The 67,184-nt window shown below is 29.8% G+C and overlaps 5 protein-coding genes and 1 non-coding gene across 7 annotated transcripts; 3 read left to right on the top strand and 3 right to left on the bottom strand.

Moving 5' to 3' along the window:
• Positions 1 to 12,291: 12,291 nt before the first annotated feature.
• On the top strand, positions 12,292 to 14,199 carry LOC101245820 (protein PSK SIMULATOR 1). The gene has a single exon (XM_004234109.5). The coding sequence runs from the start codon at positions 12,548 to 12,550 to the stop codon at positions 13,982 to 13,984; it is 1,437 nt and encodes a 478-aa protein (XP_004234157.1). The 5' UTR covers positions 12,292 to 12,547; the 3' UTR covers positions 13,985 to 14,199.
• A 5,402-nt stretch (positions 14,200 to 19,601) lies between these two features.
• LOC101245523 (uncharacterized) lies at positions 19,602 to 20,981 on the top strand. Its single transcript, XM_004234108.5, has 2 exons — positions 19,602 to 20,617; positions 20,696 to 20,981. Exons 1-2 carry the CDS (start codon positions 19,736 to 19,738, stop codon positions 20,804 to 20,806), a joined length of 993 nt encoding a protein of 330 aa, XP_004234156.2. The 5' UTR covers positions 19,602 to 19,735; the 3' UTR covers positions 20,807 to 20,981.
• Positions 20,944 to 27,167, bottom strand: LOC101245229 (probable aminotransferase ACS12). The gene is made up of 4 exons (XM_004234107.5): positions 26,554 to 27,167; positions 26,311 to 26,436; positions 22,029 to 22,189; positions 20,944 to 21,940 (listed from the first exon to the last, which is right to left on the bottom strand). Exons 1-4 carry the CDS (start codon positions 27,016 to 27,018, stop codon positions 21,085 to 21,087), a joined length of 1,608 nt encoding a protein of 535 aa, XP_004234155.1. The 5' UTR covers positions 27,019 to 27,167; the 3' UTR covers positions 20,944 to 21,084.
• A 50-nt stretch (positions 27,168 to 27,217) lies between these two features.
• Positions 27,218 to 27,290, bottom strand: TRNAK-CUU (transfer RNA lysine (anticodon CUU)). The gene has a single exon. It is a non-coding gene; the product is annotated as a tRNA-Lys (tRNA).
• Positions 27,291 to 31,979: 4,689 nt separating this feature from the next.
• LOC101244930 (protein TPX2-like) lies at positions 31,980 to 38,955 on the top strand. 2 transcript variants are annotated; one of them, XM_004234106.5, is made up of 16 exons: positions 31,980 to 32,426; positions 32,975 to 33,130; positions 33,774 to 33,894; positions 34,398 to 34,506; positions 35,441 to 35,491; positions 35,598 to 35,695; positions 35,779 to 35,857; positions 35,953 to 36,015; positions 36,898 to 36,956; positions 37,248 to 37,323; positions 37,412 to 37,477; positions 37,596 to 37,658; positions 37,826 to 37,891; positions 37,973 to 38,017; positions 38,095 to 38,171; positions 38,591 to 38,955. In XM_004234106.5, exons 1-16 carry the CDS (start codon positions 32,252 to 32,254, stop codon positions 38,607 to 38,609), a joined length of 1,323 nt encoding a protein of 440 aa, XP_004234154.1. In that variant the 5' UTR covers positions 31,980 to 32,251; the 3' UTR covers positions 38,610 to 38,955. The 2 variants fall into 2 exon arrangements, with proteins under 2 accessions (XP_004234154.1, XP_010317465.1); XM_010319163.4 differs by having other exon boundaries at positions 35,773 to 35,857.
• Positions 38,956 to 39,174: 219 nt separating this feature from the next.
• On the bottom strand, positions 39,175 to 45,474 carry LOC101244640 (ERECTA family protein SlERL). The gene is made up of 27 exons (XM_004234105.5): positions 45,125 to 45,474; positions 44,742 to 44,880; positions 44,513 to 44,584; positions 44,356 to 44,427; positions 44,186 to 44,257; positions 44,030 to 44,101; positions 43,875 to 43,946; positions 43,720 to 43,791; positions 43,548 to 43,619; positions 43,385 to 43,453; positions 43,218 to 43,289; positions 43,042 to 43,113; positions 42,891 to 42,962; positions 42,730 to 42,801; positions 42,578 to 42,649; positions 42,406 to 42,477; positions 42,229 to 42,300; positions 42,081 to 42,152; positions 41,925 to 41,996; positions 41,698 to 41,769; positions 41,517 to 41,588; positions 41,362 to 41,433; positions 41,205 to 41,278; positions 40,992 to 41,120; positions 40,558 to 40,896; positions 40,024 to 40,394; positions 39,175 to 39,842 (listed from the first exon to the last, which is right to left on the bottom strand). Exons 1-27 carry the CDS (start codon positions 45,219 to 45,221, stop codon positions 39,498 to 39,500), a joined length of 2,931 nt encoding a protein of 976 aa, XP_004234153.1. The 5' UTR covers positions 45,222 to 45,474; the 3' UTR covers positions 39,175 to 39,497.
• Positions 45,475 to 67,184: the final 21,710 nt, after the last annotated feature.

The raw sequence follows: 67,184 nt of genomic DNA, 5'->3' as shown, positions 1-67,184 counted from the left end.
TTTTACAACTAAAATTTTGCATATATGTTGTATTTTCTTTCTCTATGATCCATAGACTTCCTTCGACATTATATATATATATATATATTTTTTTTTTGGAATTTCATCATGTTGTATTTATGTAGTATTCTTATTTGACGTTTCAAAAATAAAGTATCAAAATATTTAATTGAACCGTAAATAAAACTAAAGAGAAACCAAAATAGTTTGGACAGGTTGAGAAGCCTAGATTCTAGTTGTCTAGAATAAAGTAATCAAATATATCAATATAATATTAATTTGAAAATACAATAAGAACTCATAAATTGTTACGTCAGGTATTCAGATTAACAAATCATAAATAATTAAAGATGAAAAGAAAAAGAAAAGAAGAATTCAAGTCCACAGACCCCACTGTATATCCTTAAGAAATTTAATTCCCTCAAGTATCCGAGGTTGTAATTAATTCCCTCCTTAGATAAAACGAATTAAGCGTTAAAGAAATAGTGGTACCTCAAACTTCAACAATTTCTACGAACTGAAAAAGACAACAACGAGATCACACACACAAACTTGATCGGTTGATTTTGTTTTGTAAGAAATGTGTGCAGAAGAAAGAAAGAGTTCGATGCAAAAAAAATGAAAGAAAGTCTCTCAATTTATTTTAAAAAAGGGTAAATGTCAAAACTATTTGAGAAAAAAAAACAACCTGAAAGGTCACAACCTTTTGAAAAACGAACGACCTTTCAAACGGTCACAACACTCTACAAACGACACAACCTTTCATAAAAACCACAATCCTTCATTTCTTATTTACATCTTTAAAACCCAAAATAAAACTTCAAATATTAAACGGAAAAGGGCCTAAAATACCCTTGAACTATTAAAAATGGTACAAAATTACCCTCCATTCACCTATTAGTCCTAAAATACCCTTGTTGTCTACCTTTAGGTCCTATATTACCCTTTATTTTTAACGGTCACTTTTTAAATCCAATTAATAAATTAATTAATGACGTGACAATTTTTTATTGGCCAGATTTTAAATAACCTAAATTAATTTAAAAACCCACCCATTTCCAAATTAGACCCGCCCCAAATTCAATTAACCCATCAACTTCTTTGTCCCAGCAAAAATGTGATACGTAGCCACAAGGAAAATAATATCTATTTGACCTCTTCACCACTAGTCAGGCGGGTCTTCTCTTCTTCAACCTGCTCTAGCAATACTTGTAATTCCGCTTCTGTTAAGTTCTCTAACCGTTTCTGCAAGTTGGGAAAAGTTAAGACTCAATCCGTTGAACTGTTACAGAAAAATCTTGTGATGACTTATCAGAGTGATGAAAATAATCTCTGAGATGACCGAACTCTCAGGTAAGATTGATTTCAAATTATTCAATATGCATAAAAGAGGTTGGAGACACAATTTTAAGCCCCGGAAATGATATCTTGAGCTAGAGAAGCAATCCCAGCTTTGCACGAAAACTATATGCTAAGCTTCGGCTTATGACTATCAATAGAATCCTAGCATCAGAAAATGCAGTTCTGTTTTTCCTTTAACATGATACGATCTGATTGAGGATGTTCGTTAGCAGCTGAAGAATTAGCAAGAGTTCTAGAAGTTGATGGGTTAATTGAATTTGGGGCGGGTCTAATTTGGGAATGGGTGGGTTTTTAAATTAATTTAGGTTATTTAAAATCTGGCCAATAGAAAATTGCCACGTCATTAATTAATTTATTAATTGGATTTAAAAAGTGACCGTTAAAAATAAAGGGTAATATAGAACCTAAAGGTAGACAGCAAGGGTATTTTAGGACTAATAGGTGGATGGAGGGTAATTTTGTACCATTTTTAATAGTTCCAGGATATTTTAGGCCCTTTTCCGAATATTAAATTTACGATCTCCACTCAAAACAATATTAACTATTTTAGATTGTTACATAATTCACGTACGATATATATTGTTTGACATTAAACAGAACAATCAATTAATATATATTTCAACAAAAAGTTGTGTCATGCATCATTCTAGAATTTCAGACAATAGATTTTTTGTGGGAAAAAATTGGTACATTAACATTATGAACTTTAATGATGGTCTCCAAGCGTGTAATCTGATTAATCACATTAAAATGACCAAATCTAACAAGTCAAATGGCACATAATTAAAATCTACATATGCATGTTCTTACTTACTTTAATTTAGGTTATATACATTGTTAATAAAACAAATTTATCTACTAATCAAGCTACTTATATCTATTATTAATAGCTCAAGACAATAAATTTAAAAGTTTAAGCGTAGACATTGAAATTTTGTACGACTCTACAAGATGCGTTTAATTCGAGTTGGGACTCTAGAAATTCTGTTTAACTCATATAAGAATTCTTGGAGACCACTCAACCTTAAACCCTAATGTATGCCTATATAAAGGGTACAAAATTCCCTTAAAAGGCATCTCGAAAATTTCATAAATAGATCAAAATCTCGAATACTCCACAAATTGATGGATTATTCACATAGAGAGGTCAAATCTAAATCAGCCTAGTTCGAGAAATACGCTACTAACGGCCCTCGAATCATGGATAAATTCTAGGAGAGTAGAATCAAGGGATCAACAGAATTGTACCCGCTATCTTAATTAATAAAATTATATTTTTCATATTTTATTTATATGATTTATTTATTTTCCATATATTTAAAATTTATTACAAACACACGTATCAATCTTTAAATAGTAACTCCACCATAGATATAAGAGTAATTGATTTTGTGTTTTGACTAAAAGTCTCAAATGAGAAAAGGGAGAGGTGATGGTTATTATGCATTCTTTGGAATAAAATGGATATATATAATTGCAGAAATTCCTAAATGTTTTTTACTATTGGAACAGAAAATCCATAATTTTTTATTGACTATACTTTAATTTAATTAAGTAGTGATTGCTGAACCCCCCACCCCCCACCCCACCCCACAACAACAACATATTCATGGTGTCTTCCACACATGCACTATCTCTTTTTTTCTTCATTGAAAAATAATTTGTTGTGTGACATATATATATATATCTATATTTTATATATATATTTTTTTTTGCATTGAATACTCATTATCTTTTCTTTTATTGAGTAAATATAGAACTATTTACTCAATCGTAGATATTTATGAAATATATTTAAGTAATTTGATAGATTAACATACACAATGTCGGAAGCAGGATTTTCAATAAAAAGATTTAAAATTCGTAGAAATAGACATATGAAGTAGCCGAAGGTAGTTCAATATCTACTATATATATATAAAATATTATTTTAATCATATATAAATAATATAATTTTCCGTTAAAAGGGGTTCTGATGAACTCCTTATACCAAGGTCGCTCCACCCTTGAATGTAACAAGGTGATCTTTTTACATGGGATCTGTCTTGCATGTGAGGGATTTTCACAGACATATGACTGAAATCAAAACAAAAATAAAAAAGGAAAGACTTCTTTAGTTTATATTATTAGATTAGTCTCTTTACAGGGTGTTCTGTTTAATAAATTAATTAATTTCAATTTACACATCTAAAAAAAAAAATACTTCTTCAATATATTGTGAAGATAACATGCCATATTTTTCTACAATATTACTGTAATATATTTTGCTTAATTAAATTTTTTTGTTTGTCCATTAACTTTTTTTATGTTTCCTTGCAACGGTTTAGGTTTAATGTCAGTCAATAAAAAAATTGAAATAACTACGTAAATACATCTTTAAGTATTAAAAATAATCCAATTCAAGCAAATTTCAGATCAAAAAATGTATTAAAATTGATCAATTTTTTCGATCCAAAGTATCCATTTTAGCGCATATATATATATATATATATATATATATATATATGAAGAAAAAGAGAATTTATTGTTCATATTTTATCCTTATTAGGCAAGATTAACTACTCATTCCACATCATTATAATATGCACAAATTCATTTATTATTCCTTAAACAACTTGTTTGCATGGTTGTTATTTATTATATGGTAATTTTTTTTTGTTGGTTTGATTTAAATATAATATTTGTTTTGGTTGTTACTTAAATGTTAGAGTTGAGAGTTTATTTGAAGCGATATTGATATTCTTCGTATCATTTTTGAGATAGAGATAAGATCCGTGTACATATCACCGTTTTGAAATTTCACTACGTGAGATTATATTGGATATGTTGTTATTATTTGTTACTTAAATTTATTGTATTGTATCATTAAAATCATTGTTATGTAACAATATGAAAGTCTCATTTTATATAACACTCGATTTGACGTGATTACATCTTTACTTCTTTTTTTCTCCTCATTTTGTATTTACTTATTACAAAATAATCATTTTTATCGTTTACCTATCCTTTTATAGTGTTTCTACTTATCTTTTATCTTTTGTACGTATAGTATTATATAATAAAGAAAAATAATGTGTGTAATAACAATAAGTAGTGGATAAATAAAAAATAATTATATATAGTCACCATTTTTACTAACACGTGAATTGATGAAAAGAAGATATATATATATTATATATAAAATGTTTGTGTAGATCAACGATTTGACGAATTGTCGTGAGATTTAATTAGACAAATTTCTCGTTCCTTTCAGTAATTGTAATATCTAAATTTGAAGCAAATGTTTCCTTTTTCCAACATTTCTCTCTAGTTCTACGTACATCTTTATTCTTATATTATAACTATATATTATAACTATAAACTATATATTATAATATTATTTTTCCTACTACATATCCCGCTGCCTTAGGCCATTCACCTCATCCCTATATTTATCTAATCGTACATTCATACTCTTAATGTTTTACCGTCAGAATTAAATATTTGGTATTTCGAAATTAAAAGTGTGTTTGTATAAATTGAGATTAAATAAATAGAGCAAGATATTTTAATTTATTATTATTAGAGGTGAATTCAAAATTTGAAATTTATGTGTCGATTAATTAATAATATATATGTATACTTTTTCGAATTCGCTTTTATTTGTTATATTTGTTTTTGACACACTCATTAAAGAAATATTAATGTTTGACATGATTATTTTATGACTCTAGTTTTATTAATTTATGTCTTCAAAAATGATTTGGGTAATTAAATAATTGTCTTAAAAGTGAAAATTTATTTTTGAAATAATTGTGAGGGAGTAATACTACTCACATCATCTAAATGTTTTTTTATTCATATTTTAAGATATAATATCTATTTATTGAATGTTTTACTCTAATAAGTTATAAGCAATCTTCAAAAATAATTATTACCAAGGATAAAATAGGGAAAAAAATTATCTTGAACTTCTAATATAATTAATAATTTAAGACACAGTAGCTATTTTTGGAAGTTACTACAAAATACTTTGAAAGGGATGAAATTATTGAATTCACAATCTTTTTTAATTTTTTTTTTAAAAAATTGAATTAACAATCATATTTATACATAGTGAATCTTTTAATACATGTATAGAATCTAAATAAATACCTCCACCTTCCTTGTTTCTTCCTACTCCGGTACAAAATTATGTTAACTTCCATAATAGAATGAGTTGAATAGATCAATGTTCTATATAATATATGCTTTTATAATTTACATTATATTATAAATATTATAATACAAGATTAGAAAATTAATCCCCTTAATTACTCAAATCAAAACATGGAAATGTAAGATGCACATCTATTAATTAACCGACAAATAAAGCAAGCATCTTATTTTACTGTTTTTAAAATGGTAGGCAATTAATCAAAATGCAAATAATTAACTTAATTATAGCCCATCAATATAGACTGATATACAAGTATTATTAAAATATATAATTAAGATTTAAAAAAATGTTATTACATTAATCCATTTATTTTATTTTATAAACCCAATACGTGATGTGAATGATTATCATTATCCAAACATAGGTGAACGTAGTGGTCTATTTTTTTAATTTAATAAAATAAAGTGTACGATCACGAATATTTTTTTTAAATGTAATCGCGATTTTTTTTTCTATAAATTATTTATACTGATATTGTTTGCATTATCTATAAACTTTAAATTACTTACATTGTTATAGTTGGTTGTAAAGTACTAATATTTATAATATGATTATCTTATAATCAAATAATGTGATTGTATAATTATTTTTGAATTTTTTATTGATATTTGATATTATTTTTCAGAATCTATAATGCATGCTTCTGTTGAGGATGAAGTAATAATATATGTTCCCATATATCTCAACAACACATTCTCCACTTGTTCATCACCATTTCACAATTAATCACTTAATAATAATATTGAATTTGCCATTATTTTTGGTCAAACTTAAAGGCCCCCGTGCACCAAAGAAAATATGTCACTACTCATTGCTTTGTAGTTAGTTAAGGGTGTACAACTTTTTATTTAGGGAAACGATTTAAATATGTCATCGAATTTTTAGAAAAGATTTATTTATGTTATTCGTTAAAAGTTTGATTCATCTATGTCATTATTGTTCAATAAAAGACTTATTTATGCCATTATTTTTAACAAAAAGATTCATTTATGTTATCTGTTAAAAGTTTAGTTCATCTATGTCATTATCGTTCAAGAAAAGGCACATTCATGTCATTATTTTTAATAGTGGTTTTGCAAAATCATTTTTGACACGTTCTCAATTGTAATTCGACCACGTCATCAATTTTTATAATTAAAAAAATCATAATTCTGAAAAAACAATTGAATTAATTTTTTTATTTAAAAATTTTGTTGACGTGGTCGAATTATAATTAGCCAATTTTGTTAATTAAAAAATAAAATTCTAAATAAAAATTGAATTAATTTTTTTACTAAAAAAATTGATGACATTGCTGAATTATAATTGGTCACGTGTCAAAAATGGTTTTGCAAAACCATTGTTAAAAAAATAATGACATGAATGAGCCTTTAATTTAATGATAATGGCATAAATGAGCCTTTTCTGAAAGTTCAGCGACATATTTGAGTCTTTTCCCTCTTATTTATCATATTAAATATATTAGTTTTTAAATTTTTTAATGGCTATTCCAAGAAAAACTAAAATAAAGTTAAGTAAGTCATGACATTATGTTAAAACATTATGTCATCAATAATAAAATAATGAAACTTATTAAAAAAAAGTGTTATTAAATATTTATAAGAGATAATAAAAATAAATATGTTTGATTTGAGATTTATGTGAGTTACTAAATGTTTATGGACTCTAATTATATAAAGATTATTGTATACCATAAAAAGATTGTAAGTTTAAATTTGAAATAATAGGCTAAGAAATATAAATCATGAAAAAATTTAACAATTACTTGTAAGTTATAACAAGGTCTCAGATAGCAACTCGATGAACGACTCAACTAGGCACGATGGTAGACATGTCTTTCGGAGATTGAATTTGCTTTTATCTTATTTTTGGATAATTAATTGAGTACTCTTAATTGATCGGTATGTGTCTATTTTGTTGGTTTTTAATAGGAAAATTTTCATAAATAGCAAACGTAAAATTTATATTAGTATGTTATAGCAAAGTTTGCATAACTGTGCTCCGTAGCAAACATATATATATAATTTGTTATACATATACAATTGAAGCGAATTGTATAAAACGAGAAAGAGAAAGAGACTTGGGCGGGCAAAAAATTGTATAAACAAAGTATATAAAACGAATTGTATAATTATAACTGTATAGGACGATTATATACAATTTGAATTTGTATAAAACGAGAAAGGGAGAAAGGCAAAAGAGACTTGGGCAGAGAATATACAATTGAATCGAATTGTATAAAACGAGAAAGAGAGAAATCATATACAATTTGAATTTGTATTAAACAAGAAAGAGTGAAAGACAAAAGAGACTTGGGCAGAGAAGTACTTTTATTGTATAATTATAAGTGTATAAGATGGAGATATATGTATTTATATGTGTATATACAATTTTATTTCGTTTTATACAATTAGAAATACAACTTATACGATTCTATTGTATAAAGCGAGAGAGGCGAGCGAAGAAAGCGAGCCAGAGAGGGAGAGTAGCGAGCGAGAATTTGAGGGAGAGAGGGACTAGCAAACAATTTGCTATGGAACACAAATAAATTAAACGGTGGCTACTATATTTATTTTATATAATTAGTTTGTCATTTTATACAACTACCCCTTTTAATGTTATCTTTTTATTATTTGTTATTATCTTTATTTTTCTCACATGATAATGAATATTTTAAGGTATAAAATATTTATAAAATTTGTACAAATATAATATTGATTTGATTTTTTAAAATAAAATAAAATCAAATATGATTGAATTTCTCTTTTCAACATATCAATCTAGTCAAACAATATCACTAGTCGATTTTTTACCTCATTTGATTCGATTTATTAATTTAACGTGGTTAGTCGGTTTCTTTTGACCACTTTTGTTTGCATTGTTACACCAATTTTCATTCTTTAGAAAGATTAACATCATGAATTGACATGAAAAATGACGAAATTAAAGCGATAGTTCATACGATATATTGAGAAGTAAGAAATAATCATTTTACCCTACATCAAATAGTATATATATTCATCTCAATTTATATTATGAAAGTGGTACAGATATAATTTGAGCAAAGTCTATTTCAATTTATTATATATGAAATTAATAAATTTTCATATTATAATATTCCTGCTCTAGAGATTTACTCTTGAGCATGTGAGAAGGTATTGATCAGTCTAACATCGATAGAGATGCGTAAAATTGAAGATTAGATTTAGTAGAGCACTCTTGAATCATCGCTTATATGTCTATTTTGTTGAATTTTCAATACGATCCTAATCATCGTCTTTATTTTTCTTTAATTGTAATGAACACTCTAAGGTATAATGTTGATTTGATTTGATTTTAATTTTTTAAAAATTGAAAATCAAATCTTATCAATTATGATTCGATTCATTAAGTTAATGTGGTTTGTCAGTTTCCTTTGAACACCCTTGCTTGCAGAATTACACCATTTTCTATTCTTTATGTTATTAAGATGGTCAGAGGCGGATCCACCTTATGGTTAGGAGTTCATTCGAATTTTTTTGACAAAATATTATATTATTTATATATGATTAAATTTTGTTTTTCATGTATCTATAATATATGTCATATTTCTTTCAATTAGTTTGTGTATTTATTTTTTTCGATTTTGAACCCTTTTAGTAAAAGTTCTAGTTCAGCCGCTGAAGATAGTACATATATAAACTAGAGCTAAATCCATCTCACTTTATTATATATTAAATAATAAACTTTCATATTATATTATTCCTGTTCTAAAGATTTATTCTTGGATATGTGAGAAGGTATTGATCGGTCCAACATTGGTGGAGATGAGGAAAATTGATGATCTATTTATATTATAATCTTTAAAAAATTTTACTTCATCAGCTAGATTTTATAACCGATTTGATCCAAAATTCATTTTGTTAACAAACATAATGTCTAATTCTTCAATTGATTTATAGATTTTTTGCGTCCTAAAAATGACAATTTTATATATATTAACTACACATTATAAAATGCGATCCTTCTTCTTGGTATCTGATTTGTAAGATACAGAATCAGTCATAATCATTTTTATAAAATTTTATTCTCCATAGTATTTAATAAGTTCAAGCCCTACTATTAATTTACCAAGAGATATTACCTAAACTTAAGAATTTAGAAATCTAAATACTCCTTATATTTTTTTTTCTAAAATACTCCTTATATATTTTTTTCTTTCTTCTCAATTTTTAATGCATCTCAAATTGTTTGAATTTATAAATACATATTTTTATTGGATTTTTTTTTTAAATTTATCACATAAAGAAATGTCATTTTTTCTTTTTGACGACTCTTTAGTCCTAACTTTACACCTAATATGTTCAAGATTACAAAATTAAAATATATTATAATTTTTTTTCTTAAAATACGTATTAAATTAAAATTAGACAGTTAAATTAAAATGAAAGAGGAGCATTATTACCATCTTGATCGCCGATGTGAATATGATTTATAAATTGAAATCGAATCCAAAAATAATAGACATTAATTTCAGAAAGCTTTAAAAGAAAAAAAACATTAAAGTGCTAACTACTCCCTTGACTTTTTTTAAAACAAAAAAATGTGGCCAAAAATATAATTAATAATTTAAAAAATAGACCTGAGTGGGCTCAGTGAATGTCCTTCACAATGATTTACCAGTGAAACTAAAACCCGACAAAAATAAAAAATAAAAAATAAAAATAATAGAAGATGTTTTTAAGTGTGACCACACCCCCTTTAGAAGAAGAATGTGTAGTACAGAAAGTAAAAGTTAAAAAATGAAATGATAGCACCCAACTAATATATTGTTATTACAACAAACATCCCAATCGACGAGGATTGTAGTAGAGTGATAAATATTCTTTCATTCTTAATCAGAGATTTCGAGTTCATATCAACTTTGTTAAAAAACATTTTAATTTTTAATATGAAACTTTTCAACACGAATTCAGACTAATTTAAACTTTGATATGAATAATTAACGAGTTTTGGAAAATAATATTAAAAAAGAACAAACATTGTTCAGTGGGGAAAAAAAAGGTAATATTTGTGTTCATGTTGTAGCCAAACATACTGGAAAATAAAAGTTACCTTTTCCTGACTTATGTTATACACACATAATCTCCATATTCAAATTGAATATCTAAAGCGGAATTTAAGCGATCAACCTTTGAATTTTATACATAAAGTAGATCAAATACTTCCTCCGTCTCTCGTTTCATATTACTTGACTTTTGTTAACTGAGTTATTACAATGTACACGTCAAAGAGAACTCTATACTTTTAATATAAGTCATATAATGTGTTTATTTTAATTTTTCATTAGGATAATACTCAATTACCCCCTAGCCTATACCCAAAATCCCTACGACATACCTTATCTTTGATGAGGTCCTATTACCCCCTCCAACTTTTTTTTTAAGTAATATATTACCCCTTGCGTGCCTACATGGCAAAAATCGTGATTTCACCCATCTAGAGCGCGTGAGTGCAGAGTGAGTGCAGCTTTTGACTAACAATGGCCAATAAAAATGAGCCACGTGTCAAAGCAATTTGAAAAAAAAATCAAAAATAAATTTTATTGTTTCTCTCAAAGCATCTTCTTCCTCTTTTCAAAAAATAACCCCATGTTTATGGTTCTTCATTTTTGAAGAAGCTCCATCCATTATCATTCAAGCTCCTTGATTTGAAAAGGTAAAGTAAAATTTAATATATTCTTTGCATCTTTTTATGTCGATTATTAATTCTTATTTTATGTCGATTATTAATTCTAAACTTGATAATTATATTAAACCAAATGATAAAATAATAAAAGATCAATATTAACAATTTGAAACAAAACTCATTATCTTTATTCATATAGATTTATTAATTATGGAGCATAGGGAGTGGGGTGGGACGTGAGAGAGAAGGAGTATATTTCATTAAAGTCAGTTTATCGAAAACTGAAAAAGTGGGTCCCGACGCGTGTTCAACAAACAAATCGATCTTGCAGATTATTTTTGCCACGTAGGCACGCAAGGAGTAATATATTACTTAAAAAAAAGTTGGAGGGGGTAATAGGACCTCATCAAAGATAAGGTGTGTCGTAGGAATTTTGGGTATAGGCTAGGGGGTAATTGGGTATTATCCCTTTTTCATTTGATATTTGGAATAAATATTAGAACCTCGATTAAATCAAAGTCTACTTGAAATCGATACTCTCAATATTTAATTAATGATAAAATAATCTCACCATTATACCATAACGAAACTAATTTAGTATAAGAATCATATGACTCTCTATTTTATTTTATACTTGGAAAAGGAAGAGTAATGAATATACCACTACCATTGGATAGCAAGTGTACATCAACTTGAAAGAGACAAATTACCCTTTTGTCTTAGTAATTTAAACCACCCTTGGTCATTAAATATGGAACTATGTGTTTTTATTCAATCAATACCATAATTTTTTCAATAAATAAATTTTAAAGCCCAAAAAAAAATATTACAATTATTAATAAAATATTAAAAAATATAATTTTATTAATAAAATAATAAGTATAAATCTATTTATTCCTTTCATTATAATATCTAAAAAAATTCCTCTGTAATCAAATGTTATTAGTGATGTATTTTTCGAATAAATGAGTGTTAGGTCACGTTTGATCTGATCTATAAAATATTCAAAATACTTATAAACGAGCAGTTAAAATAGAATAATCTCTTAAAATTGATAGAGTCTCACAAAATTTCAACACGTAGCGATGTTATGTGACTATTTGTAAACATCCCACGAGCCCTCAAACCACTTAGCTTTTATCTTCATCTCTGTAACCTTCATTCTCCAATTATTTCTCCTTCTTCTAAATCTAATCCTCTGTTTCTTTCTCTTTGTTTTTTCTCTAAATTTTTTCTCTAATTAAACTCATCAATCAATCTTCTTTCTTCTTTACTCAAAAACCCATTTTGACACATTATTGAATTCTCAGATTCTTAATCATGGCGCTGGAAACATGGTTGAATAAGGTGAAGAAAACGATAGCACAGAGCTTTGTTACAGTAAGATCAGCGGGTGCGCCACGTGCAAAGACGGCGGTGATCAAGAAATCAAGTGTTGGGGTTTTAGCGTTTGAGATCTCTGGATTGATGTCAAAGTTACTCCATTTATGGCAATTTTTATCTGAGAAAAATATGATGAGAATTCGTAATGAGTCAATATGCACAGAAGGTGTTCGTAAAATTGTCTCAAACGATGATGCTTTTCTTTTAGGCCTTGCTTGTGCGGAGATTGTGGAGAATTTAAGGCTGGTTGCGAAATCTTTATCAAGAATGAGTAAGAGATGTGAAGATTCACATCTCAGAAGCTTTGATCGATTGTTTACTGAATTCGCAAATACGGGTCGTGATCCTTATAATTGGGTTCTTAGTTTGAAGGATATGGAGTTAAAAATCAAGAAAATGGATCAGTTTGTCACTACAACTGCTCTGCTTCATCGACAAATGGATGAGCTTTCAGTACTTGAGAATAGTCTAAAGAAAGCTTCGAATTCGAATACGAATTCCCATTTCAATGATTCTGACATTTCAATCAAAGAACAGAAGATACTTGAGCTACGACAGAAGTATCTGTGGCAGAAACAAGAAGTTAAGTATCTAAAAGAGCGATCTTTATGGTGTCGTAGCTTTGACACAGTTGCATCATTGTTAGCTCGATCCATTTTCACTACACTAGCAAGGATCAAGCTTGTTTTTGGTATCAATCATGGATATCCAAATTCACTCCCACGTAGTCTCTCTGCTTCAGCCACTGTGTATCCTTCAGAAAATCACAACACATGCAATTTCGTCTCTGGTCCATTGATGAACAATCCTCCCCCTATACTCAAAGTCTCAGATCATGAATTTTTCGAATCAAATACTAAGCTACTTAAACCACCAACGAGTACTTTAGGCGCGGCTGCACTTGCTCTACATTATGCTAATTTGATCATTGTTATGGAAAAAATGATAAGATCACCACAACTAGTTGGAGTTGATGCTAGAGATGATTTATACTCCATGTTACCAAATAGCGTTCGATCATCATTAAGATCAAGACTAAAAGGAGTTGGATTTTCGGCTAGTGATCCAGTTCTGGCTGGTGAATGGAAAGATGCCCTACAAAAGATTTTAGGATGGTTGTCACCTTTGGCACATAACATGATCAAATGGCAAAGTGAAAGGAGCTTTGAACAACAAAACTTAGTTCCAAAAACTAATGTCCTCTTGCTGCAAACTTTGTATTTTGCAAATCAAGAAAAGACTGAAGCTGCCATAACAGAGCTATTAGTTGGTCTAAACTATATTTGGAGGTTTGAAAGAGAAATGAATGCTAAGGCCTTGTTTGAGTGTACCAACTTCAACAACTTCTTGAATTTGAAGCATTCAAGTAATTAGTCTGCTCTTGTTTGTTCTAAGTTCTCTTTGTTTCAATTAATAGATTATATAATTTGAAGGATTGTTAGATGGAAGGTCTGTTTTGTTTTTAACACAAATCTGTATATTGTATCATATCAATTGTAGACTATTACTATAAGATTTGAGTCAAAAGTTTCAAGTTCATTGAGATTTGAGATGTTGTTTTGTATGAATAAATTTGAATTTTGCAGGCATGTGAACATATTCTTGTATCTACTATTATTGTGGTATCACATGGAATTTAGGTCCAAGATTACAAATCTGAGAAAATATTGTTTTAACTTACATTATAATTAAAGAATACTTGAAGATAAACCACAAATAAGTTGGTTGATGATATGATTGGTAATAGACTATAAGTAATAAGTGGTCCCTTATTTATGGTGAGTTGAAGGATTATAATTAAACAACAAATTCCTACTTTGGATCCTCCATGTGTCATATGATCTTTTTTAGGGGTCAAATTGTGATTACATTAAATTCTTCTAACCCCACTTTAATATGTAGAAAGAATTATTAATGTGGTGCAAAAGAAAGAAATATTGAATTGATAGATGTAAAATCAGACTATCTAAAATATAATACGTTCATTAGTTACTTAAAAAGTAAGACGGATTATAACAAGTGAAATTGGTCTGGTTGCAACAAAATTCTTTACGTTGTCAGTGCGTATGTGTTAGCAATTGGAATTCAATGTGAAAGGGGGAGCAACAAAGTAAAGTGCATGCATGAAAAATTGGGACAAGAGTTAGCCATATCCTGTGTACAAAAGGTAGGCCATTGTTGTATTTCACCGTCCAAATGCATATGCACATAACAGAGTTTGAAAATATGGGGCCTTTGGAAAAATTTATTACATGGAAAACATAGAAACAAGCAACTTGTGATTTGCATATTTTGTTGGGGAGAGGAGGAGACTTATCATAATAAAACTTAAAAGACATTGCCTTGTAATTGTGGGGTGACCCCACTTGTGTATTTTTATTTAGGTTTTAATGCATCACCTTATATTATGAGTTGGTGGATCAGAATATTCAAGATTACATATATAGTTGAGATATTGCATTTTGATATTGTGACATCCACCTTCTTTTTATCTTTTTCTAAGTTTCTCTATTGATTCTTTTGTGTTGTGCTTTAACAATCTTTGGTTGATAACACAAGCCAAATTGATGTGGTATGATTTGGTGTTGAACTAGATCCACACTAGATCTTGTTAAGTTGAAAATGTTGACAATGGGAAAATACTTTACACATATTTCGCGTTTAATGTCGCACTTGTAGATGACGAAAAAGTTATTAAAAATAGTTATACAAATTTTAAATAGGTTAAAAATTTCTGAACTAACATCATTTTACAAGTTTCATATTTAAATTATTGGGTGCTTACCCTTGAATTATCATTACCTCATATTAAAATACCCCTTGAGCAGATATGACATGCTTTGATATTTTAAAAGGTCCAAGCAACATAGATGCTATATATGTAAGTATATCACGTTTCAGAAACTACTTCATAGAGTTCGAAGTGATGATACATGTTATAAAAAAATTAAGTGTTAAAAATCTCCTTAAATTATTACGGTCAGTATTTGATGTTCGGTATATGTATTGAAACTCAACTATTGAATTTGGCATTTTGGGGCTACTATTTAAACTTCAATCACGAGTTATAAATTATTGCAAGTTTAGTCAAATTTTGATCAGTTGATCATAATTAATTGCATTACATTGATCACTTCTATTGTTGTTTCTTATTCCTTTTACCCAATTTGTTGTGCAATAAATACATAAATTGTTGCCATATTTGTTGTGCAATAATACATAAAATTACATTAAATTGATCACTTTGATCAAAATAAAAAACATTTGGCCATTTTCATTTTTGGGCAAACTACATAAATTTCACTAGTTTAGGTCTTAATTACTCAAATTCCCGATAGTTTTAAATATTACTTCCTCTACCATGTTTCATACTTTGGATACATGAGTTTGAATACATGAGATACTATTTAAAATTATTTAATGTTTAGCCATAATTTTCTCAGGCCCCAACATATGATAATCCGGGAAATTTGCACCAATAACCGATAGTTGACACAGTAGTTTTAGGTACCAATACATCGGTGAGTAAGATTGTTCTATCCTGAGAAGATATATTTTCTTAACTTCGGGTACTTGAGGTGATAATTTCCTTAAGGACACATTGTGCATTCAATGGACTCGATTTTTTTTTTTTGAGAAATTTTTTTGTAAAGTATTTCTAAATTTTATTTTCTCTATTTGTTTTAATTTTCTGATTTTGAAAATACTCTTTAAATTTTATTTTTCCTATCAACTTCTTCAAAATTATTATTTTAAATTTTTTAGGAATACAAGACCAATAACAAATAGTGATTGGTGTATAATGTTTGTTTGGAACTTTGGGGTTATAATTTACTTATATTTAGGGAGAGGGAGAATCCGAATAATGCTCAAATTAGGACTTATCTCTCTCAGAATTCTGTTTGGTTTTGATTTGAGATATTAATTTGCAAACTTACCTAATAGATAATGTTATTTATATTAAGAAAATATTTATTATTTGTTGTAATAATATTTTTTTTCATTGGACACTTATAATATACTTATAATATAATTTTAATTCATATTATAGACATAATTTGTAAAACAGTATAATATAAAATTTTATTAATGGATAATACATTTATCAAACACTTTAATAGATGTGTCAATTTCTTAGAGAATATTTTAAAATACTTCTAATATGATATATTGCATGTATATTTTACTTTTAAAATATATTACAAATTTATAACAAATATTGTTATGTACTACAATAAATAATAAAAAATATCGCTAAAATCAGTAATTATCAATTAAAAAAGTACTCAGACAAGTATCTTAGCCAAGTATATTTTTAGTTCAAACTTCATATATATGTCTAAGTTTGTCATACAACTAATAGTTTAAATATATCGTTTTAATTTAAATTATACATATAAATTAATCATCTTCTTGTTTCGTTTTTCTTATCAGACAAATACACATTTACTTTAGTTATATGTCTAATTTTGGAAATAAATTTACAAATAATAAGGCGGAAAAAATTGAACGTTGTGGCTTAAATTTATTATCTTGTACTCAACAATAGTATACATGACATTAATGGAAACGAAAGTGCAATATTACACTATTACCTACTATTGATAAAAATAAATAAACAGATTAAAATTGTACGTAATCAATAATAGTGATTTAAATCTTATTATTAAGTTTATTAGCTTTGCATAGTGGATTTTCCTTGGACAAAATCGCACGTCTTCTAGACTTGAAATTGAAAGTGTATGCATGTTCTTCTGGATACCTATGAATCTCGCAAAATATCTTATCGCACTTATAATTATCAAATCATCTTTTCTGGCTTTATTAGTTAGAAAAAACATCTTATGGAATAAATATATTTCATCATAGGAATCGTGATTTCTTGAGTTTTCGTTGGAACCACAATTTCTTGGGCGTAAAGTTGGGTTTTCTGTTTTGTGACAAGAAGTTATGTTTTCTTCTTAATTATTTGGTTATAATGTGTTTTTGTGCAACTTATTAATCGTATTATGTCTGTACATATAATGATGTATTTGGGGTTATAATTACTTATATATAGAGGAAACTTTTATGGACTCCAAATAATATTTAAAAATAGGATTTCCTTAATTTTCATATTAGGAAATTTGATTAGCCGATTTGGACAGCTCTACATTAACTACGGCTTTTTTTAAGGATATTTTCGGAAAGAAAAAAGTTATCAAATAAGAAGAAGAAAAGAGAGAAAATGAAGGGACTCAACTTGATATGGGTATGGGGTTAGGTGAGGCTGAGAGGTGAAGAAGAAGAAATAAAGAAAGAAAATGGAGGGAGCTTGAAAGTTGGGGTGGAAGATGAATTAAAATTGAAACGAAATTAAAATAAAATAGTAAAACTAAAATAAGTCAAAAAGTAAGAGAAAGAGAAACTTCAAATGAAAAAAAATAATATTTCAAATTGAATTAACACGTGTCACACAATGATTGGTGTGTGATTACACTTGTCATTTAAAATTTGAAATTGATCCGAAAATGATGTAATAATATATGTTAGGAATAGTTTAGAGGGGTAACAGGATATCTGCATAATTAAGATGTTCTTTTGAAAATTCGGGACAACTTCAGGTGTCACTTTATGTCTTTTCTTTTATTGTATCAACAATGTGAATAAATGTATATACATCTCTACACGAATATACATATTTATAAAATATCAGATACAGTGCATATACATGTAATTTTGTTGAAAGTAATTTTTTATGCCCATACGTATATTGCTAATTTTGGTTATTTTTATGCAGATGAAAATGTAGCTATATTGGGTGCAAATAAAATTACTTTATTGCATAATTATGAAATTGTATCATTCTTTTATCTCTCATCGTCCTTTTTAGAATAATTATTTAGTAAATGATTTTTCTTTTTACATGTCACATACCCTTTAGATCATGGTATAATCGTATAATTAAATGCTTATGTTTTTAAAAAAAACAATTATATCGCCATTGCATAGAAGTTAAAACAATCCAATGCTGCAAATCAAAATCATGGTGATTAATAAGAGTTCTCGATTAATAATGAGAATGTGGAGTCTTAATTAGTTAGTCCATATACATATTCAAGAAAATCTTATTACACAATAGAATAAAACAATGGATAAGGATGAAAATATTTTTATACTATGTCAAAAATAATAATAATGTCTTCCGTTAATAATTTGATTTTAAAATGTCCTTTTATTATTTACTTAATCTCATTTTTCTAATAAATACAGTAGTTTTTTTTAATCATTATTTTTAAACATATTCTTTGCTCACAAAATTATTGCTATTAAAGAACTCAATTCTTATTTCTTTTTCTGTTAAAATCACTTTAACTAATAAATAAGTAGGAAATAATCATTCTCTTTCTTAATCTCATTTTAACAATTAAAATACAATACCTCTTTATCTCACAATGTAGGTAAGATCATAATAATTTTATTATTAATTTTCATTTGCATAACGATAAAAAAACATCCTAGTAAAATAGAAAAATGTTGTTATCTCTTAAATCTTTTCCAAATTTGAAGTAAGATACCCATTATATAATTTTAAAATCAGACCAAGCATAACTAAACTCGATATAACTAGTCTTGACATTTCTAATAATGCATAATTATAACCACGAACCGAACTATCCTTTAGTGGTGAAAAGTTCAAAAAAATTGACCAAAGCTTGAAAAGAGGGCTTCCAAGGATTTTTCCTGTTGTATTAGTTCGTAGAGCACTAATAAACTACCAGTGAACATTGAACCCACTACCCAGCCTAAATTTTACCAAAAAGTTTCAACTAGTTTGGTAAGGCATATCAAGTTTGTTGACCAATTCTTCAATTGGCTATGACACCAGGCTTTTTCAACAAAAACAATTTGCCCAAAAATGTTTAGTCACAGAATTCTTCTCACACGAGTGCTTAGATAAGACAGATATCTTCATAATAATATATATATTATTATCAATAACAGACAATACGTTTGCCTAACCTTTCTTTGCAGAAATGGTGCGGTTGGCATGTTGGTTTAGTTGCAAACTCCTCTAACCCACTTACTCTCTGCTATATATATGTATGTGTTGTGTGAGTTGTTCCCTCAGCTAAAAACGAGAAAATGGCGATGACAATATATGTTGCTCCAACGGCAGAAAACAACCCTTCTGTGAATTCAACCTGCAAGAAAGAGAGGCAACAAATTTCTATTCCGTTTATCTGGGAAGAAAGACCAGGAATACCGATAAAGGATTGGAAACCAAAGCCTGTAGCTACGGCTACTACTAGTGGTGCGTTTACGTTTACACCCCCAGTTAAGCTCATTGCTTCTGTTCCCTTTGAATGGGAAGAAAAGCCAGGAACACCACTTCCTTTCTTCTCACAGACATCTCCACATGAAAATATTGTTGGCTTACCTTCAACTGTTAGGGCTGTGCATGAAGGTGGAGATGACTTCTGGGCTGGAATTGGCGAGTACATTGATCAGCGTGGTAATCATGAAGAAGATGAGATGACAGAGTCAGAAGTTGAGGCATCTGATTCTGAATCAATATATGAGTCCTTCAGTTCAGCCCCTTCTTCCCTCCTAGCTAATGGCTTCATACCAACTGTCGACATTTCAAGTGCTGTTCCTGTGGAGCAAACTTCTCCGACAGCAGACATACACCATACCCAGCTACAGAGTCCTCTTTCACCAACTTCTGAAGCAGGCAGCAGCGTTCTGAGTTATGCCACTGGAACTACAAGCTTGGTTGGGACTGCTTTTCTGGAAAAGCTCTTCCCTCTGTTATCACCTAATACAAGCTTTCTTCAGAACTGCAGCAACCCTGAAAAAGGAGGTTCTCATGTTCCTCCGAAAGCACTTAATAACAATCAAGTTCGTGAAAACAATTGCAGCATCAAAGTAAGGCATCCACTAACTCTAGGTGAGCTGATAATGATGAGCCGAAGAAGAAGTTACCAGAGGAAAACCGTCCAAATGCAGAAGCAGAGCATCTCTAAGGTAGTTCTCTGAAAAACATCAATTAACCCTCTTTATATATGCCCGACTTAAGCAAGAACAATATAATACTTGTTGCAGGAAATGATGGAGGATGATGATGTTGTCGGAAGCTGCATCCTTGGAATTGGCAACAGCATTGGCGAACTGCACAACAAGTGGAAGAGGCAATTGCAACTCAAACTAATATGAAAGATGCGCATCTTCATTCACAGTTTGGCACAACTTTGAAAGGGATTACTGTCTCGTCATCTATGAAGGAGATTTCTGTTATCCATATTTAATTTAAACTTGTGCAACATGTTCACATTCTACTGTACAGCTTGGAATTATAAAATTGGCAACATGAGTGCAACTTTAGTATTAACTGTCAATGATGCACATACCGAATTCCAAAATAGGGACAGTGCATTCTCAGAAAAAAGATGACATAACTAACAAAGCATACACTATTTTAAAGCTATAAACATTTAATCAGAAGGCCTAACTAGTTCAACAACTTTACGTATCCGTTCCATAACTACAGGAATGCCCTTTTCTTCTACTGTACTAAAACAACATCTGAACCATCCAGGTTCAATACAATGGCAAGCTGACCCTGGAGTCACGTTTATCTTAGCTACATTCAAGAGCTTCTCCCACAGCTCAAGCTCTCCCTTTTCATTATAAGGGCCAATCAATCCGCTCATATTAACCCAGCAATACAGGCCTGCACTGCTTTTCATGCATTCGATGCCCAATTGTTTTAGACCTGCCACAAATAAGTCAAACACTTTGCGCAATCTCTCTCTGTTTGTTCTCATATAATCCTTGATGAACCCAGCATCTGAAAGCATTGCAACTAATAGGCTCTGTGTTGGTGCCGAAGCGGCACAAAATCTTGTCAACTTTTTAGATGCTGCCACAACATTCTCATTGAAGGAATACAGAACGCCAAGCCTAAACCCTGGCACAGAAAGGTCTTTGGATAATCCATATATTATATGCACCCTGTCCCTGTCAGCATCATCTTCATCAAGAATTTCAGCAATGCTTACAAACTCTTCACCACCATAATTAGATCCAGCAAATATTTCATCTGATATTACATGGATGTTCTTCTCCCTCGCAAAATCTAAGATTCTATATAGCATTTCCCTATTCAGTATGTTCCCTACAGGGTTAGACGGGTTTGAGATGAGTATTCCACGGACCTTTTTCCCTCGCTTTCTAGCATGATTAAATGCTTGATCAAGAGTTGTTATGTCCACCATGAAAGCATCGGAGCTACGACAGTAAACAGGTATAAGATCTACACCAGTTCTCCATCTTATGTCCCTATCAAAGCTGCAGACAAAATCTAGTTAAACACGAGCTGCACCCCACTGGTGTGCATACTGGAGGAAATATTAAATCAGGTTGAAATTAGAAATACCCAGGATAATAGGGGGTTGGAACAAGCAAAGCATTTCCATGGTCAGCCAAACAAAAGCATAGAACTTCAATGGCCGGAGTTGCACCTGATGTCAACACCATTCGAGATGGATCAAATGACACTTTTTCTCCCATGACCTGAGACATGAAGCCTGACATGGCCTACAAAATTAAGATTACAATATTACAATATATCATTTATAAGAAATTGCTGATAGAGGTGATTTAATTATACGTTAAAACAAAGAATAGTGCCCGACAGATACCCTATTAAACAAAAGACGAATTAAATTAATAAGAGACTGAAACTACAATAGATGGACTATAAAGAACAAATTACATGAATATCAACAACACGAGTATACTCTAAATCCCAAAGAAAAATTAGGTGAACTCCTGGAAGATCAGAACCAGATTAGAGTAATCTGAAAGTCTCGTTTTAATCTCTTTTTCTTTTAAATAACTGTGGTTTCCGGGCTAGCTTGCATGCACCTTGACTAATATCACAGGTTAGCTGTCTCAATTCAATCTTCTTTTCATTGATGAAGTCACATTTTGGCAGATAAGAAATTGATAAAGTAAGATGCCTGGATTTGGATCGCTGAAGAATCTTAGAATCCAAAAGAGAAGCATACAGTACAAACTAGGTGTGGTACAATTGTACAAAGTCCTGATCAGATGAAGACGACGTTGTCAAGAGCGAAGAGCATATATTTGCATCAATGGATGCTGAAATATTAAGAACAAAGTGCACTTAAAGCTTGCATTTTAGTGGAGAAAGACGTAGAGCAAGGTGGGAAAAAAGAAACACATGCCTAACTCAACAAAAAACAACTATAAATGCAATCAACAGATACATGGGGGGGAATGGTTTGCAGTTAATGAGATATAGGGAGTCAAAACCATGCTAATCAAGTTCAAAAATTATTTTGGACCTTCTGATCCAGAAGCAAGTGCAATTCTGTCTATTTTGGGAGTAAAGTACACTATATTGACTCCCCTCCCCTCCCCCGACATGCAGGCGATATAAATATTCATCAAATTGGGTGAAAACCCATGCATACAAGCAGTATATCTATAAAAGAATCTATCTAGTTTTTCTTTTCTTAATACAACATACCAAGTGTAATCCCACAAGTGCGGTACTTTTCTATTCTTAACCACTATCGTATTTATCCAAAAATCAGTTAGCTGTTTTGCTAGCTGTATTTATTTATCAGCGTCAACCTCTTCAAGACAGAGACCATGAGATTGCTTCAAAGCGTCAGTGTCTATGCCAAAGAGTTGCTTCTGCAATGTGAAGTACTCAGACTAAGTTTACACCAAACTACAAGGTTTAAACGCACCTTTAGTGATGCTGGTTAATACCCCTCCCTCCCAAAATACTTGTCCTATTTCTTTTTTTCAAGTTGTCCCAAAATGTGGCACGATAACAATAACGAAGCATTAATCTGAAACAAGTTGTTAGCTATATGAATCCTCACCGACCGTGTTTCTCCATTTAAGTTCAACTCATGCCATCATAGTACCAAATTAAAAATGGAAGTGAAAATAAGCTATATATTTTTTAAAAGAATCTCTATATTTTTTACACGCGTATAAATCTGCTTAGTATAAGATCAAAATATTCCAAGGAAAGCAAAATTTGTCCCACTCTCTTTAAATAGAAAATTTTATACATTTTAATTACTAGAAAAAGTTGTGTAACCCTCTTCACTCTTTTTAAATATCATTTTGCCCTCAACTTCTTTTTCCTTGACAGAAAAATCAATATGGAACCACAAAACAACAATATACACCGTGTAAACCCACAAGTGGGGTCTGGGGAGGGTAAAGTGTGCACATACCTTACCCCTACCTTAGGAGGTTGAGAGGTTGTTTCTCCTAATTGGTAATTTTAAATTTCTTTAGTAAATATAAGACATAAAAAATATACACAACCAAATTGGAAAAGGATAGAGGAAATAACAGAAACATCAAATTTTTAGGCAAAACCAGAACCTATGGCCTGCAGTCATCTCAATCCTCCCTGTTCCAAAGCAAAACAAAAAAAAAATATTTTACTTGTAAACATGGGTATCAAAAATTTATTAGCCCAACCTGGAAAGTTTTTTCTTCATACACTTCTATAGATTTTTCCGGTCACATTCAATGATTATAAGCTGAAGATAATTTCAAAAATATTGGGCATCCGGCATCGGATAATGTTCCCTAGCTAAGAGCCTAAGAAGCATGTTCTAAATTTATGACAGTACTCTGGCTTCATACCATGTCAAATACTGACATTCGATGGTCACGACCTATTGCATTCCAATATAGCTTTAGTGTTTGGACTCATTCCAATAAATTTGGACACTAATGACTTGTCAATTACTCCTCAACTTCAACCATTTGGGGGTATGGCACGATAAGAAAAAGTAGTAATGAGGCATTCTATTTATTATGTACTAATAATGAAAAATTGACAAATTTTAAATCCCTGAACCACTATGAGAACTAGACATAATTTTGACCAAATGCCTCCTACCCAAAGTACCATGTGTTGATATTCGTTTACATTTTTAGTGTCACGTTAATTTTAAAATATTTGTTCTATGTAACATTGGTGCCATTTTTTGGTAGAGTATGTAACTGACATTTGTACTTTTTGAATTAATTAAGATTTCCTGTTGGTATTTATGAATGTCTCTTGCCCTTTTGAGGGAACTTGAACAATCAAAGTTGCCTCTTTGGAAGAAGACACAACAATTCTAGAACTTGTGCTGAATTGGAGCTTTTAGAGGCAAATTTTGACATCAGTGCTTGATGTGCCATTTACGTTGAAAGCTATTTTGGGATGTATGTGTGAGGAATTGGACCTCGGATCTACCTCAATCCCTAAAGTTTCATGCAGACAGGACTATCTAAGACCATATAATGAGACCATAACACATTTGTCAACCAAAATGGAGCTTAACACTCTGAATTGTGCAGGATTAAAAAACTGTGGTGGTGGGAGGAGCATGGATAACATAACATGGAATCTAACATTGAAAAACACAATAACAAGGATCGATGAGCCTGAATAGATCTTGGACCTAACTCAATAGTCAACCTTAAAAGCTAGTCCATGAGGGAGGATTGTCCAAGACACTATAAGGAGAGCACAAGTCATTCGCCTCAACTAATGTTATGCTTCCACATAAACTTATAAAGTATAAGATACGTTCTACAATTGCATTTGACCATAGAATCTAGAAATTAACTAGATATACTCTACAACATTTGCACTTCAAAAAGTAACTTGGAAACAAGTGTTAATGAATAGTTTAAACTTTTTTTCTTTTGAGAAGTTATTTGTCGTACCAAAACAAGAAGGTAAATTTTCTTTTCATGTTTCGTGATCATAGAGCAACACAGGTTTGATAGACTATAAGACTGGTGCCTAGATTTTCAACAAAACATGCATATTCAGTAGCCATCTATTCCTTATTTTTCCTCATTGATTTGCATTCTTAGGACTAGCTAATTGTGTTCAAGAATAACACCTTTATTTAATGAATGTACTAGTTATTTCATGAAAAAATTTGGTTAACAAGCAAAATGAAGTAATAACTGTAAGTATGCCATATATTGAAAATCAAACAGTAAGAAATACCATAGAAAATTAAAATATGAAAGAGGAAGAAACTAGACGATACAAAGACGTGCATTTATTCATTTATCCTGTAAGAAAGGAAAGTCTATTAATTCATCTTGACTGGACTGCGAATATAAGTACCATTAGTTGCAGGCCAGTCAGTTGTATACAAACTAATTTATTGTACTAAAGGTATAAGTGGAGTAAAAAAGAATTAAAGTGCTGAAAAACACAAGTAAGAACTTCCATAATTAACTTTAGGTATATGATAGGAAGGGAATACAAATGGTTCCGGTTTCCCGTGTTTGAGAGCTAAAGCACGGTTAAATGTTCTCTCTTAAGATATTAGTTTCCGCAGAAAGAGGGAAAACAACTCAGATACATAACAAGAATGACAATTACTATGCCAACAAGTTGGGATTGAGGCATAAATGTTTTACACCTGACTCCTACTTGTATCACTTGCTCCTATCAGAGTGTAAGCATCTCAGCAAACACCATTTCCACTCCCCACCTCAACCTTCTTTTATTATGCTGAAGAGAATTTATGTCATACCAAATAGGCTTTACAGCAAGAACTCTCACTGTACTGAGGAGCAAGTTCCAGGAAAAACGAAATGAACTAAAATGCATTACCACTTTTTTTAGATTTAAAATGCATTACCACTTTCAGCTCAGCCATTCCATCAAATGGCTGGTATGTAAGAATTCCATTGATATTCAATCCATCACCGCCACTTCCAATATTCACATTGCTTGAAATCCACTTCTCAATCAGATCAAGCGACAACTTCAAGCAAATACAAAAGAAGAAACACATTGTAAAATCAGTGATTTCCAGTACAGAAAGAAGAAATGAACCCGTAAATTAGCAGACTTTTACAGCAGCAAAAATCATAGACTATACCCTGTTTTCCGCAATTCCGAGATCAATAACACCGTCGGGATTATCCAATTCATCGTATGGATCCGCTCGGAACCTATCCATTCCAACGTAGTAAGGGGAATCATTCGGTGCAGCAACCAAACTAGCCCTTGAAGACAAAAAGACACGGCCAACGGAACCACGAGTTGACAAATTTAAACGTGAAGACGAGCGTTGTAAATCGGATAGGTTCGGCGATGACGTGGACGGTGACGGAGGATTAGAAGAAGACGGGGTAGTACGGTGTCGTTTCAAGTAGAATTGGAGGAAGTAGAAAAGTGCACAAGGAATGAGTGAGCCTAAAATAAGGCCGCCTCTGCCTTGAACTACACCTTGTAAGGGCACAACGAGCCTCATGCCTGAAGTCCCTCCACTGTCCCCCGGAGATGCTTTTCCGGTATCGTTTTCGCTGTCCAAATTAGGTTTCAATTGACCGGCCGAGGTCATATGAGCCGCCGGATACGACGGCGGAAATGTGGCGATGTTGTCGCCGGAAGGTAATCAGGGGCTTAGCTTTGCGGCTCTTTTTTAGTTTAGTTTACTTTGCTTGGCTGGCCAGGGAAGATAGGATTCTGTTGATGAGTGACGAATTGTCTAAAATGCCCTTCATCGAGTAAAAAGAAAAGAAGCAAAAATTAATTTTATTCGCCCACCGTGGGGCTCGAACCCACGACCACAAGGTAAAGAGCCTTGCGCTCTACCAACTGAGCTAGACGGGCTTTTCTGTTAATTTTCGTTTACTAATTAATTTCACTTGTTTTGGGTAAAATTTATCAAATTAAGCTTGTTGCTGGGATTTTTCAAAAATGTCGATGAGTGTGTGTCAGATTCCCCATAAATAGTGCATTTTGAAGGATTCGGTACAGATAGTGGAGAGCCAAAAAATTTACTAAAGGGTGTCAAAATATATATTAAAAGTAGACTTTAAAAAAAAAAAACAATGAATAGGGAGTCAACATATATACATCAAGCTAAAATTTTAACCATAGCTAAACACAATGTAATTTACTGCATAAATGGGCTATAAAATTCAAAATACTTACAAGTTTATACTCAAATTTAAAGTAATTCTTGAAATACTAATTTTCTAATAAAAAATTATCGCATTATCACGTTCATTAAGGCTGATAATTTTTTGTTTAATGGGTACTAAATTAATATCATATATTATATTGGTATCATTAAGACTGATAATTTTCGCTCAACTGATACTAAATCAATATTATATGGAGTACTAGTTAGGAGGCATATGATGTAATTATTTAGTGGGATATGATCATATAAAAGGATACATATTTATAAATATTTTACTTTTATGAGATATTTGCTTAGTTTTCCTCAACTATTTCCCACCTAACTCTTAACTAGCAACTCAAAGATATATCATTTTCTAAAACTTGTGATTTAAAATAAATCAGAGACATTTGTTTCACTAAAATCATTATTATTAAAAAATAACTTAAGTTAGTTTTAAAATAAATCTTACAAGAAAGTGTCACAATAAAATATGAGCAACTTTCTTTGGTGGAAAATCTATTAACCCCCAACTATATCCTTTTTTTCCTCTCTTCTTCTACTTTTTGGTCCATTATTAGTGAATTTGTAATTAGATACTATAGATTATTATGTTGAAATATAAAAAGAATAAGTAAAGGAATAAATACTTACCATAAAGCAACAAGACAGATTGATGTTCAAATAATTAATTTCATCGATAGAAGTAACTAATAAACACAACACTAGAATTGGTGTATTTGTACTTTGTAGTGCCGTTGGGTGGATAATTAAACAGAAAATAAGGAGCTGTGTCTTGGTGTTGGGACTAAATATTATTATCTTATCATATAGTATTCATATTGGCTCCCAAAAATGAAAGCGTGCATGAGACAGCTCACTAACACTTCGATCTAATACACATGTAATACTATTTTATGCAAAAAAAAATAAAAATAAAAAATTATCCAACAAAAAAACTGATATTTTATAGTTATTAGTTACAATTTGATTGTAGGACAAACTATGTAATTAGTTATGTGTGATGATTTGTCATGTGATCATGTCATATAAGCGTCATTTGGCTAATCCTTTTGCCATATGGAAGTTTATACAAGGAGTATCTTGAGCCATGAAGAGGAGTCAAAATAAGAGCTTAGACATAGTTGTTCATATGATTTGATTAAAAGGGAAAAATTGCAAATGTTCCCTCGAATTATCGTAAACGGTATGCAGATAATCAGATATCTTTTGCCATACTTTTGGGACATAAGTGCCTCTAGCGTCAAAAAACTAGAGTATATATATATATACCCTTTAATACTAACGAACGTGTTATAATCTTATCCACCAACCCGACATCGGATCAATAGATAAGATTGCTTCGCGTGTCTTTATTTAATTTTCTGTTAGAGTAAAAGGCATATACGTTCTAGTTTTTGGATGGCAAGAGCACCAATTTCCGGAAGTTATGACGAAAGGTATCTGCATACCATTTACGATACTTTTGAGAGTATATTTATCTTTTTTCCTTTGATTAAATGAAAACACAAATTAAAATTAAAAGTTAAAATAAAAGCTTAGATATAAAAAGAAATAACAATAACAAGAATCTATGAAAAATGACAAACAAATGATTAACACAATTCCTCTTACACTATTGTTATTTGACAAATTTAAATTTCTATTGATATGACTATCATTTTCAAGCATCAAATCTTTATTTTCAACTACAATTACACGAATAAATTTTCAAACTTAGTGCAGTTTGATTCTTGACAATTTTTTACAAATGCCTTATTAAAGTGGTAGCTAATAATTTTATTGATTAATTAATGTCTATAGATACATCTAAATATAATATAGCCTAGTATTTTGCTGCTCATTCTCATACTTTTGAGTAAGTTCTTGCCAATAAATTTATATGAACGTGTTTTCTGAAATAATAATAATTGTAATAGTGTCTCAATTAGACTAGCAGAAGAAATCATATTTTTTCCTTTTCTAGGATTTATAGTTCAAATTTTATCCACGATTCTTAATTCATATCATTGATCAATCGGTCGCACACCCTTATTAATGTTGTATCAATGAATATAAAAGGCACCGATATGTATTGTTTTGTATAGATAATAAAATAAAGCATAATACATAAGCATGATCATTGACTTGGCTTTGGCGAACAATATGCCCTCCAATTTTGAATGTGCACAAGTAGACACTTAAACTTATATAAAATTGAACAAGTAGATATAGCTAAATGACAATTGTCATGTAGAGTGTCATATGGGAGGAACATGTCCATTTACTCAATTTATTTAAATTTAAGTGTACTTGTGCACATCCAAAATCAAAGGTCACACCAATTTGCTTCAAAGTTAAAAATCATGACATGTTTTACTCATTATATTCTATTATATTATCCCACTATTCCTCAAATAACCATTCACATTCTTGACATTTACTTGTAGAAGAAAGAACACAATACTTATATATAAAGAACATTTTCTTCTTTGTGTTGTAATAGTGAAATAGATGGAAAGTGGGTTGAAAGTATTATATACGTAAACATGGTAGTAATTTTATATATTATATATAAATATGATAGTAATTATATATTATTGATATTGAAAGAAGATGTTTTTTTTGTGAAATTTTAAACTCTTCAATTCAATTAGAGTTATTTAAGTTATAGGATGTTGTTGGACTATTATATTCTAGAAAGGAGATAAGTCCAAAGTTATATCGTATATTAACATTTTTCTGTTCAATATTTGTTCATTTTATTTTCAACTGTAATCTAAAATGTACATACTCACTAAGTACTTAATGTATTCTCATAAATTGAATCGAAGACAGAGAGAGTATTATGTACGTATAGACTGTACCCTTACATTGGTAAAACCATCTAGGGCAGATTCCTCATAATTTTCATCTACTTCACATATACTGTATTCCTCTAATACGAATGATCACACAATACTCTTTGACGTGACTCTAAAATTTGAATAATTTTGCAAGGTTGTTGCCAATAATTATAATAAAATTTTGACTCTATCCCAAAGAGATAACTATTGGGAGATTAAATACTGACACTTCGATTAATTCAGACTTTAAAATTTGTCTTTTTATATATATTTGGGTTTGCTTTCACGGTGTCAAATGTCACTTCTTCTCTCTCTGTCTCAACTCTCTAGATAATGGAATTAAAATAATTAATTTGAAATCCAATGCAATGTCATTTTTAATTTCATGGCACTAATTTTATACTAATAAGTATTTATTTCAAATTGATAAATATATACAATCTTTATATATACATTCATATGCTCATCATATAATTATAATTGAATCATATGTTTATTGTTACATTAATTTTAAACTTACTTCGTGGGATAAGTTCTCCTCCTCTTTCCTTTAGATTTTATAAGGTTAATATAAGGTGTTTTACTATTAAGTGATCGTTTGATAGAGTGTATTAGAAAAAATAATGTATACATTAATTTTGTGTATTATTAGTGTCTTATCTGATTTTTTAATCTATATTTAACTAATTTATAGAGTATTATTAATATTGTGAAATTCTAGGTATCAGCAATGTAATGCTTTTAATATATGCATTAGCATGATTAGATTTTATTGTCCCTCATAATTAATACATGCATTACTAATACAAGCATTAATAATATTATTCTTATACACTATATCAAACCATCTAAAGTACTTTTGCTAATTTGCAAGTATTTTCGTATCATTTAAAAATCTAAAATAAAAATAAGAACTGAAATTGAACCAAGTGGCAAGAGGAATCAACCTCTTGATCATATCGCCATTCGAATTGTACTTTAAAGATCAATGTGAGAAATTATGGGGGGAAAAGGAGAAAGCAAAATGCAAAGAATTACTTAGTAGCAATACTTTTAATTTATTACCACTTATAACAATACTATGTTAAATCTGTAATATGTAATAAAACTGAATTGTGTATGCAATATATACGAATTATAATTGTTTTTTAAAATATATTATGTTTGCTTGGTAAAATTTGACATATTGCATTATCAGTATATTAAAATATGTGATAAATAAATTATCTATCATTAAAATTTGTATTATAAGTAAATAAAATATTATTTTTTGTAATATGAATTAAACTTGTATTATAAATAAATTAAAAGTAATCAAATAAAAATAAAATATTATTACTATAAATGATAAATAATTTTTTATTATAGTAGTTCTGTACTAATACTAAAATTATGTTAATTTATCAAATTAGATAAAGAATAAAAATTACCCAAACGTCCTCACTAATACTAACATTTGTGAGGGCGTTTTGGTAATTATTGAGTGTTTCCAAAAATAGAAGCAGCAAAATTTGAAAATTTTGGTGGATAGCCCATTTTCCAAAGCCTCAACGTATATTGAGTGAGTATGTAATATAGTAAAGGATGATCAGCGTGTCCTGCCTATCCGGCTTCTCTCTTCTTCCCCAAACAAAACATTACCATTCACGAGATAATTTCGCCCTCCAATCATTTCGCGTTAAAAGCTTTCACGCTCGAAACCCTCGCCACGTCCGCCATTTCTTTCACGGACCATGTGAACACACGACGAGATCAATGATTTCCTCTCTATTTCTCCTTTCATAACTTTTTCTCTCTTTTATCAACACTTTATACAATCAATGGATGAAGAAATGGAGGATTTCATTGTAGAATCTTCGGACGTCCTATCGGAAATCGACTCGGAGTATGAGTTTGACGCTTCTAGGTTCTATGATTTCTGCCGGCCGGAATCAACTTACGAAGCCGAGGAAGCCGAGCGATGGTTTCAAACGGCCAGCACTTACCCGCCTTCTCGTACGTGATAGATAACACAATTTACAATGAGTGTTTAACTGAGTTTCCTTTTTTTTTTGTTGTTGATTTTGTGAATGAGTTTGATGATAAAAAAATCGCGATGCAAATTTTGTGTTGATATCTGTTTGTTTTATCCAGCAGAGAGGTTATTTGTTTATATTAGATATGTTGTTATGCTGGATTGGATGATTGTTGTCCTGGAAATCATCTAATTAGACTATTAGAAAGTTAATCTGAGAATGTTGATGGAATGTACATTTTAATTCTTCTGATTCGGTGATCGTGAAATGCAGAAATAAAAATGGATTAATTTATAATACAATGTCTATGGTGGAATCACAAAGCTTTGGCTTCTCATATTCCATTTTTTCATAGTCCTTGTCCTCTTTCACATATGTGTTTTATAATACAAGGATTTTTACCAAAAATATCGTGACTATGACCTTATAAGTTTATCTTTTTGACAGCTAGCGTATATATTTATCGTGGTTGATTGGTTTATTCACTCTTTATTTTTTATTTTCCTTGTTCATTTGGAAACTTCTTAGCTCTCATTATCAAGTTAAACCTGGGGAAAGAGATTACATCAGGAAACTCAAATGGTTGCTCAAGGTTACAAGAAGGGAAAACAGCAAAATCAAAAGGCAACAACTCATACAATCCTGTTGGTTCTGAAGTCTCGCCCTCCAAATCGAAAACTAAAGGTATATATGCCGGCAGTTTAAAAGTGTCTGGTCTCATTTTTTAACTCACGTTAGAACATTCATCGATATGGATCTGTCTGCAAGTATTAGAAGAGAAGCTCTGGTATACTGACTCAAAGTTTGCCTTTTCGTTGTCTGTGTGCTTAAATTGTTATTCGTCCTCTTAGATAAGTTTTGTAGTTAACTTACTTGTGCACTGTAACAACGCAAGTTTTGAGCTAAAACTTGATATTCTGATTTCGGTTATCCTCTAAACTCCATGGAGATGCTTAGTTAAATTAATCCCCGTTCTTGATGGACTTTCTTTGACCTAACTTGCAGAAGATATAATTTCTAAGGATTGTGCATATTCAAGATCAGTCTTTGTGCAGGGCTAGTGCTAGTAGTTTCATGGTTAATCGAATTATTATCTTATTGTGATTATCACTTCACCATTCGTTTCTGTTTATATTTTGCAGTTATATTAACTATCTAGGTGATTTTATTAGACTTAATGTCAGTAATCTGTTGATAGTAGATTAAACAGTAGTTATTAGATAATATATGCACATGGTTAACTAGCAAGAGTTCAGGAAAAATAATTTCAACATACATCTTGCAAAACTTCAACAGTATTTAACTGGTATCCCTTGTACACCCTCAGGAACTATATCCAAAGGTCAAACGACTCGTGAAATTTGCAAGACAAAGCCAGAGCCAAGATCTTCATTATCAAGAAGTTCAACTTTAATGAAGCCCACGGCTAGTCATTTGGCTAAACAGAAGTATGTAAAAGATGTATATTCTATTTTATTTTCTTGAAGGTTATAAGTTTGAAAATTTTAGTTTCTTTTTCATTCCTTCATGTCAGAAATTTTCAGAAATTACAATGACAGCTGAGGCGAATTCAGCATTTTCGCTTAGGGAGTTCGAAAATTAAGAATGTAGTGCCTAGGATTTGACCTTGGAACATCAAGTAAATTTGAACCCCTAAATCACTAAGCCAACCTCTTGTCTTGTGTTCAGGGGATTCAAAAATCTATATATCTATACATAAAAAATAAGAAAATCACCTGAGTAATTTTTTGCCAAGTAGGTTCTAGTGAACACCTTCCCATCCCATAGATCCGCCCCTGATTACATCAGTAATAACGTTACTTAAAAGTTGTAGTTCAGGCTTGCATCTGTTTCTGCAGTTAACTTTCACTTTGTTGGCTCTCTTGACTTCTGAAACAAGTTTAAACAATTCTTAATTTTTGCTTTCATTTTCTCATTCTTCAATTTCTAGGTCTCAGAATGCATCTAACAAGACTGATGTGACAAGCTCAACGAATTCTTTCGCATCCGAAATTATTGCTACCAAAAGGCAAAAGCTAGAAATTGGTTATCTACTTAAGGTGCATGAAGTTATTCAGTTACTGTTTGATGATAGTATTATCTTGTTATACTCTAGTTGGCTTTTATGTTTGTATTCCACACATGTATTCCTTAAGCAGCACGCACCCTCATTTCTCTGCCCTCTTTCAGTGTAATGTTTCATCCATCTTACTCTTGCCATAGCAATTTTTTCTTTTATTGATGTATGGCATGTTTAAATAGAAAACTTATTTGTACTTCTTTATACTCTATTCTTAGATTTTGAGATAGTGTCTTCTCTATGAACTAATGCTATTTGCCAAAGGATTTAACTGTTTGATCTTTTGGATCTTCGTCTGTTCTGGAAAAGTATTTAATTAACTAGGCATTTGGACATGAATTGAGTGATATTTGAAACAAAAGTACTAGTACTTGAAGTTAAGTTATTTAAAAGAAGTATGTGGAAGTATTAGTTGTAGTTATGTCGAGCTATGAACTAAGGAGAACTAAACTATAAGCTAGAAAGGCAAGGATGTAAAATTATTTTATCAATTTTAGTTCACTAACAACATTAAAGTGCTCAACATCAGATGTATCTCCAGATAACGATTATGGTCATTGATTTTTATGAAATAGACATAACTAAAATTTGTTTTAGGTGCAAACAGAATCCGTTTTGCCAATAGATACTAACATGGTGAAATTACCTCACTGAGTGCACCATAGCAGTTTGTGCTGAGAAAACAGTGGAAATTAGTTAGTATGACATTTGATGTAGCATTTACTCTTCGAGATTTTAATAAAATGGCATGATCTTCAAGTGAGATATAGGTTTAGTGGCATTAGATTTAATTGTGTACACAATTAATGTGTTAGTTATCTATCTCTAGGATATGTTCACAAAGTATTTCCCATTCCTAAAAGCTGTCAACTGCTAGATATATTTTTAATTCCTCATTCTATCTTGCAAACCAGATTGCTCACTTGAAGCATCAACGTCTACTATCTCACAAGATATCCAAGAAGGTACTATCTGAAGGAATCTTTTTGGTGGTTTCATAATACAGATCATTTTAAGAACTTCTTATGCATCATTATTTGCCGTTTGAGAGCTTTTATTTTGTTATGACAGGATACCTCGTCCATCTCTAACTCAGCAAATCCCAAATCTAAAGTTACTGTTCCTAGAGAACCTGAACTGGAAACTCTGCAGAGGGCACAAAGGCGAAGGTAGGCTTTTTAGTCTTGGTATACAACTGCTACCAGTACCAGTTGGTAATCAGCATTTTGGTTTTTCTGATTAAAAGTTTCAGGTGCAACAAGGACACAAACACAAGTGAAATCACAAAAGCCAAAACCCAAATGCTTAAATCACAGTCCTTGAACAGAAATGTTGGTATTCCAAGTAGTGCTCCCTTTGAAAACATTTTAATAATATTCTCCACATGATCTTTCATCTGAGCCTTGTCTATTTTTGCTTTATGCAGATCCTCAACACTCCTACATTACCTCCTCTCAGAAAGACTAGAGCTCCGTTGCCTGAGTTTCATGTAATTAATCACTGCTTTCCACTGCTCCTATTACACATTGGTGTTTAATCAATTAAGCTTACCTTGGAAAAGAAAACATGTCATTTCCAATCTCAATCTCCTTAGTGTGTTCTTTAGGTTCTTGAGTCGGATGTAGTGATGCTCAACCGTCACCTTATGTAGGACTTTAGTCTGGGTGTTTTTGTATTTTCTTCTATCATCGGAAGTTTAGAATAGTTACTGGTGTTCCATGCTAATGGTGTTTGTGTGTAGATTCTCTAATTGGTGAGGTAGAATGAATTGGTGCGAATATACTATCTATAGGAGTCTTTGATTGGGAAGTAAACTGATTCCTTATCTCTTTTTACAAGCATTGGGGTCTTGACTAATTCGCTTGCACCTCAATCATTCCACTATTTACCTGCATCCCCCCATCAGTATTGTTACCGGGTAGCTCATTTAACTTTTTTGCCTATATTGAGATTTGACCTTCATCTCCCGTGGTCTTACTCCCAAATTTAAACCGCTAGGCCACATCATAGTAAACAACTGTCTCCTTATGAACTACTTAACACTAATTCTAATAAAGTGCAGCTAATCTTGACAAGGAATTATGAAATGACAATAATGATTGGACTCCACAACCATTTAGCTATCATATCCAGTCTTTGTAGCATTATGCTTATTACACAGAGGCTGTAGGGAAATATTTGAGGACAAACATGTAATTTATGAAGCTAGATGTTATATTTGCTCTTTTTTGCTCTGTTTTTTAACTAACTGATGCACTTAGAGTTTATGACTTAATCATCGTTGCAACATTTGCATGTGTTCTGCAACTTTAGTTTCTATGCTTTCAGTTGATGGAAGTTAACACTTCCTTTTCTTTTATGGATATTGCAGTTATCAAACTCTCTAAATGCTGATTCTGCCGCACAAAATGCTTTAGTGGACTTTAAAAGGTTGGATGGACTTCTTTACTTCACCAATTGAGTAAACTATATGTGAAAGAACAAAACCAAAACTATGATGTTCTTAATTTTGCGTAGAACTGCGCAACTATATTCAGAGATCTCATGATAAAATCCAAAATTCACCTATTTCCTCTCGGAGAAGAAGCATGTAGAATCTTATCATTAAGTTAACTTCGCCTTTTTAGTTAACCATATATAATTTAGCCTAAAGCATCACAAAGTTCACTTCTTGTATAGCAAGTCCAGTTTGTGATTATACTGTTTTGTGTTGTTTCTCAGACCAAACACTCAAAATGCTGAGAAGCCGGGAAAATCTGTTACATCCCTCAAGTCAAGATCACATAAATGTAACAAGGTAGCATATTAGCTGACTTATGTTTGCCTGTTTGGTCTTTTTGACTTTTGACTACATGTATATGCTTAAAGATCAAGTCTTCATACAGATATTTCCAAGTAGGGAAGATAATGGCATAGGTGAAGACAATGGACAAGAAAATAAATACTCAATGGTAACCCATGTTTTCGTTGTATACTTTTGCTGGACTTTCCATTAAACGTGTCTAATCCTCTTTATTAGTTGGTTCTTTTCCTTGTTTCCTGTTATTTAATTTTCGTGTATTATCACAGGAATCCAAATCCATACTTGATGAGAAACTTTCGGTGCATCCGCCAGTGGAACTGTTTAATAAGGTACTAGTTTCGAAATGATTATGCATGCCATATCGAATTCCTCTGAGAGTGTATACTACCAGTTATGCAGTAGCCTGAATGTATCAGACTTATATTTATGTTTTAGCAACTTACTCATGTCTCAGCCAAACAAACATTCTAATCTTGGTTCCTTTTTTAATCCCTAGTTGTCCCTTCGATCTGAAAAGGAAACACGTGAAGTATCTAAGCCAAAAAAGAATCCCTCAGCAAAGGTGACCCTGAGGACTCCTAGAAAGACTCTCTATTTTAATTATGCAGATGAATTGCTTCTAATACCCACTTTTCTTGTATAGGAGTTGAAGGAGAATACTCCAAATTGTTTGCACATTAAATTTCGGGTATGAAGAATAGAGATATGCTTGATTCTTTTTACTGTTGACTGCAACTTCTTCTGATTGTTATTTCAATTATACAGAAGTGCGTTGGAAAGACAAATCAGTGTGCGGTAGAGAGGGGCAACGGCAGGTTTGGACTCTACTCCAGCATGAACAGGTATCCTATTGCTTGAGTTTCATAAATAGGAAAACAGAAAGTCCACAGAAGAACTTCTCATCTAGATAGACCTTGTAAGCTAGAGCTTCTTTTGTTTACTTATAGAGTACACATATCGCTGGTAATCAGAACTACTGTTTTACCCCATTTGATTAATATTTGTGAAACACTTGAAATGTTAGTCAGTAGACTCAGTACTATCATATCTCTTGTTTCATCAAAATGATTTTCTACAAATAGTGACTTGCCATCCTTCAACCCATCTCAGCTAGAGCCATTTGTTTGAAACTAAAGTTCAATTTCAATCTGGCTTTTGGGCGTCTACGCATGCCTTAGTACTACCAATGGATGTGTGTTTCTCTTCTGTTTTTTTTTTTTAAAAAAAATCTGTGGATCTAACTTGCACATTGATCTCTCAGGAGCTTGGGAATCCGATGAAAATCTTGTGGCTAATACGCATGATTGTTGAATTGCTGCAAGTTTCATGGGAGGTGGATCAATCCTCCTAATCCGAGAGTAATCTGGAAATGTATGTCTTTAGCTATAGGAAATAAAAGACTGTCCTCAAGACTTGCAATACCAAAATTTTGTGGCTAGCACAGCACAGCAAGTCAAATATAGTGTATTCCTTTTGGTCTGTTATGTACATCTACAAGGTAATACATGTGCTAGGAAGAGGAGTACAGTCTTTTAAATACCCAATGTATAAACTTATATCAACTCAAGAGTTCAAAGAACCAAATAAAAGGCAAAAAGAAAAAAAAAACACCATTATACGCCTAAATTGTGGAGAAGGAATGCGAAAAGGAATATTATGATATTATATTACGCAAGTCCTAATTTGATGTTTATTAGGGGATTATATTACAAGCTTCCTCTCCTATATATATAGCAGTAAATTCTTCCAAAGATTACATTTCAAAGTGTCTTAATAGTTCGTACTTAGCTGCCATTTGTTCCAGGGTAGACATTCATGAAAGCAAATGATTGTAGCAGAGTAATATGAAAGCGATGCAAAACCTGGAATACGTTCTAAGCTTAATGTGTTTAACTTACAGTGTTTGAACTCTATACATGGACAAAAACATCAAGTTTAAAAGGGAAATACATCTCCACATAGATTTAAGTTGAACTGCACTGGGTTGTAGATCTAACCTATTGTGGATCTTATCCGCCATAAAACGTTCAATCTACAAATATGAAATATACTTACTAGCCATACCCGTGTACCTAACCATCTTATATGGGAAATTTCTAATATCAAAAATACATTGGCCAATATATATATATGTTCCACATTTGCTCCTGATTTAATATGAACCCATGTCAAAGGGAGTTTTTGGATATAGCTTCTTGAAATCTAACAAGCCACTGAGCTTCGGAGGAATTGTCACCCTGCTGGACTTGCGGTAGTCCTTTACCAATCACAAATTTTGTATAATCAATGGATTTGGGAGGTGGGTCTAAACAAGGTTTGGTTGGTGGGGGAGGAAGCAAGGAAACAAGTACCCTAGCAACCTCATGCATTGTTGGCCTCTCACATGGGAATCTTTTTGCACACAGCAACGCAAGCTGAAAAGTTTTCCTAACATGCATTAAATCCATACATGTAACAGATACCTCAGGATCAACAGCATCCATCACGGTGTTATCATCCGCCTTTGACATTATCTGTAACACAAATCGAATTACTTCAAAGACAAATGTAATACAGGAGTTAATAGACAAAAGACATTATTGCAAATGCTATAGGAAGATGGGATAATTTGAGCTAAGTTGTTCTTTTCTATATCCAGTCTGAGTTAAATCTTTTTTACAAGTAACAACGTAGAGTATAAGTGGAGAATAATACCAGCTGATGCAGGTTCAAGTCATTATCAACCGGTTTCTTTCCTGTCAAAAGCTCTAGGAGAACAATGCCAAAGCTGTAGACGTCTGACTTTTCAGTTAACCTGGAAGTCCTGGCATACTCAGGGTCAATGTAACCTATGGTGCCCAACACCAAAGTTGATGCATGAGTTTTTGCAGTAGGGATGCATTTTGCAACCCCAAAATCAGATAGATGAGCCTCAAAATTTTCATCAACAAGGATGTTTGAAGATTTTACATCTCTGTGTATTATTCTTGGGTTGCAATCGTGGTGAAGATAAGCAAGACCCTGAGCAGCACCAACAGCAATCTTCAGACGTGTTTCCCAGTCAAGCTTCACCTTTTTGGAAGGCCCTATTGACATGTATTCAGTTGATAATTAGCCATTTTCACAAAAATCTTGGCTAATAGAACTGTTCTCCGACAGAGAAACTAGTAATTAACATCAACCAATAGTCAACACTGTCTTACATGAAGAAACTTCATAAAAGATTACAAGGAAAGGTGGGTTACTAACCATGAAGTAGATCCCAGAGTGAACCATTCTCCATGTAGTCGTAACAAAGGAGATTCCCATGAGGGGAAAGGGAGTAACCATGCAAGCTAACAAGGTTTCTATGCCTAATGCTTCCAATTGTCTCCAGTTCAGTCTCAAACTCTCGCAAGCTGTGCGGATGTGCGGTGTAAAGTCGCTTAACTGCAATTGGTCGGGAATCTTTCAAATCACATTTATATACAGTGCTGGACGCACCATATCCTATTATGAATTTCTCATTGAAGTTCTCGGTAATCCTCATAATGTCATCATATGTATGGATGGCCATATCCATGTGAAGAACCACAAGTTTGGGGGAGCCTATGGAATTAGAGGGAAACAAGACAAAAAGCAAACATAAATACCTGAAAGTACTGAAAAACAAAAGAACAGAGTGTACATGTACTAATTTTTACCTTGATTGGTCTTAGGCCCCTTCAAAAACTGGTGTGGTTGGTTGGACTTATACACAGCCACTACAACCATGGATAAGAGTGCAATGAAACCCAGTGCTGTGCAAACAACAGCTGTTCTGGAGAACAAGGCTGCAAAAGTAACAAGTCATTTTGATGCACATGACTCTGCATACCAAGAGATTCGCTAACCAATGCACAAAAATGAAGTCATACCGTTAGACCTTGGTGCATAGGGGTCACATATTGAACCTTTCCAGTTGCCACAAAGAAATGGGTTCCCTAAAAAGCTGATGACCATAATAAGGTGGTCATTAGCTAGAGTACTAAAGCACAAATATAATGATAAAGCTTCATTCTATTCGGAAAATACCTGTCAGGTGCAAACCGCGAGAAATTCCGTGAAAGAGGAACAACACCACTAAAATTGTTGTAGGATATATTCCTGAAGGAGAATGACATAAGATCAGTAACTGTACAAAGAATTAGACTGTCTATGATGTTAAAGGCAAAGATAGATGAACTCACAAACTAGTTAGGCTGAAACAATTGGTCAATTGGTCAGGGATTGCTCCAGTAAGATAGTTACCTGTCAAAGTACTACAAAAAGAAACAAAGTCAATCAAAATTTTATTAGAATTGATTGTGATATTAAGGAAAACTGATTAAACACTACATCAATTTACTTGACAAAAACTAATGTACTTACAGAGTTATCATGGTCTGCAGCTGTCCCAGCTCTTTTGGGATGCCACCAGAGATCTTGTTGCTTGACATATCACTGAAAGAATAGAAGCCAGTCTCAGCGCAAGAAGATCAGTATAAAAATACACATGTTGAAGGCAGTATAGAAGCCAATCTCAGCACATGAAAATCAGTATACAAAAAGTACACATTTTGAAGGCAGTGTAACCAAAGCTCTCAGCAGAAACTTACATGGTCTGTATACTTTTTAGATTGCCAAATTCTACAGGAATTTGTCCATCAAGATGATTGCTGCTCAGATTCCTACAATGTGCAATGATATTGTGATTATGTTCCAGTCTCAATATGATACAAACATCTTGTACATCGAAATGTTTAATATCTTACAATGTGAGGAGATGCTCCAAATCTCCAATAGAACCAGGGATAGACCCAGAAAAATTGTTGCCAGAGAGATCCCTAAAGAATAAAAGTTTTAGTACAAGGAATCACGTGAACTAATAAATTTTATCGGCCTTGACAATCAAGAACTCACAATGTATCAAGGTTGATGATTCGCCCAAGTTGAGAAGGTATGTGACCCTTAAATTTATTAGCTGAAAGATTTCTGCCAGGTAAATATCAACAAATATCACTAATAAGTTAGTACCATATGAAAGAAATTCAAAATCATTATCATGACCACTAGCCAAAACAGAAGACTATAACATACAGATACGTCAAGCTCTCCAGATTCTTAAACCCTGAAGGAATGGACTCGTTTAAGTTGTTGCCATGAACATTACTGAAAGAAAAAAACAAATATGTTGAGACTCAGAATGAATAGACTAGCAAAAGAGAAAGAGAAAAAAATGAAGTTTCAAAAGGAAACAGAACAATCTTACAGCTGATTCAATGCAGAACAGGAGCTGATATTTTCAGGAATTGGTCCCTCCAACTTGTTATTTGCAAGATTCCTGGTAGAGGATAGCTAAGACCTCAATATTCCAAGAGGAAGTGGAACCAGAAATATTTACTACAAAAATAAAAGGCTCACAATTCAAATAACTGGTCCAGTTTGCCAAGTTCAGGGGGAATTCGACCCATTAGCTGATTGTCATTTAATTGCCTGTAAATAAGATAGCTCAATGCATGAAGCAAAACAAGGTGACCACATCATGTATCTGAAACTGTGAATTAATCCTCTTAGGCTCTTACAAGTAACTAAGTTTAGACATATTTCCTAGCTCCGGTGGAACTGGCCCTGTAAGTTTGTTGCCGTGCAGGTACCTGTTGAATGTACAAATGAATCAGATAAACGAGCCTCACATAGAAAGGTATATGCATTAAAATAGGAGTGAAAACTTACAGCTTCCCTGTGTAAGATAAATTGCCAAAGATTGGAGGGATTGGTCCCACCAACTCATTTTCACTCAAGTCCCTACAGAGGAGACGGACATCATGAACCTTCTTACTTGCAAGCAGTAACTAGTAAGAATGGAGTTGGAAAAAATAAACAATTCTTGTACTAGTATGAATACTCACAGAACAGCAAGAGCTTGCATAAGACCAATCACTTCTGGGATCCTGCCAGTTAGCCTATTTCCTTGCAAAGACCTGTTGAAAGGACCATAATCTCCATTTACCATTTACAGAAACGAACCCCATAACAGAACAGACAAGGTAGAACTGACAAAGTTGAATTTACTAACAAGGTAGCCACTTGTAAAAACCCAATATTGTAGGGAATTTCTCCAGTTATCTGATTGTATGAGATATCCCTGAAATCACGAAAAAATAGATTTTGTTAGAATTGGGCAGCAGTAGGAGAAGAACTGTAGCTTAACATAATCAGAGCAAGAAGACAACACTGACAGTATCTCAAAGCTTGTACAATTCCCAATATTATCTGGAATTATTCCGCTGAGGTTATTGCCCCGCACATCACTGAAATAATATGAAACTTCTAATGTTAGAATATACATAAATATTACACCAAACAGACAACAGAGCATCCCGTATAGATATCATGTAGCAGAGCACATACAAATACCACAAGCCAGTCAACTGGCACATATCAGGGGACAATGTTCCTGTCAACATGTTGCCTCTTAATCCTCTGCAATACAGAAGGTAAAGAAACATCTTAAATTTCTCAAACAAAAAATGAAAACCTCCAAAACACCAGGAAAATGCACTCACAGATATTGTAGAACTTCATTCCAATAGATCAACCTTGGTATCTCACCAATGAGCTGGTTTCGAGCCAGATCACTTCACCATTCAAACAACCATTTGTTAAGCATGTATATTGGACTAAATTTTGAGGGAGATAAAACGAAAGTCATGGAACTCACAGCGTCTTTAGATTAGGAATTTGAGTTAATGTGGACGGGATTGGGCCGGACAACTGGTTGTTTTTAAAGTTTCTGCACCACATAATGAATTAATTCATCATAACCATATCAACTAGTTATCAGAAAACATCAATGTCATGTGATTAAATAACTCACAACAACTCTAGCTGCTTGAGCTTAGAAATTGAGAATGGTATATCTCCATAGAACAAGTTATCAGACAAATCACTGCAGACAATAGCAAATCAATTAGTGTGAGCACTTGAAATTTACTGACATGCAAGAAAAAAATATTAAAATCATAGGTTAAAAACTATTTTACTTACAGATAGATCAGTGAAATGCAGTTGCCAATTTCATCTGGGACTTGACCAGTTAATTTATTTCCCTGAAGGTCTCTGTCATTAACATTGGAATGTAATATCAGAGAGGTAAAATGACAGTCAATGGACCAAGAACAGTAAAAGAGAAACTGCACCATACAATGTCTCCAGATTCTTCAACTCTCCAATGTCTGGTGAAATTTCCCCGCCCAAGTTCAGATTAGACAGATTCCTTCACAAGCAGAGAAGGTAAATTTATATAAAAGACGTATAACTATTAGCTAAACTAACAAAGTGCTATACAATAGCTAGCAGGTCATCAGAATTCAGCTACTGCTTTTTTCCTGGTGTATCAGTGAAAGTTAGGAAACAAAGGATGAAACACCTACAGTGCAACGACGGACATGGAGAAATTTCCACACAACACGCCTCTCCATGAGCAAAAATCCTCGTCGTGGATATCATCCCAATCCAGCAACACGTTTGCTACGTTGCTAAACGATGCCTTGATCGACATTAATGCTTTGCCTGCGCAAGCAGTCATAACCATTTTTAGTATTTATCAAGTAGTATTCCGGTGGTTAAGCCATAAACTGAAGCCTAAATATATCTCAAATAACACGGATTTTTCGTAATCAAAGTTAAAACAGCATGGAATGCAGCTCCAGAAACTGAAAATACAAAACTAAATTCGAACAATAACTTCCTTATTTCCTAAATAGCACACAACGCAATACCGAAACAGCTATTAGGTGTTGAAAAAAATAGTTACCTTCTTCGGTGAGAGCCAAAACGATCGGGAAAACAAGCAATAGAACCAACAGTAGCGCTTGCGAGCGGAATTTCATTTTCAGGCTCACTTCCATCATCGTTGAGAAAGTACAAACAAATGCCGGGAGACAGCAATAACCGGAGTTTCAGAGCAATATGACCGGAGAAGAAGGAGGAAGTGGGGTAGAGTTTTACGATGCAGAGTTAGTACAAGAATGTGTGTTATGTGAATGAGAGAGAAGAAGAAGAAGAGCAGGCATTTGGCGTGAAGTGAGAGGGAGTGAATATGAAATGCGAAGTGTGTGTCTGTGTTTTTAATGTCAGCTGCGTTTTATGAAGACAGAGAAAGTTGCCATGGTGGTTGCACTCTCCTCTCATATATAAAGAGAGAGAAAAAACTATTATCATCTCAGAATAAGTGTTATATTAATTTGGCAATAACTATTGAAAAATATTATGGATTTAATAGGAATTGTTATTTTTATTTATTGAATAATATCTATTTGTTATTAAGTTTGGACAACTTTTAAGAACTAATAAAATAAAAATTATTTTTATTATATAACTTTTTAAATATAATAACTTGAAAAATGTAATTTAAAATGACTATAATTAATAATAATGATAATTTAGAAATTAAAATTTTGTTTCACATAAAAATTGATCAAATCTGTTTTTTGAATCAGTTTTTTATTTTTTTAAAGTGTTTGACAATTATAAAATAATAACTAAAAAGAAGTCAAAAAAAAATATTTGTCAAGGTCAAAAATGACTTATAATAAGTTTAAAATGACTTAATATAAGTCAAAAAGAAAAATAGTTTTTTTATACGTTCTATATTTTTTTTAGTTAAATGTCATTTCAATTTGACATTTTATTTTTGATTTAAAAATTATGTTTTTTAAGTAAATTCAAACGGGCGCTAAATATAAATTATACATTGATTATATAAAGTTGACAAATATTATTTATTTTTGTCTGATCAATTTATTAAAATAAATTTAGTTTTAATTGCTTAACATAACAAATTAAGAAATAATTTGTAAAAATTTACTTTTAATTGTTTAATTTAACAAATTAAGACACAATTTATAATTTATTTCCTAATTTACTCATTGGATCGATTATAATATTTTTAAAGTATTAGAGTGTATTTTAAAATATAATATAATTTGATATCCCTTTAGGGACCTCCGATAAAACTGAAATAATATAGAGAAAATTAGAAGGATAACACGCACAAATCGTAAATGATTCCAATATAATTTTAAAAAAAATATTATTTGATAAAATTATAGGAATTGTATTTATTATTTAGAAAAATTATGGCACATTGAAAATAAGTAAAAAGAGACTATTAGGGGTGTATTCATATTATGCAGTAAACGGCGGTGAAACGACGTTAGTTAATGAGTGTTTGAAAATGAAAAAAGTGGTGGCAGCGGCCGTCACCCAGTACTTCCGTTTCCCAAAGCTGTTCTATTTTTTGACAACTTCTGGATTTTCCATCGAGCGCGTCACAATGTCTCTTAGCGCGTGCGCGAGTGACTGAAATGGCTTGCTGCTTCCTAGTTCTTTACTAGTGTGAGCCTTTTTTTTGTTTGTTTGAGAAAAAAGGGTACTAGAGTTTAAAATACTCAAAAATATTACCAAAAGAAGTAGGGGTCACTTTGGAATAAAAACAAAATAGTGGATATGCATGCATTTGTATAATTAAAAATGAGAAATATATATTATAATCATTTCCTAAAAATGGTTCTTAATTTCAACAAGCCACTTGAACTTTGCGGGATGTCGAAATCATACGACTCTCAGTCTAAAATTATTTGTCATAATTTCTATTTTTAAAGTTATAGTATTTTTTGTATAGTTTTAAAATATTTAATTTTTTTGTTTAAAATATTAAATTAATGTGATCTAATTTATTTTTAAAAATTAATCAAATTAAATTTCTGAACGGAGAGAATAATTACATTATTTTGCATGTCTTTTAGTTTAATATTAATTGATATTTATACACTTTAATTTAAATATTGTAACTTATATAGAGTTAAATAATAGACGTGTATTTTATATAACGCAATATGTCCTTTATATAATTAGGAGCAGACTCACGCGGTGGTGTTTGGGTGTTCGATCATCTATTAACCTAGTTTTGGATTATATATATCTACGTAGAAATTAGAAATTAAGAGACTTATATAAAATTATCATAGAACAGTTAATAATCAAATAAACTAACTAGTCTAGTGACTCTTAAGGTGGGTGTTTAAGGCTCTTTTATTGCTGATTCTAAGTTTGAAACTTAGTCTTAACATTTATTTGTTGTATTTTTGTTTGGAGCATCCACAATTTTGAAATTTCATATCCGTCACCGTACGTAACATAATACAAATTAATTTGAATATGTTTTAAAATATGTTGTTGTATTCATTCAAAATTAAGAGAAAAAAAAAGCATAAAAATCAATTAAAATCGTACAAAATTATTTATCATTCAAAAAAAAAATGAAAAAAGGGAGAAACAATTTACAAGAAAGAGATCATGCTTACATTTTCTCCGAGGAAAGAGAAAAATTGGGAATAGCTTTTTGCAAGCAAATTTTCAAAAGGCCTCCAACTTTTTAGTTGTGCAAAAATAAACTTTATATTGAGCAATTGTGTTTTTTACGTAAATATGGAAATTAACAAAAAAAAAAAAAAAAAATCACCCATGTTTTTTTGACTGTCCAGCTTTTCTTCTTCTTTTTTATTTTCACTTTGCCTTAAAAAGATGATTGCGTATATAGCATGTGAAGATCCGTATGTAATAATATATTGTTTGACCTATTCTATGTATGATGAGTATGACTCCATTTTCCCTACAATAATAATTGAATAATAACTACTACTAAGCAATAATGAAACAATAATAATAATAATAATAATAATAAACATTTGCTACATAAATATCGATAGATGATGCGTGATTGATGTTCAATATAGTAATTGCAATTTGGAACGATAATAACAAGCTCTTCATCCATGATGCAAAATTCTCTTAGATGAAATATGTTAAATGATTTCTTATCGATGCAATTCGTCAAATGCAAGTATGTTCAATTTTAACCATCAAATCCGTATATATAACGGTTTCAAAAAGAAAGATATCACAATGGCTAGGTTCTAGCCTTCAAGATTTCAAGCGTTGAAATAAGCAAAATTTGAAATAAATTATTATTGTATTAAAGTACGTGTGATATTTTTTCAATATCATATGTTAATTGATCAAATTTTGAATTGAATTTTATTATTTTGCTTTTATAATGTTTATTTTTAAATTTAAAATTATATTGAAGACATCCTAATCGAGGTTAAGACCTATCGGCTAAAGTTAGCCCATGAAATGAGTCTCGGAAGTCAAGTCCCTATTAGGGCCTAATGCCTTTGCTTTATCGGCTATATTCATTAGTCAACACTGGCAATAGTTAGTCTCTTACGCTTATTTACTAAGATATTTATTCATCTCCTTTTCACATATTTGAATCATATTAGCTCTGTCTCTTTCATTTTATCCATCACGAAAATTATTATTACTTTGTCTTGGATATCTTCATTGCTAACCCTACATCTCCTATTTCGCCTACACAATCATCTAAATTCTCAAACATCCTCATTTTCGCTTCTTTCATTTTCTGTACGTGTGAATGTTTTACCGGTTAATAATTCGCTCTACACAACATAACTTATCTAACAATTTAAAAATACAATACATTCTTATCACACGAAACATTAAAAACGAGCCCCTATTTTATTCAGACAAACTCTAACACAATATGTAAAACTATCATCAATTTTTACATACACAAACTAAACAATCATACAAAAATGTCGTTTTACTCTTTTTCCGTATGAAAAAACATTACTATTGACCAGTAGCTGTTTTTATTTAAACATAGAGATGACAAAAGATTAGAAAAAAATTATACAACATGTTGCTATTTACGAATGGAAAAGCAGATAAAGACAATTTTGTTGGCTACGAAAATGGAGTACTTATTACTCACAGCAGAAGTCCTTGTATAAAGCTGTTCTTTTCAATTATTGAAAAACTTTATTATTGCAGACATTAATTTTACAGTAATTAATGGTATTGGTTTATACTAAAGTTCCTTTAATACTCGAAAAAGTATTTAAATTGTTGAAAATTTGTCAAAATGTGGATTAAATAAATCACTTCAATTTTTATTAGATTCCATAGAAAAATATTAACCAGTTAATCCACTGTGGTAAAAGACAATTGAACAATTAAAATATTGAGATTTTTTTCTTCAAGATCTTATAAATTTAGATATTTCTATTTTTTAACAATTATTTCTATTAAGAGGCATGGGTCAATAGTCAGAACCGGGTTAGAAACATCTCCTGACCCGGGACCAACATCTAAGCAGGCTATGACCCATATTTCACGGGCGAAACGGGTAATAGCCAATTTTTGGACCACTAATTAATATTAATATTCAATAATAACTCAAAAAAAAAAAAAATAACTCAAATTTTTTAAAAAAAGTTCATTTTATCTTTCAAGATGTTTTTATCGTTAATTAATTAGCTCAAAAATATGTATTAACTAGCTAAATAGAAAATAATTTGGCTAATGCATAATTCTAGACCACTAGCTGGTATATATATTTGTCTGAATATGTTAGAATCCTATACTTTTGGCTCTATAATTGTAACTCATCTGTTCCATTTTATGTTACACTTTTCGCATTTTGAGATTTAAATAAGTCTATTTTTATCTTAAATTTTTCATACATTCTTTTAATAATTTGAATATCAATTATTGTGACTTATAGTATTCTTTAAGTATTTTAAGAATATATAAATTTTATTTCAAAAATTTAAAGATTTCATACGTAAATATCTGATCAAAATTAAACTATTTAACTCACAAAAAATAAAAATTATACATAAAATGAGATAAAAAAAGTAATATATTTTCAATATGATAGTGTCTAATTTATCTTTTAACTTTTTTGCGATTTAAAATTGATATATCATCGCAACAAAAGTGAGACACATATACTTTTATCCTTAAAAAAAATGGCTCACATAGCAAAGCTAAGGGTATACTTTGACAAACAATTGGAAGGAGGATACACTAGGCCTTTTATCACAGGTAGACGTAATTTTATATATATAAAAAAAAAGGGAATAGAATGTTACTCCATTCCTCGAGAGTCGTTAATTTGACTAGTTTTCAAAGATAATTAAATCACATTAATTCGATATTTTAAACAAAAAAATTAGATATTCTGAAACTATATGAAAAGTACTATAAATTATAATTTTTTGCATATTAATATGATAAAAAAAATACATCTTAAAATGTTATTCAAAGTTTTTATAGTTTGACTCTAAAAATAAAAACCATGACAAACAATACCAGACGGAGATAATATTTGTATTTTGAAATAATGGAATGGTAGTGTGTAGTTTAGAAAGAGAGAAATGGTAAATAAGAATCAGGTTTTGAGAGAGATTTGTCACAACCAATTGCATGAAACAAACAAATGAGAGGACAGATTTTTTTTGGTTAATAAACGAAAGAAGAAGCATTATATTGGGAGGGAGGCAGCTTTAAGCTGTAAATAATACAACCACTGCAGCAGCGGCATATCCGCCTTTGTATGACTTATACTAGGCGTGCCGGAGACAAACAAATTCAATACCACGTCTTATATATATGCGTGCTTAACTGCTTATGTTATTTCGCTTTCGTATCAAAATAATTTACTTTTTAGCTATCAAACGTGATATTATTTGTACCCATGATATAATGTCCGCATAACTCAACCCCTTATAAGGCCTTAAGGATTGTTTGATAGTTAGTGGAGTTAGTCGTGTGTAGGTAATGTAGGGAATAGCTATATCTTATTTTATGCATGTATTCACATTTTATTTCGCATAAAATAATACATAAAATTTCCTTTAATTAATATATGTATTAGTTATACTGATTTAAATCCTGAATACAAACACCATATTAATTTTATACGAGAATAATTTTTCACCTAATTAACTATATTAATCATATACAAGAATAAATTTTCAACTAACTATATTAATCTTATACAAGAATAATTTTTCACTTAATTAACTACCAAACCTTGTATTACTTATGCAAGCTTTAATATCTGAATAACGCATATTCAAACCAATTATCAAAAAACTCCTAAAAATATATTAAGGAGTCGTTTTGTTACATGTATTAGAGAAAATAATATATATATATTAGCCTTGATATTATTTTATTGTGTTTACATATTGTATCCTGCTGGGGATTGCCAACGGTTGTATGAGATTCTGGCCTTGTTTTAATTTCTTGCCAATTGTACCTATTTATGTTTTCCTTTATCTAATTTTCCAATTTCACGTGACACGAAATTTTTTTTTTATTTTAGTGAAATAAGATGTGATTTTAAATTTTTCAGTAATGACCAAACACGAATGAAATTGATCAAATAATTAGTATTTAACGAGAAAATATCAAAAGAAACCCAAACAATGAGGAAATGCGTTGGAAGTCTAACACAATGAGCTTATAGATTAGCTACTCATTCAATTCAATGGTTTAACATCTTTTCTAAAAGTTGTCAAGCTTTGGAGACAACATATAACGATCTTATTTTAAAATATATAACAAGCAATAAAACCTTGCGTTGATCTAATTTTCTTTTAATAAATCCTTGTATTAATATGATTTTCTTTTTTACTAAAGGGAAAAATGCAAAACTATCTTATTTTGAAAGTAAAATTTGCTTATTTAAATCAATTGTTAGTAAAATATTTTGAGCTATTTTGCCAGTTGTAAGGAGCAACAAAAACATAACGAGGGGATTTTTTCTTTTTTTTTAAAAAAAAAATAAGGTAAAGTAAAATTGACAATTATAAATAGTCCATGGAAATATTAGCCTTTCCCCTTAAATGCAATAAAACCAACCAATAAGAAAAGGGAAAAGGTTGGGGCTTTGAGGGGTGGAATAGAGAGGGGAAGAAGCTAGCTTTTTGGCCAACAAAATGGAATTTATTTTTTATTTAAAAAAAAATAGTTTTTGCAAAATTTCAAGATTTTTTTTGACATATATTTAACTAGACTAGAAAAGAAAATTGATTCTTGTAGGTAAAGGTGAAATTTCATCCAAAAGCTAATATGAATTAATTTTTTAGAAACTTGATCAAATTTCATAAACCAACACTATTAATCTATTTTTTCCAAAACCTACTTTCAAAATTTAGGATCACAACATATACTTTCTCTGTCTCAATTTATGTGACATGTTTCGAATTTCGAAATTCAAACGAGTTTAACTTTGATCGTAATTTTTTCTATATTTTTTAAATATTTTGAATTACCAATTATTAATACTTATAGTATTTTCTATGTAGTTTACAAATATATAAATTTTATTTTAAATTTTTTAAAAATTTCATAAACATATTTTCAATTAATCTTTTTTAACTCTCGGAAAATGAAATATGATCACGTAAATTGAGACCGATGAATTTAGAGTTGCCTTGGTGAGATGTAGAGCGTAGCTGCATCAATATTAGCATGGTAGATAGGATAGGAGGGGCCAGGCACCTTTTGTTGAGATAAAATAAAATAATTGGAAGTGTTTAATAGTAGTATTAAATATACACATTATAGGACCCGTGATGGCTATCACACCTATCTAACATTTTCACTTTCATAAAATTGACACAATACTCTATTCATAAAAAAAACAATAATAAACAATTCGTTTCTGCAACTAATTCATTGGACATGAACATCGATTGTGATTCAGTGATGATAGAATTTTATTTTTAATTAAATAGAAATTTTAAATTAAAGCTCTAAATATAAATAAAATTTTATTTGGAACATTACATAATTAGATTGTGCAATATTTAATTTAAATTAAATTGAGGACTCGATATAAATATCGGACCAAGTGTAAAAGAAAAAAAAAGAACTAGTAATTCATTGGACATCAATTTTTGGTCTTTATAAGTCAGTCCAAAGTGCAAAACTGTAATGCCTCTTCTCTCTTTGTTCTGATTAAATATTTTAATAATATTAGAAATATGAGATGAAGTTGTGTTTTCCTAAAATAAGATTTTGGATTTGCATTTTGAGTATTATTTTTTTTAATAAAAAGTATTTGCTTTATGATGAGGCGTTACGCTATATAAATTTAAATTAATTGGGTTCTAATATACATATCGAATATAAAAAAAATATATATAATTTTTTAATATTTGTCTGCACATGTAATTCATTTATGAAGATCACACATGTAATCGTCTTCGTATTTTTATCTTTAAAAAAGATCTTGAAAAAATGATACTTTTTAATGAAAAAAAAACTAAGTTTTTATAAGTCATTTGAAAATTCTTGTAAGATTGAATAATTTGATCTGCCAACAAATAATAAAGCCAATAGGTATTTAAAGCTAATAAGAGAGGTTTGAGTATAAATTGAGGACCCAAAGCCAACTTCCATTCTTTATGAACCTATATATACACAAATTAATATCGTTGAAATTTGTAACAAATAGTATCAATTAAGTTTGATATATTGCTGGTTGATAACGTCTATAAAAAATTAAAGAAAGCATTTAATTGAGTAATAACTAAGTGCACATTTAGCCATGAAAAGAAAAAAGAAAAAAAAAAGGAGTTTGTTTTGAATTTTTAAAGTTGAAATTCTGCTTGGATATATTTTTTGCGATAAATATTAAAAACTTAAAGAGATAAAATTTAAATGGGTTATACTACAAAATTAAAAGATTTCGATGCATTTTAAAAGATTAAGTATTAGAAAAGTAATAAAGTGAAAACCAAATTTAGGTATTTTTTAAATTTTAAATATAATTTCAAGATATATTTAAATTTTAATAGCCAAACATCGATTTTTAAATAAAATAAAAAACATAAAAAAGACAGTGAAACTCAGATGGCCAAACCGATGAAAAGAATTACTTTGTTTGAAAATAGAGTTAAAGCTACAATTGTGTTTGACTGTACTTATTATAAAGAATATTTAGAATTTGAATGTACATTTTTAAAACAAAGTTTATGCCTCTAATTTGATTAACAGAATGAGTAAATTACTTGAAACATATTATCAAATCTCCTCTAAATAAGTAATATCTCAAAATAGATAGTCACACGAACAAAAATTAAATCTCATATATAAAGTACAACATACTATTATAAGAGTATCATTTCACTTCATTTAAAAAATTTAAAATTGAAGTTGAAGATAAAGCTGTATTTGATTATAATTTCACAATTATCGATTGAATTTACATTTTCTAAAAATCTGAAAAAAATATCTTTTAAACACGAAATATAATTCAAATAGGATCATTAATATAAAAATGATTTTCTTTTTAGGAAATATAGTGAAAATGAAAAAAAAAATTCAATTTTAGAATGTACTTATTTGAATATTTTATAGTCAAACGCTGATTGTGTAAAAAAATTTTAAAAAAAATTCATGATCAAACACGTCCTCGAACTTTGAAAACCTTGCCTTTGGGCTTTGGATGATCCAATGCCGGCTTCACGTAGTTCAGTTTAGAAAACAAAAGGAGGGTTTCAAATTTAATCGAGAATTTGCTAATGATTAAAAATAAAATTTATATATTTATAAACTATGTTAAAAGATAAATGAGTTACAATTATTAATAATTCAAAATATTTTTAATATACATGAAAAAGTTATAATAAAAAATAAATTTATTTAAATCTCAAAATCCGAAATGTGTCACGTTCGTAAATTCTAATAAAATTGTTTACCTACTTCAAGTACTACACTTGTACTAGTTTGGTAACTAGATTAAATACAGTGATTAGAAACAATTGACAAAGAGATATATTAAAAGAGAAGAGTCGTGTCATGCAGGGCATCCAAAAAAATGAATAATTACTATACCTAACTAATAAAACGGATTTAATTATTGCTATCGATTATAAATTTAAGCATTGATATACTATATAAAAAATAATTTTTAGTGATAATTAATTAATATAAATAATTTAATTGCTGCTAAATATATCTTTTTAGAGGTTATTAACACTTTATGTAAACGTCTCTAAAGCTTACCGTTAAAATCAATCAAATCTACCATATAGAACTAAGAACACACACAAAGATCATCAATGCAGGCTTCTGCCATAGTTAACAGAGAAAACAAAAAGAGAGAATTCTTTTTGTGATAACTTTAGCATCTTTTGTTATTGTGCATATTTATTTCTGTTAAAATTTATTTTTATTATCTATTTTTAGTTGTCCGTTGTATCAAAAATTATTATTTATTTTTATTTGTTCAGCTTAAAAAATCTAGTGATGATTTGTCCGTACTATTAATCATAGACATTTCTTAGTTATTTTTCAAAAATTGAATTACTATATTTAATGGGAGATATGATAAATTGTCATTCTGTTTATTATAACTAAAGAAATCAAAATAGTTAACATTGTAGTTATTGAAAGGATATTATATTCCCTTAAAAGAAACATCTAGAATTTTGAGCAAATTCATATATATCCATAAAAAGATAAAATTCAAATAATCTTAGTTCAAGAAATACGTCACTAACAACTCTCAAATCATGGATAAATCATTAGAGAAAAATCAATGAAAAACATAATTGTACCCGCAATATTTGTCAATAAAAATCACATTTCTTTATATTTTATTTGTGATTGTAGTTTATTTTCTGTCATGTTAAAAATTGTCAAAAGCAAATTGGCAAGGACCAATGGGGACCAAATCTGGCCATGCACCTCTTCTATTATAAAACAAATTTGCAAATTTGAATATGTAACGGTGGAAGAATGAGTAATTTCAGTCTAGTTTTTGAATTTCATCAAGTGTACATTCCGATAAGCCTTGAAACAAGATGTATTTGTAGACACTGAAATTTTGTCCGTGTTCAATTTGAGTTGAGACTCTACAAAGTGTTTTTAATTCCAATTAAAATAATTAGAAGCTACTTAACCATAAACCTTAATTCATACCTAAATAAATGATACTCCTATTTTCCCTTGGAGAGGCATCTCTAAAATTCTACCACAAACTTATGAAATATTCATAAAGAGATCAAAATCTCAAATGTTTCGCAAACTCATTAAATATTTATAAAAAGATCAAATCCAAAATATTTTTGTAATCATTTAAATTTTATTAAATATAAATTTATAAAAATAATTTGAATTATATTAAATTCATGAATGTATTAGTTTAAATAAATATTATGAACAAATATAATTGAGTTAAATCCAATAAGTATGGATTTAATTAAAAGTCCGCTCCATAAAGTGTATATGTCATGTCACTTAAATCAGATTAGCCGAAGAAAATTCTTTTTCAATCACAACTCCTCTATTTTAAAACTATAAATAGAGTCCTCCTAATTTAGAAAAGGAACCAAAAAATCTAAACAAGAAGCTAAATGAAGCCCATGGTATAAACGCCATAAAATTCTCTATAAGCTACAAGTTCAAGATGTAGAAATCTCACGTCTAAGATTAGAGAAATTAAAAGGATGTATTGATTGTAATGATAATATTGATCAATATTGATAAATTGATAATAAGAATGTTGAGTTACTAGCTCCTGATATAGAGAAAAAATGGAGAATCCTAAGTTAACTATACTTAGAGTCCTATTACAATACTTATTACTACTATAATAATAATAATAATGCTATTATAAATAATTTAAATCCTAATTGTACTATAATTTTAATAGTAATCCTAGTCGTAATATAATCCTAATCATAATATAATCTAGACGAAATATAATCCTAATTAATATCGGTAGTTTAATCCTAGTGCGATTCTAATTCTACAGCAGTTTTGTAAACTCGTTTGTCAGTTTCGTTGGCCCTGTTCTTTCGACATGTTTCAATCCTCGGCTTACTTCTTCATCAACACTTGCTGCACACACGTCAGTCAGCTGCATTGGACCTGTTCCTTTGACATGTTCCAATCGTCAGATTCCTTTTCAACACAAGAATTCAAGCATTCAAGTTCAAGAACGATCAAGATCAAGACCACCGACTTCAAGAAGAAGCTCGAAGCCCTTGAATTCAAGTAAAATTCAAGCTCAAGATAAAGTTCAAATTCAAGTTCATCAAAGATTCAAGAACAAACTTCTTGAATTTATATTTGAAAAGGCGAATCCAGAAGAATCATAGAGATTGTAATACTCGCACTTTCAAATAATAAATACGATTATTGCGATATTTTTCGTTCTTGATTGTTATTTTCTCAATGCGAATTTTATTGTCTATCGTCATAATTCGAAGACCCTCGAATTATAAAAATCAAATCCAAATCAATCAAATTAAAAAAAGACATCATTAACGTATGAAAAGATAAATTAAAGTTAATTGAATTCGCCAAACGTATAACCTAACACTCAAAATCCATCTTAACTATAAGTTAAATTAGTCCATCAGATCATAACAAACTTATTTCTTTGTTTTCCAAGATAATAATACCATATATATTTGATAAGTTAATTCTGTAATTGTGATCCATCACATAAGTCTAAAATTGAAATTCACAAATCACTTACCCATATGCAGTTCGTTCAAGAGTTCAAACTCAACGATGATGATTAATTCGGCACTAAGGTCAAGACAGATGTATGGCTTGTTAGCTAATTAATTCAAGTATTTTGCTTTAAGGTTATCGTAGATTCGTCGTATTACTGAGTTAGACGGTAGATTAAAAATTTAAATTCCAGGGGATGGATTCAGATTCTAAATTTTATGGGTTCATTCTTTTATGCCATAACATTAATCTTATTATACTTTTATAATTATGAAATCGTACAATTTTTTGTGTATTGTTATTTCATTTTATATAAAAAAAATGTTGAATTTAGATGATTTCGTTGTTTCCATGATCAATCAGAATTACAAAAATATCTAACAAATATAATCTCAAGGGGAAAAGACCTAAAGTAAGTATATATTTGATATTGCATCGAAGGGTATGATCTATTGGTTAATGATGTGGTTGCACTAAAATTTCACGTTCAAAACTCAATATACGGATAAACATTAAATGACTTTTTCTATTTTTTCTAGCCTTGGTGAACACAATTATCTATTTATACACTATGATCATAATTATTCTAATACATTTGACATTTCATAACGAGAGACAGATATATGTCTTATTTGGACTAAAATATCCTTGTCAGCATATATCTTGGACCAGCTTCTTTAAAAATGACACAATATATATTTGGTGTAGGAATTGGTCTGTACGTGCTTCTTTTGTGAATGTTTTCTTGTCTTAAAACTGCATAACAATTATGTAGAAGCTGCTTACACATAAAATGGAGAAAAAAACAAATCATGTTTTACCTGTTTAATTTTGTCCCTACATAAAGGAATCTCATAAAAAAGCTCAATTAATTTTGGTGACTGTCATATTGTTTTAAAAAAATCTAAGCTACCACACAAGGAAAAGATAAAAGTTAATACTTTGTAGTGTAAGTAAAAAATAAATGCTTCTATAAATCGATGAAATCATAAAAGGTGCGTTTCGCTCGACCTCATGATGAATATATTTTAAGTTAATTGTGTGTTTAAGTGTTTATGTGGAGCTTATTGTTCACTCAATAAAAGGGTAAAAAATTATTTTAATTTAGGAAAAAAGAAAAAAAATATTTTTAAACTATGCAAAACGAGCAAAAAAATCTTCTTTTTTTTGTAGTTTGATGCAAAAATGTCTTTTTTATTAATAATTTGGTCCAAAAATGCCTTCATGTTATTTTGAGTTAACAAAATGCTCGCTTTTTTAAATAAATATATTATTTATTTTCTTATTACATTTTTTCTTAATAAGTTATAAATTTTTTATCCTTAATTCAAAAAAAATAAAAATATTTCTTATTTAATTATAATTATTTTCTGTCGCTATATAAGTATAAATTAATGATGAATATACTATGATCTTTACGTATAACATATATATCTGTCGAGATGATAAATGAAGTTATTTTTATTTTTAATTGATAAGACGATATTAAGAAGAAAAAAAATATTTTCTACATTTTAATATGTTAAAGTGATTTTAAAAGAAAAAAAAAAGATCTAGTTGTTTAATAATTTAATTAAGAAGAAAATTTGGTTAAAAGGAAAAATATACTTATTCGGGAAAGAGCATCTTTGCCCGTTTTAGTAAATAGAGGGGCATTTTAGATCAAAGTTTTGACTGTAAAGACATGTTTGAACTAAAATATTGACGGTAAGAATATTTTTTAGTCAAACTATAAATCAAAGATAATTTATTCCTTTCACATAGTTTGGAAGTATTTTTAACCATTTTTCCTTTAATTTATAAGTCAAAGTTGATGATGTAAGTAAATCAATGAAAAAGAAAAAGATAAAAGAGAAATTTTAGTTACTCTAAAGTCTGATAATAAGTAACTTTGCAATAAGTGACACTATATCAAAAATAATTTTTTACAATAATTAATTAACGTGATTACTGATTGGTACATTTAAGCATTTTAATATTATTAATTTTTCTCATAATCTAATTAGCCTTAATGGCCATTCTCCCTTGGTAAAAAAAAAAGAAATAAGTGTAGTGAACGTTGGGGGATTATAATTGCCTTTGGCCCTCTTTTGGCATAATGTGATAATGGTACTCATCTATTTCTTAGTGAAAATAAAGATTTTAGGGTGTGTAAATTGGATAAATAAAAGGGAACTTATATAAATCTTATGAGTATAGGAGTTCATTATTTAAATATATTTTAATTTGTAATATTATGTATCTTATCAGATTTTGGTATATTCAGATACGTTCAGATATATATATCTCAAATACATAGGATCAAATTTACATGTAATTTATTTTAAATACATTATATCCAAGTAAACTCTCATGTATTTGGTATCTCAAATATACATGCAAATCACTTTAGATACATACAAATATAATGTATCTAGTGTGATTCTCATTTATATGAGATACATACGAATCTCGCACGCGTCTTTACTTATATTTGTGTATTTCTTAAATATATATATATATGTGTCTAAGTGTAAGATATATATGAAGCTCTTAATTTGTAATAACATATGTAATGTTTTAAAAGTATAGATAATAATAACATATATAAATATGTCTAATTAAAATTTAAATTCTTAAATTTTAAATTTATCCACTTTATAATTAATAATGATAAAATGATAATTTCACTATGTTAATAATTATTTATACTGTGTCAATTAAAAAATAAATAACAAATTAGAGATGATATAGAAAAGATAAATGAACCTCCATTACTATACACGCTGCGTTATTTCAGGCCCCTTAAAAGCTAACGTCCGTCAGCCCTAAACAACCAATTAATTGAAAGAGGGATAGTATATAGGCCGTAAAAAGTAACGTCCGTCAGCCTTTGTAGGGTGTAGGTAGTAAATATTTGCGTGATTAAAAAGATAACCATTTTGGAAATTTTATTTTTACATACGATTTTTAATCTTTACATATATAATAGTGCAATTGAAACTTTATATAGATTTCATGAATACACATTTGTTTGACATTTACACTTTGTTTGATTCATTATTATCTATTATTTCATAATATATTGTATTATATTATTTTCTATTATATTATATTATATAGTAGATACAATATTTGGCTACACTGTATTGTTTGTTGTTGCTTAATAACATTTAATTGTTTGGTTTGATCGTATCGTACTATATTGTACTTTATAAATTTAATAAAATATCCTAATTATTCTAGGATAGGAGGTTTGACTAGATTCAAATAATTAAGATAAAGGGTAAAATAATATTTTGAAATATTATGTAAATATATAATTGAAAAAATAAATTAAGTAACAATGGGAACACACCAAATTGATTATTCCATAAAATAGGAGTTTTCATTGTTACGTAACAACGGAGTTTAACAATATAATACAATACATAACAATCAACACAAACATTGTAGATATAATAACAATACAATACAATATAATGGATAACAATGATCCAAACACTGTGTTAAGTTTAATATTAAATTTTACGATTAATTGTTTTGCTCAGTATGATGGTTTAGACTTTAGACGCATTTAAATGGAGGAGTGATACATTTGTTGTCTCAATAATCGTGTGAGGTTCTGAACATGATTGAACCTTAGCAAACATTGGTTTTTTCTTTAAAAAGAAAATTTAATTATATCGTGTTTTTGGTGTGTTTAAAATATGAAGAAATATAGTGAATTTATAATAATAAATAGTAACTATAATATATAATCCATCAAATTAAAAATCAGTTGAAAAATCACCATTTAAATGGTTAAAGAGTATAAGTTCAATTAACTCTAATTTTGCCTCACTTCTCTTTAATACTCTTTTAATTCTCCCAACCTGTAAATAGAAATTCAGGTGAACTCTTTATTTGCATTGAAGGCCTCTTTTTGGTTGCTTTTAAACCATTTATTTTCAACTCTACTTCTCCCTTTTTTTTTCCCTCTCAGGTTGATTCGATAGTGTAAAAAAAAATATGTGTCTTAGGTCTCCATGTTTAAGGTCCTTATTTTTATAATAATGGGTTATAAATTATTATTTTTTAACAAATTTTGAAGTAGAAAAGTAAATATTTTATGAAAAATGAAAGGGTTATTAGAATAAATTTGACATATTTAAAACACTATATCTTTTGAAAAATAATTTAAAATAACAATGGTTATATTATTATAAGAACACTAGAAGATATCAATATATAAAAGTTATGAACAATTTAAGTTTAAGGCCCCGTTTGTTTTTTGTTTTAGGCCACTAATACGGTTAAACCGCCCGACTTTGCCAAGAGAGTTCATGGCAAAAACCAATCAAAATTAATCTTTGGAAAGGGATGTGGTGGATACTCAGTAAGCTTGCCATGAGGTAGTGATGCCAAAAGTTCCTCGAAGAGGTTATCTGAAGAAGGTTCTTCTCATTATCACTGACAGTCTAACCAAGGAACTATGTATTGGAGCTTACCTGTTATCCAGGTCTGTTATTAGGATAGGACGGAAGTCGGGGTGGCTGCACTGCGCTTTATATCTTAAACAGTGTGCTTTTCTTTTTTTTTTCCTTTTCTTTTCTCCTTTGGTGTTCTATATGCACGTGGAAATTTAATTATTTTGAATTCACGTTGTGTCTGACTTCATTCAGAGATAACATTCCTTGTTAAGGATTTTTCATATTCGAAGTTCGAACTCGAGACCTTTGATTAACACTTTATTTGGATGGTTGTTATGTATTGTTTCATAATGTATCATATTGTAGTATATTGCGTTATATTGTATAATAATATATAGTTTTAATAAATTAATATTTAAATAGATTATATCGTTCTCTATCTTTACATAATATTATAAATCCAAAATTTGAATGATAAACAAAAGTAGGGTATACTGGGGTTAAACTGATATGAAAAGATAGAATAAAAGATAAAATATAATTATTAATAAATAAATAATGAGAAAAAATATTTTTAAATAACAATGAGATCATACCAAATTAATCATTACATCAAATCTATAATTAAAGGGCTATTTAAATATTTTATCAAAATAAACATTTTAATTTAAGCTAACTATAAAATATAACAGATAACAACCATCTAAACGTGTAAGGCTACGTCCTTTGGAGGAACTTCTCTTTTATTTCATTCTCCATATGACAAGAGAAATGATTATTTATATATCTTTCTAACTTTGTCTCTTTCTTTTTTTTTTTGGGTCAAAAAGAATAAAGTGAGTTAGTTTGATTCGATACAAAGTTTAAGAATTTTTTTAAAAAAAATTTATACTATAAAATAATGATAAAAATTGGTGTGGTTATAAATTATTTTATTAAGGGTTAAATGATTATTTTAAAGTTAAATTTTTATTAAATATAAAATATCTTATTATTTTTAAAATCGACTAAAAGAATGTAAATCATATAAATTGAGACAGTGGGTGTATAGACATAACAACATCACACACACACAAAAAAAAAAGTTGCATGTTAACAACCCTATTAAAAATAAGGATTTTTTGAGTGAATCTTCAAATAAAAAATGTTTAGTATATATTTCATATATATTTTTGAATTAAATCAATGAGAAAGAAAAAAAAATTATATAGAAAAATTAGAAAAAAATTCAATATATCAATAAAATATTATTTTCACAATACATTTTTAAGTGAACTAATTTAATGAAAAATAAGTAAAAATCACGTATAAAATAAACCTTTTAGATAAAAAAATGTTTTTATTCCTAGTCGTGAAGCTAATATACCAAGATTATCCATCCCAAGCCAACCTTAATTAAAATAAATTTACATGAGTGTTCATATATCATACAAAAATGTTAATTTTTGTTGGAGATAGGAGTAATATAAAACTTAAATATACTTATGGCTTTTGAGTAACCCCTTCAGAATTTAACTTTAGTTTGGCCACATCATATGAACCTTTTTTGTTTTCTAGTATCCTACAAAAAATATTAATGTTGGTTTGACATAGGACAACTTTTTTTTTTTTTTACTATAATGTTATAAATTCTTGGTCGTTTGATTTGAAGATAAAATAGGGTGGAATTATTTAGTGTGTGATTAGATATTTTAATATAATAAAAATATCTTTATTAGTGTGAAGTCTGTGAAAAGTAACGTATATAAATTATTTAAAAAGATATTTTTTATTATAGTAATTACTTTAATTTATTCCAATATAAAATATTGCAAAATTATTATGCTATTTCATTACATTTGTAAAGTCTTTAGGCATTCATATTTCACCAGCTAACTGAATAGCTATGATTTCTGAATATGTATTAGTTTGAATGGATAGCAGAAGTGAAATAACTTACCTCAAATTTTATAACAAAACAATAATTTAAAGTTACTATGTATTTTTTCTAAAATTATCTATAATATCAAATGTGTCTTGGTAGATCTTTGGTAGTAACAAAACTTTTTTCAATAATTTAACAACTTCAATTGTATCTTATAAGGTGGAAATTTATAGCATTATAATGTAGTAATATAGTCAGAAATTTTATAATAGTGTCTAAGAATTGTACAAATACATTTTTTTGGACGAACGAGAGTATTAACAAGTTTAAAATTGAACTATGTAATATTAATAATTAAATAATTTAATGACTAATATGAAGTGAACGAGCACTTGCACTTCTTAAAAAGTGGGGAAAAAAGTTGGTGCTAGTGAGTTTGAATATATGATCGCTGAGAGTTAACGTGTCTAAATTCTTTCAAGACATCTAACATTATTGAGCTACAATATCTTGTTATGTTAGGAATGCATGCATTATGTTTTTAATCAGTTTATTTATCATATTACTTGTATATACTATATAACTTTCTGACGAGTTCTCTGACAAGAGTATAATTCCTCCCCTATTATAATGCAATAAAGTACTCCCTTTATTTAAAAAACAAAGATCAATTTAGTTTTTATTTGACATGAAATTTACGAAAATATAGAAGAAAATTCATTTTGTTGGTCTTAAATTAAAGAGTTATTAAATATGTCAAAATGTTCATCAATCTAATATTACAAAAAAAAAAAAGAGAAGAGATTATCTTCTTACAAAAAGACCAAAAAGAAAAATAGATTAACCCCTCCGTTTGAATTTATGTGACATATTTCGATTTTTGAGATACGAATAAATATATTTTTAATTGTAACTTCTCAGATTTCTTCTGAATATTTTGATTATCAATTATTGCGATTTATATTACTTTTTACATGTTTTACTAATATATATAAATATCACTTTAAAAAAGTTAAATATTTCGTATATAAAATTACTATTAAACTCAAATTATTTAAATTTTAAAATATAAAATATATTACATAAATAAATCGAGACTGAAAAATATTAGTAATTTTTAAAGAGGATTCACAAATATTTAATGTTGGTATGATAGGGCTCGTGATGTGTATCAGAATTCAGAATTACATAAGATTGAATTGCATATAATATAGTACTAAAGTCAATGGCATTAATTAAGTACTCTATCTATTTCTGCAACTCCATTGGTTTATCTATTATTTTTAGGTTACTGAAATGCATTCTCATATCAGATCTGACAACAATTGAAATACTAATATACTTCAATTAATTACTAAAAATTAACGATTTTCTACTGTTTACTTATGGTTTTGGAGACTTGTCACACATTATTCTTATTTGAGGAATTATTTAGAAGTAATATAGTATGCATGATTTTTATTATATTTCATAAACAATGTCAATATCCATGATACCACATTAGTCCACCATAAATCATCATTTATAATAAGAACACATTAAAATACCTTAAAAATATGGTGTTTGCACGTTTCAAAACCTAAAATAATAAGAGAGACCTTTGTACTTGCTTTAATTTGTTGTTTAGATCTATGTACGCATCGCAGTTTCAAGTGAACACATGAATTTATTTAAAATTAGTGTTAGAGAAACGAAAATATTTTATTTAGAATATTAACAATCAAAGTACATTAGGACTAGGAATCAGTCTAACTAACAAATTTTAAATAAATAAATATCATAAATAACAAACACTAAATAACTTAAATTTCTGTTTTAACTTTGAATTATTCTCATCATTCTCTTTAAGCATTAAAGAAAACGATAAAGATAGATTATTGAGTTAAAAGGCTAAAGTTGCTAGTCATATAAGACATTGAAACAAATTCTTAACAAAACTAAAATTGAACAGTTTTATCAAAACTCGAACAGTTTTATCTAAACTCGATAACTATGGTTAAAGAAAACGTACTTGTTGTTGGTGCCATGATTGTGTATTATGAGTTAATTACAGTTAACAAAATTGTTAGTATGCGACTATACGTGCATGCACAAGTGAAAAGATTCAGCTGGCTAGGTTTTTTTATTTAATAACTCAATACTTTTTGTATTTTTTACGTTAAAAATATGTAATAAAAGCATTCTTATGGAAAAAACTTATCTGCATTGGCTGTTTACATCAAATCAATATAATTTTCATTATTACCTGATTTAATGAAGTAAAATGAATATAAATTTAAACACATGACATGCATACATTGACTTTAAAAAACACTCAATAGATAAATTTTATCCCAATATATAGTAACAAACCAAAGTAACTAGAACTATAAACCACTTTTAACTAACAAATCGTAATTAAATATGAATAAATAAATACTATAAATAATAAGTTTTAATTAAACATAAACCAATACATACCATAAATAACAAAATCTTCAAATTATTATTTTCAATACGCACTTGCTTAACGTGGATCACTCATCAATGTCCATGATGGTGATAAGTTTACGACTCCATCTGTGAATCTTAAAAAGCAATTAGAATATTAATCAAATTTCAGCCTAAAATCACATATAGACAGATATATATCCTCTTTAATTTAATTTATGCGATACTTTTAATATTTTAAAAATTAAAATTATTTAAGCTTGGTTAGTAATTTACACATGGGATATTTATCTTTTTAAAATAAAATTAATATATTTATAAATTACATGAAAAATATTATACGTATCAATAATTACTCATTTAAAATATTTAGAACATATATAAAAATATTACAATAAAATATAAACTTAATTAATTTCAAAATTCGAGCTAAAAATATTAAAAAAAGTAAAAAAAAAAAAAAAGTGAAGCAGTAAACGGCGGTGAAGCGACGTTTACTCACTGTTGAAAATAAAAAGTGGTAGCAGCCGGCCGTATCTCCACAAAAGGCTCATAATTCTGACAGCTATCTCTTCTCACCGTGCTCCACGCTCTTTTTTAGCGCGTAGTATCAACTCCCGTTTGCGCTACACGCGCGTATGTGTTGCGAGTGAGGAGAGAAATTCTGAAGCCGATATAAAGAAGAAAGTTGGAAAAAGGGAGAGTTTTAGATAAAAGTAAAATAAATTTCCTAAAAGAGTTTGAAATATATTGGAATAAAATAAAGAGACTGAATATAT

This window comes from Solanum lycopersicum, chromosome 3 (assembly GCF_036512215.1).
Source record: "Solanum lycopersicum chromosome 3, SLM_r2.1".
In the NCBI taxonomy this organism is placed as follows: domain Eukaryota; kingdom Viridiplantae; phylum Streptophyta; class Magnoliopsida; order Solanales; family Solanaceae; genus Solanum; species Solanum lycopersicum.
Note: the sequence above shows the minus strand (reverse complement) of the source record. Positions and strands in the feature narration are given on the sequence as shown.

Bases quoted from the DNA above. Each gene is read 5' to 3' on its own strand.
- LOC101245820 (XM_004234109.5), top strand. From the start codon at position 12,548: ATGGCGCTGGAAACATGGTTGAATAAGGTGAAGAAAACGATAGCACAG.
- LOC101244930 (XM_010319163.4), top strand. From the start codon at position 32,252: ATGGATGAAGAAATGGAGGATTTCATTGTAGAATCTTCGGACGTCCTA. The intron at 32,427-32,974 runs GTACGTGATAGA...GAAACTTCTTAG, and splicing joins CAGCACTTACCCGCCTTCTC to CTCTCATTATCAAGTTAAAC. The intron at 35,858-35,952 runs GTTGGTATTCCA...TGCTTTATGCAG, and splicing joins CACAGTCCTTGAACAGAAAT to ATCCTCAACACTCCTACATT.
- LOC101245523 (XM_004234108.5), top strand. From the start codon at position 19,736: ATGGCGATGACAATATATGTTGCTCCAACGGCAGAAAACAACCCTTCT. The intron at 20,618-20,695 runs GTAGTTCTCTGA...TACTTGTTGCAG, and splicing joins AGAAGCAGAGCATCTCTAAG to GAAATGATGGAGGATGATGA.
- LOC101245229 (XM_004234107.5), bottom strand. From the start codon at position 27,018: ATGACCTCGGCCGGTCAATTGAAACCTAATTTGGACAGCGAAAACGAT. The intron at 26,437-26,553 runs GTATAGTCTATG...ATTTGCTTGAAG, and splicing joins TCGGAATTGCGGAAAACAGG to TTGTCGCTTGATCTGATTGA. The intron at 22,190-26,310 runs GTAATGCATTTT...TTAATTTTGTAG, and splicing joins GAATGGCTGAGCTGAAAGTG to GCCATGTCAGGCTTCATGTC.
- LOC101244640 (XM_004234105.5), bottom strand. From the start codon at position 45,221: ATGATGGAAGTGAGCCTGAAAATGAAATTCCGCTCGCAAGCGCTACTG. The intron at 44,258-44,355 runs GTAAGTAAAATA...TATTGTCTGCAG, and splicing joins TGCATTTCACTGATCTATCT to TGATTTGTCTGATAACTTGT. The intron at 42,963-43,041 runs GTAAGTTTTCAC...TACATTCAACAG, and splicing joins TTATCTTACACAGGGAAGCT to GTACCTGCACGGCAACAAAC.